The sequence below is a fragment of the Anabrus simplex genome, chromosome 6 (genome assembly GCF_040414725.1).
Source record: "Anabrus simplex isolate iqAnaSimp1 chromosome 6, ASM4041472v1, whole genome shotgun sequence".
NCBI classification, from domain to species: domain Eukaryota; kingdom Metazoa; phylum Arthropoda; class Insecta; order Orthoptera; family Tettigoniidae; genus Anabrus; species Anabrus simplex.
The window spans coordinates 304960393-305026367 of NC_090270.1; the positions used below are offsets into that span (position 1 = coordinate 304960393).

Sequence of the window (65975 nt, forward strand, 5' to 3'; positions counted from 1 at the left end):
CACCTCGGCGTCTCCGAAGACCTTAAAAAGTAGTTAGTGGGACGTAAAGCAAATAACATTATTATTATTATTATTACAAATGTAGGTTTTTTATTTGACTCCCGTAGGCGACCTGCGAGTCGTGATGAGGATGAAATGATGATGAAAACGTCACATACACTCAGCCCCCGTGCCAGCGAAATTAACCAATTATGGTTAAAATTCCTGACGCTGCCGGGAATCGAACCCGGGACCCCTGTGACCAAAGGCCAGTGTATATCTGTCTATTACTTAATCCCGTTTCTTGATACGAGGTTGGGGATGAGGCATGATGTACGGCCGTATGGCGCCAACCTCAATTGAGAAATTAATGAAGATGAAATGAATGATGGTGAATCTAATGGTTTGAGAAGATGAAACGAAATGGCTATGGCCTGTGAGTAGGAACTGCTCCGTCATTTGGCGGGAAGTGAGAATGAGAAACCACACAGGACCATTCTCAGGGCAGCTGACAAAAGCGTTACAAAAATGTAGCAAAGTTTGGGCTGGGAAGACTTGGGAGAAAGGAGGACGAGCTGCTCGACTAAGTGGTATGTTCCGAGCTGTTAGCGGAGAGATGGCGTGGAATGACATCCGTAGACGAATAAGTTTGAAGTAGAAAAGATCACATTATGAAGATAAAGTTGGAATTCAAGAGGACAAATTGAAGCAAATATTCGTTTATAGGAAGGGGAGTTAGGGACTGGAATAACTTACCAAGGGAGATGTTTAATAAATGTCCAATTTCTTTGAAATCATTTAAGGAAAGGCTAGGAAAACAACAGATAGGGAATCTGCCACCTGGCTGACTGCCCTAAATGCAGATCAGTAGTGATTGATCTATTGATTGATTGATTGATTGATTGATTGATTGATTGATTGATTGATTGATTGATTGATTGATTGATTGACGGTGGCGTTTGAACCCACGCTTCTCCAGAATGGCTCCATAGCCACAGAGCATTAACACACGCAGCCACTCCGCTCTGTGATAAAGATTGAAGGTAATTTTATCCAACATTGCAAGATGTAGTATTTTTGCACGATGCTTCATTCTCATCTGTATCTATATACTAGTTGCAGTACCCGTTGTTGACGGGAGAATCGTACAGAATTTGCAAAGTTATCTAACTCCCCAGCTACTTTCCACCAATAATCAGGCAGACTGTTTTACTCGGGACGCGGCAGTAATCCCATCTATCGGAGATGAGTGGCAACAGAAGAGACAAATACCATCACAACAATGGTAATATAATGTTACTGTTGATTAGTTTTATGAGCTATTCCTGACCACATACAACACCAACCACCCTGCCGATCTGAACATCTTCGATATGAAGCACCTGCTTCGCACCGATATTAAAGTGGAAAAGTACAACAGTCCTACAGGGCCAGTACAATGTTTCAAGTGCCAAAGGTTTGGCCACCTTTCAGGAGGATGCCACTGCCTTCCTAAATGTGTGATCTGCGAAGCCTACCACACCTCCAACGACTGCCCCAAGCGAGGAGACCGCATCCAGACGCCCCTCTGCGCCAGCTGTGGGGAACAACACACTGCCAACTACCGGGACTGCAGTCACTAACTCAAAATTATCTAGTCCTACAATTCCATCCATCCATCCTTGGTTATCTGCATGTTCCCCTTATCTCCGAAGATATAGGTGGTGAGACTTCCTTCCACTCGTAAAGGTGTCCAAGCCCCTCCCCCCATCTATATCAAAACTAAAAGCAAATGTCTCGTATGCAAATGCTACCAACCCCCAAACACCCCAATCCGTCCCTCCCCCTTCCTCCAATGCTATCGACTTCACTTATGCTGACTTTCCTCTTCTCAGGGACACCACGGCCCCCTTACCAGAAAGGGAAGCACCGTTGATCCCCTCCCCGACCAGCAACACTTCTGATATACTTGAACTCATCAAACCTCTTACCGACCCTTCCATTAAGAGTATCATAAACCTAATCAAGAAGACCCTGTCTCGTATAATTGCTGCCCCTACACCTGCTGCCATGAAACAAGCCGTCCTTGAAGCCGTCTTAGAGTGGTCCCAGGGTGACTAATTCTACTAACAACAGGGCATCCCCCAGAGAGCTGAGGGTCCTCTTCTGGAACGCCATGGGCGTCCTCCGCCAGCACGTAGAACTGTATGAGCTACTCAAGGAACTGAAGGCAGACATAGACCTAATTTGTGAAACCTGGCTTAAACCCCGTCATTCCTTCCACATCCCCAATTTCAAATCCTACAGAAACGATCATCCCAACCTGAATATGGTGGTACCGCTATCTTCATCCGTAATACCCTTTCCCACCAACTCATTCCTACCGCTCAAGATTTAACCTCTTTCGAAGCCAACTGCATAGAAATAGCCACACACAAAGGACCCATCAGTCTCTCTGCTTGCTACATATCACTCAAAGTCACATTTGACTCAGCTGATGTGGATAAAGTCATCCGTCCCAGGCAACAACACTTGCTTGCGGGTGACTTCAATGCCAAGAAACCTCGTTGGAACAGCCGCACCTCCAACACCAGAGGTAACCAACTAGCTCGCTACTGCGACGACAAACTTCTGCTTACTCATGGCCCCGACCGTCATACTTATTACTCACACAATCCTAATGTTATGCCCGACACCCTAGACATTGTCATATCCTCCAATATCCGTCACTACGTCAAACTTTCCTCCATCGACGCTCTCATCTCCGACCATCTTCCTGTTCTCATGACCATAGCTTCCAGTCCTATACATTCACCCATTCCCATCCCCATCCACCTCCGCAAAATCAACTGGCAATCCTTCCGTGACTATATCCAATCAAATATCCATAGTAATCCTAGTGTGAAAGGCCCTCAAGATATCGACTCCTTAACAGAAGAAATTACTTCCACCATCATTTCTGCTGCTGAATCTTCCGCCGTGGGACCCTCTGTGGCCAAGACAAGGATGGAGACACTACCTGCTCAAATCTTGGACCAAATTAAATTAAAGAACGGTACCCGAAAGCAGTGGCAATGGCCAGAGACTCTCACCTGAAATCTCTCTGGAATCGGCAATCAAGAAATCTGGCCATACTTATTAGGAACCACAAGATCAAGGCCTAAAAATACAGATTAGCTGAGTTAAGTGGGCTGACAACTCACTGCACAGAATGGTTAGAAGGTTCACTGGGAAGCGGACTGGCATACCCTCCCTCCATGAACGAGGATTGGTCCATTCAGATTATGACAAAGCTAACGCACTAGCCGATACTCGTGAAATCATCTGTACTCCCAACACAGATCCATCAGACGACGATTTCACTAATCTTGTTGAGAAGGAAATTGATAATCTAGGTGAACACCACCTTCCACCTGATTTCAAATTTGTTACCCCCTCTGAACTATTTGCTGCAATCCGCAAACTGAAAAATAGGAAACCCCTGGTTTTGATAAAATTTCGGCCACTTTTCTTAAAAATCTCCCTAGAAAAGCTCTGACATTCATTACTAAACTTTTCAATGCTATATTCAGGTTTGCCTACTTCCCCACCTCTTGGAAAGTCGCCAAAGTTATCATGATCCCCAAACCTCTCTCCGACCCCACTTTCCCACAAAATTACAGATCAGTCTCCCTATTATTAATCCTTTCGAACCTTTTTGAATCAACCTTACTCAGCCGCCTTCAAACTATCATTGATGACAAACATCTCCTTAACGATGAGCAGTTCGGTTTCCGAAGTGCTCACTGTACCATCCACCAGCTAATGAAGATCACCGAAGAAATTACCAAGAACTTCAACCATAGGAGGCATACAGGAGTCTGTTTTCTAGACATATCGCGTGCGTTCGGTAGGGTATGGCACCAAGGTCTCATCTACAAACTTGGTCTCTCCGGTCATTTGGTTCAGCTCCTCAATAGTTATCTTTCTGGCAGGAGATTCCAGGTCCAAGTTAACAACTCCCTGTCGGACCCCCGCCCCATTTGTGCTGGAGTCATCCAGGGAGGGATTATATCTCCTGTGCTCTCTAACTTATACATATCTGACATACCCCGTCCACCGCGCGTGAATGTCTACATGTACGCAGACGACACCGCCATATCATTGTCTCTTGGCAACCACCCAGAGTCCAAAATTATCTTCAAGAAGCCCTCTCCACTATCGAACCCTGGCTTCGACAGTGGAGGATGAAAATTAATGTCACTAAGAGCAGTGCGACACTATTTTCTAAACGAACAGGAACTGACCACTGATCTTGTATATTTAACTCTTCATGTATGTATGGTCGGACAGCCTGAGTCCCGCCATATAAAACAAGACAATAAATAATAATAATAATAATAATAATAATAATAATAATAATAATAAATCTTTTTTTTTTTTGGAGAAGTGATCCGGTGGTGTTATCAAATATCTGGGTGTTTCCCTTGACAGAGGATGGACGTTTAAATATCATGTAGCCAGAATTTTGGCCCAGACATATCGCCGCTTTTTATGAAAGCCGACAATGGACTCAATTTAGAAAACAGGCTCCTGCTGTATAAATCCTCCATTCGGCCAATCCTCGAGTATGCCAGTCCCGTCTGGGGGGAATGGCAGCCAAAATTCACCTAAACCACGTCCAGCGATTCCAAAATCGTGCCCTTCGCATGATCTCAGGTGCTCAATGGTACGAACGGAATCGTTTATAACGACCTTCGTATCGACAAAGTCCACTCCAGAATTCTATAAAATCCGCTAAGAAATTTTATTCTGGCCTTGACTCAAACCCCAACCCCCTTATCTCCAGCTAGGGAAGTTAGGACACCGAAGGTCTTCGTTATAAAAGACCTAAGTCCATCTTAGTCTTATCACTCCTCGGGGTGCTGGCCATATCCTGACCAGTCCGATTCCGTTCAATGTATCACCACCTAACAACCTGTCGAAAGTTGCACTCAAGGCCCACAAGGCCGAAGGGCTAAAATTGCTCAATGGATTTGGGTCTCACCCATATATCGATCGAGACGCGTGGTCTGTCTTATGAGCTTTCGATATTGCAGCCCTTCACATTTCATTTTTTTTCCGACTCTGGGATATTAGAGCATTTAATATAAGGGCAGTCCTTCCTTTTTTCATCACTCTCCTTGTCTTATTCTTCAAGCGATCCGTCCTTTACGGTTTTCCTCATTCTTTATAACCATTTTCACACTTTTCCATATAGATACGGACCGATGACCACGCAGTTTTACATCTTAAGACAATCATGGCAAAAATCATCACCAGTTAACATTATTAAACAATGCTTAAACATTGATATGGATTTAGCAACAAAAATCGAAATTCACGAATATATCTGTTATCATAGCCGGTACGGTAAAAATGTATAACACATAAATGATTGGAAATGTAATTCTATATAACTTTACTTATGACTATTAGTAACATAAATATTTGAGAACTAAATTTTAGACCTTCCCCTAAACTACCATTTCACTCAGCGTGAATACAATTATATATAGCCTAGATTGTAGTGCATCATTCCCAGACTTTACATACCGATTTTCATTAAGTTCTCTTCAGGCATTTTCTCGTGATGCCTACACATACATACATACAGACAGACAGACAGACAGACAGACAGACAGACAGACAGACAGACAGACAGACAGACAGACAGACAGACAGACAGACAGACAGACAGACATGACGCAAATTAAAAATAGCATTTCCTTGTTCCTGTAAACACCACAGATACTGAAATACCATTATTTTTAATTCTGAACAATGCACATACAAAACTCTTATTATATATATTTAAAACACTAGGGTGGTTTTTGTTGCCACGAGTTTGAGAGAACGGCTGAACCGATTGACATCGTAAGGCATCCTGACAAAAGATCTTGGCTTATAGATTTGCAGAGTATCTTTAAAAGTATAAAAATTTCTTGCCGTATATTTTGAAATGATTAGAGAAAAATGTAGTGTTCTGATGGGCCAAAGCACTCGCCAGTACTACAAGACCACCTGCTGGCCACTGGACTGTGGGAGCCGTGGGCCCGTGGCCTACATTATCACTCAAGGCCTGGAAATAGAGCCGAGACTTGGCAAGACAAACTGGTAGTTCCGCTTCACACCGATAGGATCGCGATTTAGCGCTCTAGTTGTCTGGTGTTGACTATGCATTACATCCAACTCACATATACCCTCTATAACAAAAAAAAAAAAAGGACGCACCGGGAAGGCGTTGTCCGATTGTAAGGAGATTACGTATGCAGAGACATTCTGACCGAACATGCAAACGATTAAAGTTTCGTGTCCAATGAATGAATAGCGGGAGCTCCCGCGCATCCGAACTGCGCATGCATCAGATGTATATAAGGCGCGATTCTGAAGCGTATGCTCAAAGTAGCTGTTGCATTCGACTGCTCTATCTTAACGTCGGCTGTAAGAATGCCACGCCGAAGGATTCGTACTCATTACGAGCAGATGTCAGAGTTTGAATGAGATCGTGCGATCGGATTAAAAGAAGCTGGTTAGTCGAATCGAGCTGTCACTGGACATTTGGGTCGAAGTGATGCAGCGATCAGACGATGCTGGCAAGCGTGGGTCAGCAACGGCAGGCATCAGCTTCAGGACGGAAGTGGTCGCCCGAGGGCCACAACAGCACGGGCAGACAGAGCGATTGTCAGAACAGCTGTCACAGCACCGGAGTCGTCGTTATCAACGATCCAGCGTGTGACCTGCACACATATGTCCACCATGACCATCAACAGACGCCTGAGCGAGAGGAATTTACGTTCGCGCCGCCCATTACTCCGCTTACTACTCACGCCTGTTCACCGTCAAGCCAGATGACAGTGGTGCCGCGCTCGAGCAATGTGGAACTGCGCTGACTGGGGACGTATAGTCTTTAGTGACGAGTCCTGTTTCCAACGGTGCCCTGACGACAACCGCAGACGTGTTTGGAGACGTCCAGGTCAGCGTGGGGATCCTGCCTTGACTATCGCACGCCACACAGCCCCACAACTGGGGGTGATGGTCTGGGTTGCCATCTCCTTTGATAGCCGGACCCCTTTGGTAGTCATTCCTGGCACACTGACAGCACAGCGGTATGTTGATGACATTCTACGGCCGGTTGTGTTGCAGTTCCTTCAGCGACATCCAGGCCTTTCTTTCCAACAGGATAATGCCCGGCCGCACACGGCACGTGTTGCTATGAACTATCTTCAAGTTTGCCCTATCCTTCCTTGGCCAGCTCGGTCGCCGGATCTCTCTCCCATATAGCACATTTGGGACGTCATGGGAAGGCGATTGGGAACATCCCGGAATGTAGCCGATTTATCCCAACAGTTGGAGACCATTTGGCACGAAATTCCTCAGGACACCATCCGGGAACTGTATCAGTCTATGCCACGTCGAGTGACAGCTTGCATTCAGGCCAGGGGTGGACCAACATCTTATTGACGTCCTACTTTGTAACTTTCTAATTCTGCAATCAATCAGTCGATTTTTCTTGAGCTGTTAACCTTCCATTGGCAAGTGACGTGACACCTATCTCTCCCCACCTGTACCCAGTGTAAGTTTTCAGTGTTCGGGAATGAGGAAGTTCTAAAATATTAATATCTCTCACTAAGCGGTAAGCGGACGGTGATTTATTTGAGAGCAGTACACGCAGTTTTGATTGCTGTTTCATTGTATTTACGCTTCTTTTTGGCGAAAGTTAGAATATGTTCAAGTAAGAAATTAGTTTTCAAGTCCCCACAACCCGCTTAACTCTTGAGCCTCGATAGAATATTTCAACATCGAGTTTGTCCTGACGTTGTCCCCCCCCCAATGGCACTACAGCCCTTGAAGGGCCTTGGCCTACCAAGCGACCGCTGCTCAGCCCGAAGGCCTGCAGATTACGAGGTGTCGTGTAGACAACACGACGAATCCTCTCGGCCGTTATTCTGGGCTTTCTAAACCGGGGCCGCTATCTCACCGTCAGATAGCTCCTCAATTCTAATCACGTAGGCTGAGCAGACCTCGAACCAGACCTCAGGACCAGGCAAAACTCCCTGGCCTGGCCGGGAATCGAACCTGGGGCCTCCGGGTAAGAGGCAGGCACGCCACCCTTACACCGCGGGGCCGGCGTGCTGACGTTGCAGTGAATGTAAAATTTTATTTAATAAAATAATCTTCCGATTTAACTCTAGTCTTGTATACTGCATTTTTTCTTACTGCCCTCCTGAATTTCAATTTTATTTTCGTTGACTTGCCGTGAGTAGACTTGACGGCAGAGTATTGCATTCCTATACTAACACGTGGTTGATCATTGTTTTCCTCAACTAGTTCATCAAGACAGTCTTCCGTAATATTTACATTACCTGCACATTTTCTTTTATTGTTGATACATTTATCTTTTACTGCATATGCTCTTTTTCGCGCATTTCTATGTACTTGCACTTGTTTATGTTTAGGGTAGGCGACTAAAAGGAGCGATCAAGGGATGATTGAATTAGGACCATGAGACTACTTGTGAGGAACACCATGAGTACTCTTTACTTGCGAGTAGTACCACTGAGTTAGGTACACAATAGATTTGTGATTAGTTGCAAGAGTGGGTGGATCACTATGGGTTTACAGTACCCGTCATTAGTACCACTATATGCGGAACACGGACTTGCGTTGCCTGTGATTAATACCACTATATGAGTGACACCGTGGGTCTGCGTTGCCCTTGATTAGTACCCACTATGTAATTAGTACACCTATGTGAACAACACCATGGGTTTGCGTTGCCTATGATTGGCGCCATTATGTGAGAAACACCTTAGGTCTGCGTTACCTGTGCGTAGTACAGAATCTGTGAGTAGTACCACAATGTGTGGAACACCGTGAGTTACGTTACTTGTAATTAGTACCGCTACATGAGAAATACCATGGTTCTCAACTTTACTAGCCATAAGTACCATTATGAGGGGCCGTTGACCTGGATTTTGGACCCCTTTAGACAACAAGCATCATCGATTCAGGATTGTGCTTTGGAAGAAGCCCCTTGGTTAGTATACAGGGCCTACTATTGTTTTAAGATAGTTTCTGGGAAGGTGAGGCATTGCGGGGACATCACCCGAGTAGACAAATTCAAATACCTGGGTGAGATCATCATGAAAAATGGACTGGACAAAGAAGCACTTCAGGAGCGAGTACGCAAACTGGAAATAGCCTACCAAACATCCCGCACAATCTACAACAAAAAATGCCTTTCCCAAAACACCAAGATACGTCACTATGAAACCGTTCTGAAGCCAGTAGTTCTATATGCAGCCGAAACCCTGTCTCTAAATGCCAACAAAGGACTCCTTGAAGAAATGGAGAAAAAAGAACGCAAAATTGTGACAGGAATCTTGGGATCAAAGTACAGAAATGGAATCCATCAAAAGAGATCCAACGAGGAAGTCTACAGTAAAATAGAGACAATTACCGACACAATCAGAAAAAGACGGGCACGATTTTACGGTCATCTGAAAAGAATGGACGGAAGAAAGTTAACTAAAGAAATCTTTCACTTTTTTGATTCAAACCCCAAAACCACAATTCCTTGGTTTAGAAATACCAAAGAAGACCTTCAAATGCTACATATCTCAGCTGAAGATGCCCTTAACAGAGATCTCTTCCGCAAGAAAATATTGACGAACGGGCTAAACCGAGACGAGCAACCGAAGAGAAGACACGGTGCCCCTTGGACAGAGGAGCGTAAGCAGGCCCACTCACAAAGAATGAGGGAAATTTGGGCTCTAAAGAAGGCCAAGTTCAGTGTCAAATGCAACAAGACTTAACGTGGTCCTTGATGGCCCCAGCGAATTATATATATATATATAAAATGCATTTTCAATGTTCTTTCAATTATCAGTTTGAAGAGACGTCAGAATATTGGATATTTCCCCTCAAAAAGGATTTTTAAAATATCTTCTTCTTCTTCTTCTTCTTATTCTGCCGCTTTTCTCACACCTATGGGGCCGCGGTTGCGAACTGTGTCGCACATGAGGATTTGGCCCTGTTTCATGGTTGGATGTCCTCCTTGGTGCCAACCCTATGTAGAATGTAATCACAATTGAGTGTTTATGTGGTGGTTGGTATTGTGGTGTCTTGTGCGAATATTAGAGAAGAGTGTTGGGAAAAACACAAACACCAGTCCCTGAGCCAGAAGAACTAATCAGATGCGATTCAAATCCACGACCCGGCCGGGAATCGAACCCGGGACCCTCTGAATCGAAGGCCTCAACGCTGACTATTCAGCGAAGGAGTCAGACAAAACGGATTCTTTAATGTGCCTGTACATTGACGGACGCATATGTCTTAGATGTACTGTAAGCACTCTTAAATGTCAGTCTACCAAGCCAGGATTCGATCGTGCAATTTTGAGCCTAGAAGGCGTGCACCTAGCGAACTACCATGACCAGTCGGTCGGAAACGATCATCCAGAAGCTACTTAAGTTTGATGGCGTTGCTCATAGCGTTTGAAGCACGGTCAGAGGTTCCGGATGCTGGGAAATGTATCTATTACTCAGAGGATCAATGGGCTGTGATAACACTTCCGGTCTCAGCGAGGATAGCAATTGTTAACTAAGTCACTAAGGGGTTATGCGACTTTCCTATAAACGCAGGACCTTCTGAAGATCTAACCTGCCTCTGTACAATAGAAATAATTTATTTCCTTGGATTCATTTGAAAAGATTTTAAAGAAAATATCCATTAATATCTAATTAAATAATTATGACATTCCATTAATAGCTCTGTTTAACATCGTCTGCGAGAAACGTTCGTGTTTTTTAATTTACTGTAGGTACTGGAAACCGCAATGATGATCAACCACAGACGCTTGTGTCGGCGTTTATTTTTACTATAGCGAGTGTTGCAGTTTTGAACGGAAATGCTTACAGCATATAGAGTACCATGAAACGAAGTGCTGATCTGATTTATTTCATAGTTAGAGCAGACAAATTCCACGTGACATGGAAAGAGCAAGGATGGAAACACCTTTATATTCATACCAATCAAATCAGAAGATACAATTCATTATAGAGTGATATGCCTTGAGTATGGAAGCCTCTGAAACAACTACGCTTCTTCTCCACCCTCCATTTGGAAGTGACACGGGCAGAGATTTAAGAATTACAAGAGGGCTGCTGGTATGACGTAAAAAAGACACATGCAGATCTCTATTGAGGCTGTGCCTGAACCTCGGGACGAGAGCACGAGTTTTGTCTGGTGTCATGGTTAAATGGTTATCATGCTGGCCTCTGAACCAAGGAACCCTGGGTTCGATTCCCGGCAGGGTCTAGGAGTTCAATTAATTCTTCTGGTTCCGGGATTGGGTGTTTGTGCTTCCTTCAGCATTATAATCCATCTTAGGTAGGGACTCATCTTCACAGATGCGCAGGTTTCCTATAAGGCATCATCTCGAAAGACCTGTACCTTACCTCTCCGGAAGCCATTATTATTATTATTATTATTATTATTATTATTATTATTATTATTATTATTATTATTATTATTATTATTACAATTTGCCTTACGTCGTACCAATAGAGATAGATCATATGGCGACGATGGAATAAGAAAGTGCTAGGAGTGGGAAGGAAGCGGCCGTGGCTTTCACTATGTTACAGACTCAACATTTTCCTGATGTGAAAATGGGAAACGACGGAGAACCATCTTCAGAACTGCCGAGAGTGGGGTTCAAGCCCACTTACTCCAGAATACAAGCTCACAGTGCGCGACCCTAACCGCACGGCTAACTCGCTCAGTTATTATTATTATTATTATTATTATTATTATTATTATTATTATTATTATTATTATTATTATTATTATTATTATTATTATTATTGTACCGGTTGGTACACCTATACGCCGCACATTTGAATTTTCCGCCTTAAGGTACTCCTCTACAGCTGAAACTCTGAACTTTAAAACTGAATTAATTATCTGTGGCGACGGGCCATGAAAATCAGCAGTTTTTAAACCCTCATGGAAGATTCGAGACCTTTCATGAATAATTAAGACACACGCACAGGCATTTATTGGTTGCCCAAAATTTACACATTAAAATTGGAGAAGAAGGACACTGTTGGTCCAAAATTAATTAAAGAAATTCGGGATTGGCAAAGTTCAAAACTATGTTAATTTCGGATTGTTTTTGTTTACTAATTATCAAGAAGTGTGGACATTCTCTCACAGATGTCTCTACCAAAAACTATGATCATGCACCCTGGTGCGAAGTGATGGAACTTTTCTTGAAGATATTTTATACTCATAAGTTTTCCTATAACTAAATTTCGTTCTTTCATTTGTAGGTTGGCAATATAAATCTTTCTTTCCGCCAGTTTTGAACTTGGGCAATCCCGAATTTCTTTAATTAATTTTGGACCAACAGTGTCCTTCTTCTCCAATTTTAATGTGTAAATTTTGGGCAACCAATAAATGCCTGTGGGTGTGTCTTAATTATTCATGAAAGGTCTCGAATCTTCCATGAGGGTTTAAAAACTGCTGATTTTCATGGCCCGTCGCCACTTCAACAACACCTAGCTTAGTGTATGGAAATATAGCAGGGGGCGGGTTGCGCCTCTTCCTTCGAGCAGCAGCTCTTCAGCAAAGGTAATGGCCTTTTAACATCTTTATTTCTTTCTTGCTCAGCAGTTTAACCCCCGGGGAAGGTTCGAAACCTTTTCAAAGTATCCTACCTGTTTAAAAATGTAACTTAGTGCCGGCTTATGTAAACATTTTCTTGTTACTTTAACTGTAAATCGGGGATAGAGAGTGCTTTACCCTCTCGAGCTCCCCTTCTTTTCTGAATTGAGGTGACTATGTTTTCGTAACTTATTTTCTACTTTTCCCTAATGTGTTAAAATTTTTCTAATACGAGTCACCTCTATAGTATGGGAATAGCCCCTGTGTATCGGCTTAACGCCACTTAGGTTTTATCAAGCTTTCATGTAGGAGTGCAAGTACTCGCCTCCATTCTGCTTTGTATTTTGGGCCATTAACTTAACCCGTTTTTGTTTTTCTTCCTGCGAAGGCCCAGTAGATTGGGTACGAGATACCCCTGTTCCATTATAAGTTGTGCCTTGATGGCAGTTAAGTGTAATAGTCTGTTATTGCCTTTAATAGGCTTGGACGATTGAGAGCGGGTCAGCTCTTTCTGGTATTTTGAAAGGTGCCTCTAGGAGGCTTGACATTACGAGGTGGGAGCAAGTGCTCCATGTAATTAGGGGTTTTCTGCCCTTTGGTATTTTGTGGTTGTGAGCTGAGAGTTCAGAGATTGTAAAAGGTGGGACTTGAAGCCCAGATCATTAATTTGTCTCTAAATCCTTGCTTTTCTGGTCTTGTACCTGATTGACTTGTTAAGTTTTCAAATTCTATGTAAACTTTTGTTAAATCTTGTTGTCTATTGAAAATATAACCTTTATTTAAATTTTAAATTCATCTTTCGGCCTTGTAGTTAGACCCATTCCAGCCCGCACCTTCTTTCACCTCTGCTGATCCACCAAAACACGGTAACAATTATTATTATTATTATTATTATTATTATTATTATTATTATTATTATTATTATTATTATTATTATTATTATTATTTATTGGAAAACCAGCCTCGATTAAAACGAATTAGAAAGAATTTGGAAGATGCCCACCTTCGAAGAATGAAGGCATCGCTAAAGAAAGAAGTAAGGTCGAAGAAGAGGAGTGAAAATGAAAAGTTTCCTACGCCTTGCAGACCTAATACGGTTGTCTTCGAAAGAGAATAGGTGTTGATCAAGGGTGGTCGGATAGGAAGTGAGGAGTCTGGCTCAAGTGGAAGGAATTTCAGACTCAGCTACGGAAATCGTGGTTGCCAACCCACGCTCCCAAATTGAGATCTCCAAGTCCCCGTTTTATTAATCTTTTACGACAAGCGGAGGATACCGTGATTGCATTCTACGACACCCATTCACGGAGTGTTTCATTGCTTCTATAGCTTTTGTTTTTGGAGCACTCCCCATTCACCCCAACCCCCGAAACATTCTCTCCCCCTGCCCCCTCCCGAAAAGTATTCCTACCGAGCTCGATAGCTGCAGTCGCTTAAGCGCGGCCAGTATCCAGTATTCGGGAGATAGTAGGTTCGAACCCCACTATCAGCAGCCCTGAAAATGGTTTTCCGTGGTTTCCCATTTTCACACCAGGCAAATGCTGGGGCTGTACCTTAATTAAGGCCATGGCCGCTTCCTTCCCACTCCTAGCCATTTCCTGTCCCATCGTCGCCATAAGACCTATCTGTGTCGGTGCGACGTAAAGCAAAAAAAACAAAAAAACAAAAAAAAACAAAAAAAACACAAAGTATTCCTTGGTACGGTCTTGTCGGGAAGGATGGTGGCGGCTGAGAGAGAGCTACCACAAGGTATTAACCGAGTCGACAGATGGGCCCTACACCATAGTTTTCGATTTTCAGCAACGAAAACCTCAGTTGTTAATTTCTGTCGACCGGGCGAGTTGGCCGTGCGGTTAGGGGCACACAACTGTGAGCTCGCATCCGGGAGATAGTGGGTTCAAACCCCAATGTCGGCAGCCCTGAAGATGGTTTTTCCGTGGTTTCCCATTATCATACCATGCAAATGCTGGGGCTGTACCTTAATTAAGGCCACGGTCACTTCCTTCCCATTCCTAGGCCTTCCCTGTCCCATCGTCGCCATAAGACCTATCTGTGTAGGTGCGACGTAAAGCAAAAAATAAAAAATAAAAAATAGCATTTCTGTCGACGTCGGCTCGTGCATCTGAACCAGAGCTTCGCTTGTCCTACCTTTGATAGTTGCCCTGAAGGTTTCTGGGTCTACATCTTGATAAGAGGCTAATGTGGCAGCCCCACATTCGTCAACCGATAGTAGCCTGCGTGAAGAGGCGTAACATGCTAAGCTTCTCAGAGACGGGGAATACCCGTGTTGTTCTGTTCTGTTTTTACCTGGCTGCGGTTCTTTCCTGGATAGACTACGATAGTGCGGATTAGGGTTTAGCATCAAGATATGCGCTGAACCTTTTAGGCAGTATACACCATTGTGGAGTTAGGTTGACAACCGGAGCTTTCCGTACTAGCTCGATTCCCAGCCTTCTCCCTGAATCTGGAGTTTGCGAAGAATGAAATATCTGGTCTTATTTTTTTATAAAGTGAAATAAATTAAGTGTAACTTCCAAAAACCTCATCGATATGGAAGAGGAGTACGGTACCGTAAATTCCCTGATAGTTGATGTTTGATATCGTATATGGCATATAGTGTGTGGGAGATGTCAATATTTGACTGGATAAGTGAGGAGCGGTGTTATGCAACAAAACAAAGTTTTACATAATTGATGTTTTAATATATAAAATACAGATAAACGGTTTATAAAAATATTTATATTTTCCTAGTTTTTAATAACACTTCCAACTAATTCAGAAAAGTATAAAAACTATATAGCCTAATATTTTATATACGATAACAAATATTATTTACTACACAAAAATCTAAGGAAAGTATTAAACCGTATCAAATCACTGTCCAATTAAATTGTTTTAACACTGTGGAACATTTTGAATTTACCACTGTGGAACGAGCTTAGGAACACTGGGTTACCGTGTGTGTATACATGTCCCAAACAAAGTGTTCTTTTTTAAGTTGTTTATATCCGACAAATTCGGAATTAGTGTAATTAGGCCAATATTTGAATCGATGATTATGTATTCATGGAAGGGACGGTTCTTAATCGCAGCCTGCGGGATAATCACAGTCGACTTATCTCGATCTCCGTCACAGATAGGTAGATTTCACGTTTCTTAAGTTATTGAGCTTTATATGCCAGGGTTCTCAACCCGCATGCGTTGAACGACCTTTAGTGTTGAATTTTATATTGTAAATTTTCTTTGTTGTATATAATTTGGAATTTTCATTGGGGTATAACACTTGTTTGAATGTGAACTTTATGTTTTAGCCGGAATAAATTATGCTTTTACCTTCTTTAACTTGCTGAGTTCTCATTCACGAATATGTATTCTAAATCCTGTCCCGATCCTCTAGGATAAATGTTTTTAGACATGTGGGTTTTTCGGACGTACCACGCAGCGTCTCCGCTGAGCTAGGCTATTGGGGACAGGGGAAAGGTGTAGTATATATTACTGGAAAAAACAGATTTTAGCATTTGCAGTTTTTCTTCTACATTTTCTCCACTTAAAAAACCTTATTCACTTCCAATAACTATTTTTATGTGCAAGCATTAGCCAAATTACCTTTCTGTATATTATGAATGATGTCTGGTCAGTAGTTCCCTAACTTTGCTGGGAGCACTGACTAAGTCACAAAGGTTCAGATTTGGATAAGACATTTAGCTTTATTTTCTTCTTTAATATCTAGCTCATTAGGTTTGATTATTTTTACCACAGCTATATTAGGCCATCTATTCTGGTCTCATATATATGGCAACGTACATTTTCCTTAAAATCACATCGAACTTCCTCCATGGTGGAAGTATAGAATTCGTTGTGAGGGCAAAGAGTCCTCCCAACGTACCCGAAACAGGGTAGTACAAAATGTTTTGGCCGTTTACTTACAAATGTTATTCTAAACAAAAGAATACCTGTTTGTGGAATCCGACATAACTGAGCCAAAGGGCAAAAATGTAACACGGGAAATTTCTATTGGGCCATGTATGCAACATTCTTAGATTTAGGTCTACTGGTATGTAATGACTAATGAGAGCTTTCAACAAGCTCTATGCTACAGAATACATTAGGTACGAACGTAGATGAAGTCTCCCTTGATGCACAATACCTGGTCTCATGCACTTTAGGTCTGCAAACAGAGATAGGGCCTATCTCTCTTTAAAGCATATGGTCACTTGGACAAGCTTTACTATAAAATACATGACTTTATTTGAATGTAAAATGTAAGTAGTTAACAGACTAGACTGAAGGCAAGTTCATAGATTGCGTAGATAAATGTTTGTCGGTTGTTTCTTCACATTATTCTCTTAAAGCCCAAGTGAAGACCCCCTTTAGCGGTCAAGGTAAACGATTTTCTGTCCAGCTGCATAGGGATTGGTGTGTTTTTTACAGGACTGACTTCAAAGCGTGAGAGAAGATGAACTAATCCCACCTTGGTTTGCATCAGCCCCATGCGCATACCTGAAAAGAAAACCCCATCAAGTATTAATTACTCGTTCTGAGAAGTATCATAACGACCGATGACATAGATATCAGGCTCCTTAAACCAACATTCATCATCATCATCATCATCATCAAAATATGATACATTCCAAATTTGTTTTAAAGTTTGATATAATAATAGTAATAACTCACTCCCTACAAAGAGATTCAAGTAAAGAGAGTTCATTGTTCAAGGTGGAGGGGGGTGTTAATCCCGGTAACCCTCCCAAGCATACGCCACTGACTTGAAGGAACAATAATTAAGTGTTAATGAACAACCTAAGAGAAGGATATGAAACTTCTTACTTACCGATACAGATCCTTGGTCCCTCTCCGAAGGGTAAATAGGTGTAGTTTGGCCTCAGTCGTTTGTTCTCCTCGCTGAACCGCTCAGGGTCGTAACGTTCAGGTTCTGGGTAATACTGCGGGTCATAGTGAATGCCCATCACGGGTATGATAACAGCCTGACCTTTATCCAGCCGGATGGTACTTCCTGGTAAGGTATAAGGCTGCAATGCCTTCCGATCCAGGAACGGCAGTACCGGGTACTTACGAAGTGTCTCTGTGTGAAAGAAATAACTTAATTTATACCAAGGCAAGAAATAATTCACTCTGAAATAATCAGTCAGGACAATGCATCCCTTGATTTATGTGTCATTGCCAACAGAGAGCATTTTGAACATGTACGAAAGAATTTCATGTGCTATGCTGGTGCGTTCTGTCTATGTGTTTCCCATGATTGATGTACCATGTAGAGTTATAGAAAATTAGTTCTAACTTGGAATTAAAGCGTTTCCTGACCCTTATCCATATAACATATTTTCTTCTTCTACATGTGTGAGGAATGTGCCCTGGAAGTTTAGCCGTACCAAGTCCAACTACAATACCTCAGACCTTAACCGACCTATCGAAACTGTCCATAATGGCAGCAACTGGAGTGCTAGCATGTGTTTGTTTTGATTTGTGTGAGTCGTGTTGTTACCAAATATTTACGAAAATTTTAATATTATTAATCGTAAATTATATTTATTTATAGTCTAAAAAGGCTATACAGTAGATCCTTTTTCAGTGCCGCAAGAAGCTGTTTGTTCTCAAAGAGCTTATTTATTTGAACAAAATCGGTGGTGATTAGGTTAATGTCGATTCTCATGTTCTTCTCTGAAATTATTTTCTTAAATTTGAGTTATAGTTTAATGTGCTGTGTGCCTGGATGTAAGTAAGGTCTATGGCACAAGCTTCAGTGTTCCTGTTTCGAAAAGATCCAGTATTAAGGCAAAAATGGGTTAAGAGCACTCATAAGGAAAACTTCGAACTAAGTGAAAGCCTAATAATGTTGTGTGTATTAATAATTTTGAAACCAAATTTGTTGTTAGGGAAGATATTATATCCCTAGGAGGTGATGTTCTAATTCGAGTGCCGCGTAAACTTCCGAAGTTAAAACTCATGATGGCTATCCTAGCATTTTCCCCTATCAGCCAAAGTACCTTACTACAAAGAATATTAAATCAGTCCCGGAAAGATCCGGAAAATCATGACCAAGATTTATGATTTAGACAATAAAATAATCTTAAACGGTTGTGCAAGAATGATTTAATTAATTTTCCCGTGAGTGAAAGTGATGATTATGTTTCTTTTATAAAATAAAATTGTGCCATCAATTCTGGTGAGTTTTAAGGTGACAAGTGCTTTAGATGGTCAAGTGTATCATACAAATATCACTGTATCAACTCAACAATTCAGGTGGATTTTGGAGAGTTGAAATTTTGTTCGAGAAATTTGTTTGCGTGTTTTACAAAATGGGCTGTGGTTAATGGTGGTGTTGCATAGTATTTTGTGTAAGGTTAATGATGTTTTCTTCGACATATATATTTTATTTGCTCGCCGGAGTTTCAATGTGAAATATTTTTATAGTGTGTGTCTATTTCAACCTGACGTTGATAAAATCATTCTCGATTCGTTATCTTCCCACTGAAATTACAATTAGACTTACAATAGAATTACGCGGCAGCGCATCGGCCTCTCACCGCTGGATACCGTGGTTCAAATCCCGGTCACTCCATGTGAGATTTGTGCTGGAAAAGCGGAGGCGGGGCAGGTTTTTCTCCGGGTACCCCGGTTTTCCCTATCATATTTAATTCCAGAAACACTCTCCATTAACATTTAATTTCATCTGTCAGTCATTTATCATTGCCCCAGAGGAGTGCGACAGGCTTCGGCAGCCGGCACACTTCCTATCCTCGCCGCTAGATGGGGGCTTCATTCATTCCATTCCGGACGCGGTCATTGACTGGAAACAGGCTGTGGATTTTCAATGATAATATTACAAAACGTGGTACCGTATTACTCCAGCATGCGATAGATACGGTGCGGACGCTGTTCAAAGGCCTGTTAGTCTACTTCTTGTGTAGACCGGTTCGCGTTCCTACCGCCAGCAGATGCAACGCCTCAGAGAATTAGAATCGGTGAAGTATGATCTGATCCTGTAATAATTAAGAAGGTGTTCCCACAGGGCAGTATTATTGGATCATTGTTTCCTTATGTATATAAATGGAATGAGTAAATAATTTAAGTCACAGATAGGGCTATTGGCGGAGATGTCATACTGCATAGAGTATTAAATAAGTTACAGGAATGTGAGCGACTGCAAAGAGACCTCGGCAACGCTGAGAGATGGACATTAGACACTGGTATAATGGTAAACGTGAAGAATAGTCAGGTTGTAAGTTTAACTAGAGGAAGTCTTCTCAGTTTTAATTCCTCTGTTGATGGTGTGATAGTACCACACGGGGATCACTGTAAATATCTATAGTTCCGTTTCTATGAGTTTCGACTTGACAGTTAACCGGATGTCAGACAGTGCTGCCGAATTGTTACGAGTATAACAGCTGATTCAGGAGCTGCCTGGCCGAGGCGGTAACGGCGTGCTCGGTTCGCCCAGAAGGACGTGGGTTCGAATCCCCGTCAGGAAGTTGTAAAATTTAAGAAACGAGATTTCCACTTCCGGAGGTGCGTATGGCCCTGAGGTTCACTCAGCCTACACCAAAAAACGAGTACCAGGTTAATTCCTGGGGGGCAAAGGTGGCCGGCCGCAGAGCTAACCACACTACCCCGTCACGTACCGAGGTTACGAATGGTAGAAGCCTTTACCTTCCACCCCTCCAAGGGCCTTCATGGCCTGTACGGAGATGACTTTGCTTTTTCTTTTAACACAGCTGATTCACGACACGTAACACGAACAGAAATGTATATACTCGAATAAAAGTCCAGAATCAATTATTCTTCGTAGCAACATGCATAACTCACATAAGATGAACAATAACACATTACATATTTAGGATAAGGCTATACGATGAAAATAGATCAATACTCGAAGAGATAAAACGCGAGAAAATGAAATTAAATTTCTACTCACCATCTATAAGAGCTCGCTTTGCTAATAGATTCAATTTGTCTTAAGCACGGAAAAAATCCCACGAAGGGTGGTGAACAAATTTATGCCCACGCCTTCTGACTATTTCATCCACTACGTAAACTAGGTACTGGGGCTGGTTTTGTTTCACAAGATGCATGAGATTTCCCCCCCCCCCCCCCCACCTTTCCCCATGTCATCGCGAACCAAAATATTATGCTCCTTCAACCACTCAATCAAATCATTATTTCTACCCGTCATTGTTGGTGCTTTGTCAAGAATGACGGAGTGAACTGACAAAGACGGAGAAAAAGACTGAGCACAATACAACACACAGCTGATAGCATGTGGTTACAGTAAACAAAAGATCGACAACACTGGTAACTGGAACTCGAGTCTAACGCGCTCTATCGGAGCGATCGGTTGTTTATTATTTCACTTAGCCTCCGTCAAAAGGCAGCGCTCAAATGTCAAATCGAAACTCATAAGAACTGAACTATAGGTGTTAATATAAGGAATAATCTCAATTCGGTTAATGGCATTAATGAGGTTGTAAAGGGAGGATACAGATCTCTTCACATGATCATGACGTTACTTAAGGGTTATAGTACGGATACAATAGAGGGCGTATAGATTCCACACAACGAGTACTTGATACGAGCTGGAAAAGTTCCAAAGGAAAGTAACGAGATTTGTTCTTGGTGATTTCTGACAAAAGAGTAGGTGTTATGCAAATGTTGCAAGCTTTGGTGAAGATTTGGGAGTAAGGAGACGAGCTCTTCGACTAAGCAGTATGTTCCGAGCTGTCAATGGAGAGATGGCGTGGAATGACATTAGAAGTCGAATAATCTTGAATTGAGTTTTTAGAAGCAGGAAAGATCATAATATGAAAACAATTTTGGAATTCATTTATAGGATGAGGTATAAGGGATTGGAATAATTTATTAAGGGGAATGTTCGATACATTTCCAAATTCTTTTCAAGCATTTAAGGCTAGATAAACAATTGGTAGCGAATCTTTCACCTGAACGAGAGCTCTGAAATGAAATTGTTTATGGCTTTTAGTGCCGGCAGTGTACGAGGACATGCTCGGCTAGCCAGGTAAAGGTCTTTTGATTTGACCCCCGTAGGCGACCTGCGCGTCGTGATGATTTCGGAATGATTATAAAAACGACGCATACCCCAGTCCCCGTGCTAGCGTAACTAACCAATTATGATTAAAATTCCTGACCCTGCTGGGAATCGAATCCGGGTACCCCTGTGACCAAAGGCCGGCACGCTAACGATTTAGCCGTGGAGCAGGACGGCGAAAGCTCTAAATGTAAACCACTTATTGATCGATCGATCGATTGATTGATTGACTGATTGATTGATTGATTGCAGCCTATAGATCAAGCTATGAATCTAGCAAAGGAGAGCATAGCAAAAACTCTACAGCCACATATGGCATGCCACCATCCCCTGTCCAAAGTACATAGTTAGGAGAGAGAGTTATATAAGTTATATTCAGCATCGGGCAGAACGTAGAGACAACAGAAAACTGACAACAGATGAAGATAAATTAAATTGATAGGACGGAAACACTTACCTGACACTACCATATCGAGGTAGACCATCTCTTGCACTCCATCATATGTCACTTTGCCGTCATTCTTCTTCAGCACTGATTGAATTTCGTCCCTCAGTTTCTTCTGGATGTCCGGCTGCAGTGACAACTCATACAGCGTAAACGTCATGGTCGTTGAAGAGGTCTCGAAACCAGCAGTCAGAAATATGAAGGACTGGGCGACGAAGTCGTCACCATCAAGCACTAGAACATACACGAGAATTATATATTTTTAGGTGAAATTAAGATGTAAGATGGTGGGAATTATTTCGACCTGTGCCGTAAGGTAATATTGGCAGGAGATTGTGTATCATGATCGTGACAAGGAAAGCTTAACATCGCCATTTGTAATAATATGAATAAGCACGTATTTACGATGGTGCAACTGTAATGAATGGAGAGGCGGTGGTGTTTCATGGTGTTGAACTATTAATCAGACAGATATCGGTATACAAATTCTCGTCATGACAATCTACTCATATTTAACAAGCAAGGTCACTCAACCATGGGATTTTTTTCAAATTTTATGTTGTTTGTCGTACTCTATACATTTCTTTACAAAAGATCCTAATTCTGAAACCATTGTTCGAAGGAGGCAACCGCAGAAAAGACACACGGCTTCAAACTGCACAAACTGGGTCCAGTACCAAACCGCCTCGTACATACGTCCCTCCAGGAAGGCCGAATGGTAAGAGAGACTCCTCCAAGGGTTTCGGGGCCTATACAGATATAGTTTTTGATTCTTTGTTTCTAGCATACAAGAAATACAAGAAGATATCACTGCGTATACAACTTTATTTCCTTTTAACTCAGAGAGCTGCAACACTGAAAGTCAGATCATAAAGGTCGCCTAAATTTTCAAAGTGGAATTTTCCCAGTGGAATTTTGATAAAGTGCACACTCTATTTGGCTAAATACAGAATCTAATTTTAAGCCATGTATTCATTTCTATTTTAGTCACATATAACTGTAATACGATGTATGAATACTGACATGGTATCAAACGTTACAGATGATACGCTCAAAAATTAGCAGAAGCATTCGTGTTAGAAGATAGCAATAACAGTAAATTAAGCAAATTCAACCTTGAGAAAAAGGTCTCTCTTGTGGGAGTCGATGCCTCTCAGTGCTGATATTAGCGAGTCTTCAGACAAAGGTGTTATGTTAGTGCTATTGTAATACTGATTTCGATAAAACTTTCTATGCAGTAGTCTATCACATAGTATTCTGGTCCGAAAACTAGCAAAAGCAATGTTTGATAAAAGGTTAGTTCTGTAGATCCGAGAATTTTTTGTAGACCGCACGGAAGGTGTTAAAATGGAAATTATTATTTTTCTTTCAAAGTTTTGGCTTTCGGTTCTAACGACCGTTTAGCCAGTACAATTTTATATGTGTCTGATTATTTATCATGAATTGACTCGATGAATTGAACTTATAAATTTAAGACGAACACAAACACCCAGCCCCCGAGCCGGAGAAATTAACCAGGCGAAGATAAAATTCCCGACCCGGCCGGGAGTCAAACCCGGTACCCCAGTGACCAAAGGCCAGCACGCTAACCATTTAGCCATGGAGCCGAACAAATGGAAATTAAATATTGCGACGAAGCTGCTATAAAATCGGGAGTCGTACAGGGTATTGTTACTAGACCACTTCTATTTTTCTCCGATCTGCCGAACGAAATCCGGAGTGATTGCAGATTGTTTGAGGACGATTGTATAATATAATCTGAAACTCTCACGATGATAAGATAGTATATGTCTCTTGAAGCGTAGTACATAAGTAGACAGACGACAACAAAACGAAAATAAATTCTTGAAAATGCAGTCTGATAATAATATGAAAGAAACAAAGGCAAAAGAGCATCCATTACTCTCTTCGATCGCATACTGTTGTTAATAACATGTGAATGCGGCATAACAGGATTCTAGACCTTCTTATGAACTTCAACTGGATTTGTTTCGGCACGAAATAGTGTTGTTCTTTTTACTCTTTTGACTGTGATCATTGTGTTATGAACATCAACTGGAATTGCTTCGGCACGAAATAGTGTTAATTTTTGCCTGTGATCATTGTGTTACTTGTTTGTAGATCTTTATGACTTAATTTTTGTACTGATTTGCTAATTGGCTGATGATGACACTTCAAATGTGTTGAAACCGGTCCCAAATGAACAGGTTGTAACTTCTATTTGGTTCAACTTAACAACGGAGTATTGAAAGGTGGATCCTTCCTTCTATTTAGTATTGTATATTTCTCTATTCAATACGGAACAATCATGACATTTTAAACTTTAAATAATAACGGGTGATGTTAGGAGTTCTAAAATGGGAAACTGAATAGGAAGTCTAATTCAGTTACTAATGCATATGGGTTCGTGCGTTTCATGATGAGAGTGCTAAAGAGAAGCAGTTCTCAATTGCAATGTACTTGTTAATAATAATAATAATCAGATACTCACCTAGTTTATCTGAAGACTCGTCCACAGAACCGTTCTCAGTGTCGTCGTCCACGTGTCCCTTCTTCCTGATCTGCATCAGCAGGTCCAAGAAGTCATTTCTCACCACATTATTTTTCTCTCTATATTCCACTGTGCTCCAGATAGTCTTGCGCATGAACTGAGCAATGTCTTCATCAATGACTCTCATTTTTAAAACGGTCAGTAGAGAAGGTGCGAAGAAGGTTAACGCTACAAGTATATTCTTGATGAAGTTAGCCTGGAAGACACGTTTCAACATCGCCCTGAACACACTATTTTCATTGGAGAGAGCATCTCCATCTAGCCCGAAGGCACATGTCGCGATGACGTCCGTGGTATACCTCGCCATTGCATCCTTAACTTCCAGCTCTCCATTCTCTAAAAAAAAGGATACAAACAATTACATTTAGATACAGACTGTTGTACCACATGCAGAGGGGCAGTATTGTTAGAATGGAGATCATTCACACCAATAAATTAAAAATCAAGGAAGCTAACCTATAGTTTTACACAGCAGTGTAGTGGTAAATTAAGCAGTTCCGAAGATCTCTATCAGTGTTTGATATCGTGATTACTGGTTGTTGAGAGGTGAGATGAAATATCGTAATTTAAAATTAAATAATCAAAGAGACACTAACGGGCAATACCTCCAGGGTGAACAGAGAAGTTCATGGGTCATTTGTGGCAACCGTTTGAAATCACGACAGGCGTGAGGCAATTTGGTGAACTATCCCCGCACCTATTCATCTGCGTCCTAGAAAATATCGTAGGAATATGGAACTCAGAATTTTAACGTCAAAGAATAACCCCAATCTGTCTTGAATGAAAATCAGGATGGATTAAAGTTAACTGCCTCTTTCATGGATGGCTTTCTTTTCTATACTATCAGAAAGCCCAGAGGTCGCAACCATTTTGAAAGAATTGCCAGCGAAACAGGTCTGAAGATCTCAAATGAAAAGACCATATTCATGACGAACATCAAAGAAGGACCGAAGTTCCTCGAAACAGAGATAGAATGGATCTAAAGGGTCAAGAAGTCCAAGTACCTTGGTGAGACCACACAGGTGAATGGACTAAAAACAGCCGCAGAGGATGATCGGATCTCGAAAATGGAGAGAGCATTCGGATTAACAACAAACAGTGCTTATCCTGGAATGCTAAAATAAAACACTACACCACCGTGGTTAAAACAGAATGTCTGTATGCCAGTGAATGCACGTCCATGAACTACAAGTTGGAGAAGGTAGAGGTCGTAGAAAGAAGAATCCTCAGAAACATTATGGGCGCTGTGCAAATTAAAGGCAGTTGGAAACTTTGGAGCAACAAAGAAGTTTACCAGAAAATGGAGAGTATCTCTGAGTCCATAAATAGGAGGAGGCTGGAATGCATTGACATCCAAGCAGATATTTGATTACTTCTGGAAAATGTTTTACGTTCCACAAACTACTTTTACGGGTTTCGGAGTCTGAAAAAAAAGAAGACGATTAAAGCATGGATATGGATTAAGGAAACGTGGAAGGATATGGAAAGTTTAAACATCTCGGAGGTCCAAATATTAGACAGGATTCAATTTAGGAACACGGTGAAAAATTTGGAAGAGTTTCAAGCAGTAGGAAGAACTAAGGAGACTGGAAGAGCCAGCACAGATGAACAACGGAAGCAGACCAGCGAATGCATGAAGGAGTACTGGTCACAGAGGCAACTCCTTACAACGAGAAAGAATTGGGTGTTAGCGTAATCCTAAGTCAGGGCCTCTCAGGGTGCGTGCGCTTGGTGCATGCACTGTGCCCGGTGCAAAAGACGACTTCGCTTGGTTGACCAGAGTGCAGACCCCCACTCCTCGATTTGAAGCAATAGCGCTGTCTCTCTCTTTCCCCACGCCTGTCTCGCTTGCTCCCACTGTCTCCCTCTTCTTCACTTGCTCCGTAGCGCTCCAAATCCGAGCCGAGTTGAGCTGAGCTTAGCCGAGTAGCCCAGAGACGAAGCGTTGGTCCGAGCCGAGCCGAGCGGGACCGATGCACTGTGCACAGGAACTCTGCGCCGCTGTTTGCACGCGTGAGATTTTTGGCGTTTGAGAGGCCCTTTCCTAAGCAGTCGATTTGCTAGTAAAAAATGCAATTGGATCTCAGTTATACGTTTCTCAGGGGTTTGGATTATAATATCCTATAAGTGAGGAAATCAAGATTCGAAATACACTTAGCCTGTGCGGAATGTGTGTTTGCACGAAAGAAAACGCACGAATGGGCCCGATCGCATCTAAATCATTACTTGTTTTATTCTTATTGTTTTGGTTATTCTTTTTGTTTACACTTTGTTTTGCGTCGCACCGTCACAGACAGGTCTCAGGACTACGTTGGTGTAGGAAAGGGCTAGGAATGGGAAATAACCGAGCATGGCGTTAAGGCAAAGCCCCAGCATTTGTTTGGTGTGAAAATGGGATACCACGAAAACCGTCTTCGGGACTGCTGACAGTGGGGTTCGAGCCCACTATCTCATAAATACAAGCTCACAGATAGGTGGCCAACCGGTTCGGTACATTCCTTATTCTTACAAATTTTAGTGTTAAACGGCCACACTGAGTTTTGTGTCCAGTTCTTCAATTTTCGCTTAGAGCATGTGAAAATATGGATTATCCTCATACTCCCTGGAGCCCTTGGTCTCACTTGCTACTCGAGTTCAATCAATCAATCAATCAATCAATCAATCAATCAATCAATCAATCAATCAATCAATCAATCAATCAATCAATCAATCAATCAATCAATCAATCAATCAATCAATCAATCAATCAATCAATCAATCACTACTGATCTGCATTTAGGGCAGTCGCCCAGGTGGCAGGTGGCAGATCTGTTGTTTTCCTAGACTTTTCTTAAATGATAGCAAAGAAATTGGAAATTTTTTTTAACATTTCCCTGGGTAAGTTATTCCAATCCCTAATTCCCCTCCCTACAAACGAATATTTGCTCCAATGTGTTCTCTTGAATTCCAACTTTATCTTCATATTGTGATCTTTTCTACTTTTAAAGACACCACTCAAACTTATTCGTCTATTGATGTCCTCCCACGCCATCTTTCCACTGACAGCTCGCAAATACCACTTAGTCGAGCAGCTCGTCTCCTTTCTCCCAAGTCTTCCCAGCCCAAACTTTGCAACATTTTTGTAACGCTACTCTTTTGTCGGAAATCACCCAGAACAAATCGAGCTGCTTTTCCAGTTCTTGTATCAAGTAATCCTGGCGAGGGTCCCATATACTGGAACCATACTCTAGTTGGGGTCTTACCAGAGACTTATATGCCCCCTCCTTTACATCCTTACTACAACCCCTAAATACCCTCATAACCATATGCAGAGATCTGTACCCTTTATTAACAATCATATTTATGTGATTACCCCAATGAAGGTCTTTTCTACCGACCTCGATAGCTGCAGTCGCTTAATTGCGGCCAGTATCCAGTATTCGGGAGATAGTAGGTTCGAACCCCACTGTCGGCAGCCCCGAAAATGGTTTTCCGTGGTTTCCCATTTTCACACCAGGCAAATGCTGGGGCTGTACCTTAATTAAGGCCACGGACGCTTCCTTCCCACTCCTAGCCCTTTTCTGTCCCATCGTCGCCATAAGACCTATCCGTGTCGGTGCGAAGTAAAGCAACTAGCAAAAAAAGGTATTTTATTATATTAACACCTAGGTACTTACAATTATCCCAACAGGAACTTTCACCCCATCAACACAGTAATTAAAACTGAGAGGACTTTTCCTATTTGTGAAACTCACAACCTGACTTTTAAACCCGTTTATCATTATACCATTGCCCACCGTCCATCTCACAACACTATCGAGGTCACCCTGCAGCTGCTCACAATCTTGTAACTTATTTATTACTCTGTTCAAAATAACATCATCTGCAAACAGCCTTATCTCTGATTCCACTTCTTCTGTCTTGAGTTCTTGTGTCTCCTCTCTAAAAACGATTTATGTAATATTGAGCCTAGCTGTAACTTGAGCTCTGAATCTGTGAGACATCAAGAACATGGTACAAGTACAGGTGACAGTCCCTGTGAATTATTCTATAAACCCCAGGGCACTACCAGTCAAAAGCGACCATAGCTCAGAATAGATTATTTACTTTATTTGTTATGAACAAAACTTAAAGAGAAATACAAAAAAAATATGGTATTGACTGAAAACTACATTGAGTAGGCAAAGTCACGGTAAGGGGTGTCTCATTAGAAAATGTGCCGTGTATAACCCCTGAGCGTTGCGGCTAGCTGAGCAGTCTGTCACAGGCACCAGTCTCGTGAGGATGGCAACTGACTTTGAACGTGGGTGATCATCGGCGTATTGTGCATGGGTCATAGCGTTGCGGAGATTACACGCGAATTTCGGTTTTCGAGGTCAACAGTGTCGAGGGTGGATCTTCAATATCGCAGAGATAATGTTACTACCCGCGTAAATTGCCGCACGGGAAGACCACTGTGTTGTTTACTGAACGGTGCGGTGTTTGCCTCATGAAGCTATGGATCCTCGTGCCAACAAGGTTGTGTCCAGGTGGGAGGTGGCTCAGTTCTGATCTGGGTGGCATTCTCATGGTCGCCATTAGGCCTCGTTGACTGGCTGCAGGGAGCACTGACAGGTGCACGTTATGTGGACATTCTTTCACACCATCTGCATCCCTTTCTGGCCCCAGAGTACCCTGATGGAGATGCCTTGTTTCAATAGGACAATGCGCCATGTCATTGCTTTGTGGTGGCATGCAGGTGGTTGGAGGAGCACTCCAGTGAAGTTACGACAATGAATTTGCCCCCTCCAGATCCCCCGATCTTCGTCCAATCAAGCATTTATGGGATGCTGGTGTACGCTCCATGAACTCCGCACCAACTATACAAGATGAATTGTGGGTAGCAGTGCAATATGCGTAGGTCCACATCCCTCCAGAATTATTTCAACACCTTGTAAGTCGTTGCCTCACCGTATTGTTGCCGTTTTGAGGGATCGTGGAGGAGCAACTCGTTATTAACATCACATTCAGTGTCTTCCCATGAATTTTGGCCACTCAGTGTGTAACTTATGTATTGATGGAACACTTGGGGGCAACAGCTATGGGTTTGAGTTAATAACTCTTTTAGTGCTGGATGACTTAAAACAGGGGTTTCCTTGTGCTTTTCTGTTGTCCAGTATAAGTGACTAAAAATACTGTCTATATTTTCCGCTTATCTGTATGAAAAATTAAGTTGACTGTTTATCTCCAAAGATCTTCATGTCTATTTATCTATTTCTCTACAATGCGTGGATCTGCAACCACTAATTATTTTGCTTATGACATGTTGACAGAGCGTGAAGGAAGAATAGTTAGTCAAAAGTAAACAGGAAGGAAAAATAAGTAAATTATCATAAAATGATTTTAACATTAATGTAGGAGACAGATTCAGTTACTTTTGAAAGAATGCATCCTTCAGGAAGTAATTTAATGGACGATCAAATGCAAATGAATTTTCCAAGTACTTCTAAAGTAACTACACAAGAAATAGAAGATTCTGGGCTTATTGTTACACTGTTGTTAGTAGACTAAATAACAGTACTAATTTGCAATTGAGAGAATGCATGGCGTTTATCCCAACGTAGGATTAGATAAGGCTATATACATATTTACATATTTACATGCTCTTCGACACTTCACTTGTATTGACGAGTAAGATGAAGGGCATAAGAAGGAGAACCAAAGTTCCTTCTGTGGATTAATGGTAGAATTAGAGGTGGGATCCTTGAGGGTGAGGCTTTGGGTCGTAGGGACACAATTAGCTATGCTGAACAGGGGCTTTGTGGGGGGATAGGAAGATTGGAAGGGATAGACAAGGAAGTGGGAAGGAAGCGACCGTGGCATTTGCATGGAGGAAAAATGAGAAACCACGGAAAACCACTTCGAGGATTGCTGAGGTGGGAATCGAGCCCACCTCTATTCAGCTGACCTCCAGAGACTGAGTGGACTCCGTTCCAGCCCTCGTACCACTTTTCAAATTTCGTGGCCGAGCCGGGGATCGAACCCGGGCCTCCGGGGGTGGCAGCTAATCACACTAACCACTACACCACAGAGACGGACGGTGATAGCTTATTTTACTGCAAATAGCTCTTTTAACAGCTACTTAGAAACGAATATAACAGAGCATCTGCAACATGAGAACTGATCATGATTTAGATTTGTCTTGGCAACAACGCGACTCATACGAAAAGTTTACAACGGAATAAAAAAGTCCTATACCGGACTCGAACCTCCGACTAACGAGCATAGCTTTCTTCCTTTACCTTCAAGCATGCTCGGCTATCGCGACCTGTCGTTGTTTAGCGTTATATCAACACTACTTCTAGTCATTCAGCCATCATATTCTCTGTACATGAAGTTTCTGTGATACAGAATTTTCACGATTGCTTACAATCATTCGGTATTTTATCGTTAATGCTGATTTCGTTGACACGAATAAAATAATTATAGAAAGTGTAGAGAGACCAGGCATCGCTGGGAGTAGCCAAGGTTAATGTTTTTAGGTTACGCTATAATCTTCGGGTTGCATAAAACTGAGTGAATAGGGGCAGCTGTACCACTCGGTAGGGTATTTCTTTGTTAGTGTGTAATTAGTATGTGACAGCGCAGAATTTCGGTCTGAGATTTTTTCTTAAAATCCTTCTTTCCTTCTTCTTGATCTCTTCAGTGTGTGTTCTGGTTGTTAATCCTAGGCATTCTGAAGCATACAGCATTCTGGTTGGATTACTGTCTGATAGTGTCGTAGTTTAGTCCTAATAGACATCGCTTTCTTGTTGTATGTGTTTTTCGTAAGGTGGAATGAAAGCTCCATTTTTCTGGCTCTCTCGCGGTTTCCTTCTTTATCGAGCCCGTTATCTCATCAAGGTACTTAACAACTTTAATTATCTTATCCTCCTTTTTTGTCACTATGTATCTCGGGGCTTCTTTAATATTGGTCATGAAATGGGTCTGTTCAACTTATATCTGCAGGGCGGTTTTTACTGCTATCTCTTCCAAAGTGTGAATTGCATTGAAGCTGATTTAATGTTCTCTGGCAGCAGCACAAGATCATCAGCGAATGCTAAGCAGTTGATAGCAATTTTTTCTTTCTTGTACCCTGTCCTTGCTTGGCCCTTAACGCCTTTTGCTGCGAGTATTTTTTCCCATTCTTTGATGACGTTGTCCATGACACAATTGAACATCAGTGGGGATAGGTTATCTCCTTGTCTTATCTCTGTCTTGACTTCAAAGGGTTCAGATATCTCACCCATGAACTTCACCTTTGAGTATGTGTTTGTTAGGGTCTCCTTTATTAATTGTAATATCTTGTTATCTGTGCCAATGTCTTTAAGGATGTCATACAGTGTACTCCTATCGACTGAGTCATATGCTTTCCGAAAGTCTACACACACTGCTATTTATTTCTTGCCTCTGGCAACTCTGTCCTTTAGTATTGTCTTAAGGTTGCAGATTTGTTCCACACACGACCATCCTTTGGGGGAAGCCTGCCTGGTATTCGCCGATTTGGTGTTCGAGTTGTTGTTCTAATCTTGACAGCAGTGGCAAGGACAGGATCTTAAATGGTTTCTTGAAGTAACGAGATACCTCTGTAGTTATTAACATCTGTTCTGTTTCCTTTCTTGTAGCGGGTGTATCAGCGCTAACTTCCAATCGTCGGGAATCTTACCAGTGTTCCAGATTTCTTGCATTAACTGACACAGGTTCTTGACCATTTGGGGGCTCGCATGTCTCCATAGTTCGGCTGCTATCGAATCTTCATCAGCTGCTTTGTTGTTCTTGAACTTCTTAATCAGATTTGTGATTTCTGTTTCATATTGTGGTACTAGGCAGTTAAGTAGGTGTTTAAAGTATTCCCCCAATAGTTGACAATTTTCTTTGGTGTTTGTTGCTATAGTACATCCTCTTTCTTAAAGCACAAGCTGGGTGGTTTGTATTTAGAAAGGTTCCTCTTAAATGTCTTTTAAAAGTCCCTCGTGTTATTCCTTTATTCCATTATTATTATGAGTCACAAATGTAGCCTTGAGGTAAACACTCATTTGATAATGAAATAAGATACTTATTTGGAGAGTACCGTCATCTTCAGAGATTATGCAGGTGTATGCCGTACAAGAAAATGATAGCTCCTGCAATTGCAATTTAGTATGTGATGACTGCAATACATGCGTTCACATATGTAGACTCCAGTGTCAAATAGAATATGTGTAAACACATTCATTCCATCCGCCAAATGAAAATCACCCAGGCAATTCAATCAGTAGTGATTGAGTGATTGATAAGCACGGTACTGATCATCTGGTTGTAGATGTTGAAATTGAAATTAGGCATATTGTTGACGAAGGACCAGAAATACTGGCCCCAGTAAGCAAGAGAAGACCACCTGTGGAATATCTGTAAAATGAAGAAGGAAAATCAAAGCAGAGGATCATGGGTTTAGTGGATGGAATGGCAACATCAAAAGAAATAGAGGTTTTAAGATGATACACAGCATCCTTGCAAGCATCGATTAATACAATATGCACTTAGAAAGTGCATGCACCTTTCACCTAAGAGAATGCTTCCTGGAAGAGGAATATTGTGCTACATGGAATACTATATTCAAAACTAAACTAAACTAAACTAAACTAAACTAAACTAAACTAAACTAAACTAAACTAAACTAAACTAAACTAAACTAAACTAAACTAAACTAAACTACACTAAACTACACTAAACTAAACTAAACTAAACTAAACTAAACTAAACTAAACTAAACTAAACTAAACTAAACTAAAACACCTCTACAACAAACACCGACTAAGCCTTGAGAGACAAAAGTTGAAAATGATACCATTTCACTCCTTCAAAGTTGGTATTGGGAGTGAATGAGTTCTTATGGTCAAGAGGAAGATAAAGAGTCAATCTTCAAGTTCCCTATTAACCCTTAAGCACACGCGCCAGATCTTAGGACGCAGACATACGCGTGGGGGTGCTTTCCACCCCACATATCATTGTACTGTAAAATATGAATTACTGTATAAATTGGAGATTTTAAGATGGATTATGTAAGAATGATTCTTTCTGGGGAGGATCAGGCAGAAAGGTACAATAGCGGGGAGAGCACAGAAAGGGTTTTTGTACATTTCACTAGGAAATGAAATGACCTGGGGTGGATTCCACCCCATACGCGTGTGTTTGAGGGTTAAGCTTGGGTTGTGTTTTAATGAGAATGCATTTGACACCATACAAAATGTCGCGAATAATGTTAAAACGTACTAAGTGTTGTATTGTACAGGTCCGCCTCTGTGGTGTTAGTGGTTAATGTGATTAGCGACCACACCCGGAGGCCAAGTTCGATTCCCGGCTCTGCCACGAAATTTAAAAAGTGGTACGAGGACTGGAACGAGGTTCGCTCAGCCTTGGGAGGTCGACTGAGTAGAGGGGGTTCGATTCCCATCTCAGCCATGCTCGAAGTGGTTTTCCGTGGTTTCCCACTTCTCCAGGCAAATGCCGGAGTGGTACCAAAGTTAAGACCACGGCTCTTTCTTGGCTATCCCTTCCGATCTTCCCATCCCCCACAAGGCCCCTGTTCATAGCAGTTGAGGCCTTCTCGTAGAGGAATTGGTCCTCCTCCGGCGATAGGGGGCATAGTGAAACTATTCAACAAGACTACTTCCTGGGAGAGGAATACTGTGCCACATAGAATACTATTTAAAAAAACCAAACCAAAACAAAATAAAACACCTCTACAATAAACACCGACTAAGCCTTGGGAGACAATAGTTGAAAATGATACTATTTTACATTTCAAATTTGGTATTGGGAGTGACTGGGTTCTTATGGTCCAGAGGAAGATAAAGAGTCAATCTTCAAGTTCAGTCTTCAATCTTCTCGTTCTAGGACACTGCCCTTGAGGCGGTAGAGATGGGAACCCTAGCTGAGGCCGGGAGAAAAACAAACCCTGGAGTGTAAAGAGATTACATAATAATAATAATAATAATAATAATAATAATAATAATAATAATAATAATAATAATAATAATAATAATAATAATAATAACCTACACTTTCCTCTTCCTTTAAATATTTAGTAGGATAACACTATCATTAATAAAATAGTCACCAGGTGAGTTGGCCGTGTGGTTAGGGGCGCGCAGCTGCGAGCTTGCATCCGGGAGATAGTAGGTTCGATCCCCACTGTCGGCAGCCCTGAAGATGGTTGTCTGTGGTTTCCCATTTTCACACCAGGTAAATGCTGGGGCTATACCTTAATTAAGGCCACGGCCGCTTCCTTCCCACTCCTAGCCCTCTCGTATCCCATCGTCGCCATAAGACCTCTGTGTGTCGGTGTGACGTAAAGCAACTAGCAAATAAATAAAAATAGAATACAAATAAATTAGTCGAAGTTGGCGCGGAATAATTTATTCATCCTGGATATGGAATTCTCACTTAAATCATTGGTCTCGCAATGATTTACTTCCACCCCAGGCCTCGCAAATGGACGGGAAGGCCCTGCATACATGGCATTTTTTCAATTCATGCCACTGTCTGCATATCAAGAGACCGATCAACATCTAAACTGATGAATTTCGTAAGTTTTATGGTGTGTGTTATGACTTCAAATACTTCACTAATCACCTTTAATGCGTTGTCAATTTTTTGAAATAATAATAATAATAATAATAATAATAATAATAATAATAATAATAATAATAATAATAATAATAATAATAATAATAATAATAATAATAATAATAATAATAATAATGGCGTGTGGCCTCTGGAGAGGCCTGGTGCAGGACTTTCGATTTGACGCCGTATAGACGACCTGTGTGTCTGTGAGGATGAGGCCCTAACTAAGATGAAATCTAATGCCGAAAACATCACATATATCCAGCCATAGGAATTCAGCGATGAAAGTTAAAATCCCCGACCCGACTCGGAATCGATCCCGGGGCCCCTTGAACCAAAGGCCAGCACGCTAAACATTTAGCCGTGGAGCCGGACAATTTCTTGATTTAATTACGCAGTTAAGGGTTCTTAGGGTCTACAATTGTCATAGTGAGTTAGTTGTGGGTGGTGTAGTTGTTCTAATGTTTGTGAGTTTAGTCTGTGTGCATTATATTATTGTTGGAGTTATTCATTGTATCTGGAAGGGGGGGGGGGGAGGATGTAAAAAGACATTGCCCCTTTTCTTCTACTAGTACTGAATGTTTTCATTCCTACCCTGAAGGGGGAGGCTGGCCTCTTAGACGGTGACGCCGTCTCTCAGACCGGGAGATTTGTATCGGAGAAGGTTGGCGGCCGTGGTTTATACTAGGAACTGTCCCGGCATTCGCCTTAGTGCAGGAGAATGGAAAACCACGGAAAACCATTCTCAGGATAGCCGATGGTGGGGAACACCTCCTCTCCGTCTCCTGAATGCAGAGGCGTTGAGGCACGGTAGACCCCTCCTCTGCTCGGTTGGTCGGTCGGACTGCAGAGCTGTCGGTCCATGGACCAATCGTGGCCACTTGTCGCCCGAGACGCAGCTAGATGTAACAGTGAGGGAGGGTGACCTTAATTAATTACCAGAACCGGTGCGCTATTGTGCTCCTCGCCTGGTCTCTTTAGGAAATAAGTATAAGAATACTAATTTTAGGTGAAGTAATAATAATAATAATAATAATAATAATAATAATAATAATAATAATAATAATAATAATAATAATAATATACCATGTTGCTATATCTCGAAGATACAGTCCGGAAATCATGAAAGTTACCGTAAAAAAGGGAATAAACTAGACTCAGATCACTACGTATCAGTAATAAAGTTCCGGCCAATCCCTCTCAACAACAAAAAAATAAATGAACCTACCATCATTCGCTTTGACACGAGAAAGCTCAGAGAAAGAATGAATTCAAAGAACTTGTGCAACCAGTGGAAAAAGACTTCAACAGCACGAGAAAAAGCAGATGATACAAGCTGTAAAAGGAGTGGCCGAAATCAAGAAGAGGAAGAAGCACACGTGCTGGAACGATAGCTGCGAGAAGACCTTAGGGGATCGTGTGAATGCCTGGAAAAAGTATTACACCTCGAAAAGAAAGAAGACGATTGGAAAATGTACAAAATACAACAAGCACAAACCGCAAAAATAATGCGCAGTGAGAAACGCAAGTATGAAAAGGAACTAATGGACAAGGTTAAACAAGACGTTCATAGAGGTAGGACCCACCAAGTCGCGATGAAATCAAACGCTACATAATGAGACTGAAAAATAACAAGGCTTCTGGTGAAGACTCCATGATTGTGGAACTGTGGAAACATGCCCCGGAAGAAGCAATTGGCATCCTACACCAAACTATTGTAGATATATGGGGAGAAGAACAACTACTAGAGGACTGGAAGCTAGATTTGATCCATCCTTTACACAAGAAAGGAAATATAAGAGATGTGAGCAATTACCATGGTAAGTCTTTTCTGTCAGTAGCCTACAAGATCCTGTCACTATCCATCCTTGAAAGACTAGAACAGCAAGTTGAACACAAACTCGGGGAAAACCAAGCAGGTTTTCGGAAAGGCCGATCAAGTGCAGAACAAATACTTAACCTATAAACCATAATAAGATATCATATGCTGAGAGGGCGGACTTATGTGTCGACATTTGTAGAGTTCAGGAAAGCATACGACTCCATCGACCGTGATGTGTTGCTTAAAATACTTGCAGAAATGGGAGTCGATGAGAAATTGCAACCATAATAAGATTCCATATGCTGAGAGGTCGAACCTACCATAATAAGATACCATACGCTCAGAGGTCGAACCTATGTACCGACATGTGTAGACTTCAGGAGAGCATACGACTCCATCGACCGTGATCTGTAGCACATACAAGCAGAAATGGGAGTCGATGAGAAATTGCAACCATAATAAGATATCATATGCTGAGAGGTCGAACCTATGTATCGACATGTGTAGACTTCAGGAGAGCATACGACTCCATTGACTGCGATGTGTTGCTTAACATACTTGCAGAAATGGGAGTCGATGAGAAACTACAACCATAATAAGATACCATATGCTGAGAGGTCCAACCTATGTATCGACATGTGTAGACTTCAGGAGAGCATATGACTCCATCGACTGCGATGTGTTGCTTAACATACTTGCAGAAATGGGAGTCGATGAGAAACTACAACCATAATAAGATACCATATGCTGAGAGGTCCAACCTATGTACCGAGCTTGATAGCTGCAGTCGCTTAAGTGCGGCCAGTATCCAGTATTCGGGAGATAGTAGGTTCGAACCCCACTGTCGGCAGCCCTGAAAATGGTTTTCCGTGGTTTCCCATTTTCACACCAGGCAAATGCTGGGGCTGTACCTTAATTAAGGCCACGGCCGCTTCCTTCCCACTCCTAGCCCTTTCCTGTCCCATCGTCGCCGTAAGACCTATCTGTGTCGGTGCGACGTAAAACTACTAGCAAACCAACCTATGTATCGACATGTGTAGACTTCAGGAGAGCATACGACTCCATCGACCGTGATGTGTTGCTTAACATACTTGTACAAATGGGAGTCGATCAGAAACTGCTGGCGATAATAATGGCAGCTCTAACTAATATCAAATCCAAAGTAAAATTCCAAGAATGTCTCTCTGAACCCTTTGAGATCGAGACAGGCGTTCGATAGGGAGATGGGCTGTCACTTCTTTTGTTCAACTGCGTACTTGAAAAGGTAATGCAGGAGTGGCGAGAGATGTTAAAAGAAAGAAACCTTTACAAACCCTTAAGGATTGGGACAAAGCAAAACGGAGTGGAAATATATTGTTTAGCGTTCGCTGATGATATAGCCCTGATGATAGAAAATTTCGAAAGTGCAACAGAACAGATCAATGTGTTGAAGGAAGTAGCAGAACAAACAGGTTTGCAAATTTCCTTTCAAAGGACAGATGTAATGTCGAACATAAAAGATGATACGGCACAACGAAACACCAAATATGGAACGATAATGCGTGTTAATAAATTTAAATACCTTGGGGAATGGATATAGCAAAATGAACTTGACAAGGAGGCCATAGCAGCAAGAATCAGGAAAATTGAAGTCACTTTCCAAACCACCCGCAACATATATAACAAAAAGTGCTTTTCTCTGAACACAAAAATTCGTCATTACAACACTGTCACTAAACCAGTATCGCTGTATGCATATGAATGCCTTATCCTGTGAGAGAAATGTTTGCTTGTGGATTCAGAGAGGAAAGAAACAAAAATCCTGCACACCATACTTGGTCCAAACTACAAAAATGGCATCTACATTATAAAATCCAGGCAAGAAGTATACTATAAGATAGAGAAGATCACGGACACAATGCGTAAAGGAAGAGTTCGCTTCTACGGTCATATACAACGGATGATCGACTCTGGACGGACGAAACGTATCTTCAGTACATTTGACTCAAAACCAAAAACGGCAATGCCATGGTACGTTAATGTCAAGAAAGATCTTAAAGAACTGGGCATACAAGCAGAAGATGCACAAGACCGAAATCTTTTCAGAGCAGCCATCAAGACTTTTTGGGACTTTCTGGGACGAAAAAGGGGCTACCGGCGCGAAATGGACAGAAGAACGTGCTAAACCCAGTGAGCTAATGAAGACGACGTGGATCAAGCGAAAAATGAGCAAATGCCAGAATGTAAGGTGAGGCTTATCGTGGTCCCTAGTTGGTCGATTAGCGAAGTTGAATTAATGAATAATAATAGAAAATTGTTGTTAATAACTGTATTAGGTCGCCACTTTTTAGAGGTTGCTTGGTAAATGACTCGGTCTTTCGCACACAGTGTGTGATTGCATGGCTGAGGTGTTATATTAACTCCAACAACAAGTGGCATACCTGTATGGTGACCCATATTGACCATGACCTGTGTTGCTTTCGGTTTGCAGTACTGGGCCTTGTCGCTGGTTTTTCTGACAAGAATATTTATTATGTATTGTTGTGTATCTGCTGTTATTGCCACTATTGTGAATTTTTAATAACAGCCTTGTGGAATAACAGTGTTGTGGTTTAGCGTTTTTTATGTGCCCCGCCTCGGCTGTGCCCGAGGTTCCGGTGCTTCGTTGGTGATTAGCTTTAAGGAAGTGAGAACTACGGGTTGTCTTACTTGACTTGGTGGGAAGTGTGTTACTTGGTTTGTTGAGGTGGTCTGGTTTTGTCTATTGGTTGATGTAATGGGTAGGCAGTCTGTTTTGGGACAAGAGTAGGCTTAGTAGAAGTATTTGGAGGAGGGTATTTGTGTCTTGGCTGGGTGAGGGGGAAGGGATGATGGTCAGTCGTGGGTTCTATGGCGATGTGACTGGGAGGCTTAGCAATGGGGGAAGTTGTGTGTTGGTGTGGTTTAGGTGGCGTGCGTCTCTGTAATGTGCACTAATTGCCCTCTCAGTAAAAGGACAACCAGGAAACGAAGCGGCGTGGCTACCTTGGCAGTTGGCACACTTCGCCTGGTCTCGAGGCACCTTACAACCAATATGGCGGTGAGGACTACCACACCTGTTGCAGCGAGTGAGTTCTGAGCAAGCTGCTGCAGAATTATTTAGATTCAGGCAATTAGAGTACTATGAAATTAAGGATGGGTGTGGGCGTGTGAGGGTTCCAGTTTCTGTAGTTGTTTTATGTGTTGAGTATGTCTGGGACTTTGGAAGCAGGTTTTATACGCCTGTTCCTAGTCTGTGTGGCTATGTTCTGTGTATCCGGGTTGGGGATCGGGTTCGGTACCTGTACAGTCCTTGCTGTGGCATCTGTTTGTGTTGGTAATGGTGCGGGTGGTGGTGGTACTAGTTGTTTAGTTTGGGCTTCCGTGGACTGGATGGGTAGTGGTGGTAGTGGTGGGGGTGGTGGGCTGAGACCCATAATAATTTTAGGCCTTCCCCCACAGTGGGGGAGGAGTGTACCCGTGCAATTTGAAGCTCCTTACCCAGTCTGGTTTGTTGAGTTTTATTATGGATACAATTTCCTAAATAAAGAAGTACATTTGTTATTCAGTTTTAGTGTGATGAATTTAGGTTGTTTTTTGTGAAAAATAATTTTAAAATGCTATATTAAGATTGAGTAAATTTAATATTAGGGTTCAATTATATAAATTGATTTACTTATTTATGTATACTAGTGGTGTTTGTGAGTTCTATATAAGCAGGGCACATATTTCGTCTATCTAGACAGCATGGCTGACACTGATTATGTTGGTACACTGGTATGTGGTAGTGTGGTAGGGTGACAAATCCAATTACTGACCACGCCCGAAGTTACTTCAGGTTGGTAACAGGGCATTTATTAGGGATTTTACGCATCTCATTTATTTAAACAAGTGTAACAAATGTTAATAAAGAGCCAGCAGTGAGTTTTAAAGGCGTTAGCAGTAGTGTTGTAGCTGTGAAGGAGGAGTGGGGGGTTGTAAAATAATTAGGTGGAAAGATAATTTAGATGCCAATGTCGTAGTTGTAAATTTAGTAGCCTAAAAGGGGAAAAGAGGCTATAAAAACGGTCATTGTTGTGTGGGCTTAGTGAATTATAGTTTATTTGATTGGTTTGTGTAGTTTTTAGTGAGTATTATGTGTTGCGGAGTACGATTTTTAGTGTGAGAATACATTTAAGACGTAGGGATGTGATAAATGAATCATATATAGGCTATTAATACGATGGGGTCGCCACTCTCAAAGTGATTTATGAATGGCTGAGAGATCCTATGAAATGAGAATGGAGAGTGTTGCTGGAGTGAAAGATGACAGGGAAAACCGGAGTACCCGGAGAGAAACCTGTCCCTCCTCCGCTTTGTCCAGCACAAATCTCACATGGATTGACCGGGATTTGAACCACGGTATGCAGCGGGAGAGGCCGACGCGCTGCCGTCTGAGCCACGGAGGCTCCCTTGTACGTAGTTACCTAATTGTTTTGAGTCTGTTTGTGTGGTTATATGTGTGGTTGTAAAATTTGTTTGTGAGGTTTACTGCATAGTCTAGTAGGTGTGGTACTTTGGTTCTATCATGCAGGTCTGTAATGCGTATCCACTCTGTATTGTCGCCAGTCATCAGATTCCAGGCCCTGCTAGTGAGCGTGCTGTACGAATCAATAAAATACTGAATGGTTGGTTTTGTATAATATGTAAGCAATTAAACTTACCTGATTTGTTTTCTAAGTATGTCACGAGTTGTTTTCCACACTCGTCTACAAGTTGGAACATCCTCTTCATCTTTCCTGAAGTGAAGGTCGGAGAAAGCTTCGCCCTGAGGTGTCTCCATCGCTGTCCATTCAAGACAAACAAGTTCTTGTAGCTAAGGGGGTCCAATTCTTCACTTGTTTGCGCGTTTCGATCCATAAAAATGTTGAAATCCTTGACCAACACACTCTTCACGAGGTTTAAATCTCTCACCATTAACATCGGCTGATCAAATGCAAAGACACCAACGCACGGCTTGTCCTTGTGCTGCAGGTATATATCTTTCCAAAAATTACCAATTTGTTTTCTTAACAAAACAATATCCATAAAATTTCCAACGATAGGTGATGGCTTTACGAAGGGAACACCTTTTTTTGCCCAAAAGTTGTAGTTGCGAGAAAGGTATACATAGCACACTGTCAGAAGTCCCAAGAGGAGAATTCCTAAATCTAGCAGTAAGCTCTCGAAAAATAAAGCCATGGTGTTGGGTTCGTATTCAGCTGAGTACTCTGTTGTTACCTGAAATATGAAAGAAAATATTTTAATCACTTCCTTTGGTGCTGGAGTCTATTACTTACACTAACAAAAAGTGAGGAAGAAGTTCCTGCTTAGGATCATAATGAAACATCCGTGTATGAAAGGAATAGTTACGTTTCAAAACTCTTCTTTCTTACTTTCTTAATCTGTTTACCCTCCAGGGTTGGTTTTTGCCTCGGACTCAGCGAGGGATCCCGCCTCTACCGCCTCAAGGGCAGTGTCCTGGAGCTTCAGACTCTGGGTCGGGGGATACAACTGGGAGGATGACCAGTACATCGCCCAGGCGGCCTCACCTGCTATGTTAAACAGGGGCCTTGCGGGGGGATGGGAAGATTGGAAGGTATAGACAAGGAAGAGGGAAGGAAGCGGCCGTGGCCTTAAGTTAGGTACCATCCCGGCATTTGCCTGGAGGAGAAGTGGGAAACCACAGAAAACCACTTCCAGGATGGCTGAGGAGGGAATCGAACCCCCTCTACTCAGTTGACCTCCCGAGGCTGAGTGGACCCGTTCCAGCCCTCGTACCACTTTTCAAATTTCGTGGCAGAGCCGGGAATCGAATCCGGACCTCCGGGGGTGGCATCTAATCATACTAACCACTACACCACCGAGGCAGACTGTCTCAAAACTCGAGAACTAAAATTAGTAGAAAATAGTATCAAAACTCAAGACTACCAACTAGTAGCTTAATTAAATTTCTAATGAGTGTCAAAATTCACGCCTCCGGACAGCAGAGGCCTGCGATGACCCGACGAGGGATGAGGTGCGCTGTGACTCACGCTGCCCTTCAACCCACGTTTCTCCACCGGCTCTTAGAATGTATTGTTAACTGGAATTACCACCCTACCACAGATCGCATTCTCCAAGTATGACACTGATCTTTACTCAGTTATTCTGTGTAGTGTCATCGAGCAGATTCGCAAAAAGGGTAAACTAAATTTAATGTACAACGGTTATAGGTTTTACAAGCAGAAAAAGTACAGGTCGGGCGAAACAGTATGGTTTTGTCATAAAATACTGTCATCCGCGTGTGCCGGTAAAGATATAATTGCAAGTGGCAATAGCGTTTTAAGTGAAAGAGCCCACCAGTGTGTACCTCATGTCCGTGGGTTTCTCAACCCCCTGTCGCGTGTACGTTGTGTGAGGCTACACGACAGGCCCACCTCTAGATGAGAGAGGTGCAAATTACCGGAGGGTACACAGTTCCGGCTGACGCTTGCAATGGACCTTTTCGCACAATTCCGATTACATTTTTAAATATCTCCAGTCGTTATGTGGGTAGGTTGGGTATTTATCCATTCGATGAAGAACTGGCCTGGCTCGTGACTTTCGAGACTGGCCCAGGTACTACTCTTATTAATCCTCTTCTTGGAATGTGTGAATTTTGATACTCGTGAGTTCTGAGACGACACGGAAAGGAATGGTCAAGATGAGCAAGTTTTAGAAAGGCAAGATTTTCAACCTCTCCCAATGTTAACAGGGTTGAACGAAAAATCTCACATTAAAACCTGGATGACAGGCAGAGCTTCATGTTTCTAAATAGATTACTGGATATGTTCGGCTTCGGAAGATAGTTTTAATTAATTTTTGTACGGCACTGAAGTTAAAACTCTGTTTACAATATTCCCCTTTCGACTTGTGACACGAAAATAAATGTAAAGGAATGACTCAGCAACAAAGGCTATAGAGGAAACTAAATGTTTACTTATATAAGTCGAAAACGGGAATGGTACAAGAACAACTCGAAAAGTATACAAACTGGAACCCAGATGGATAACATACATTTTAACTGTCTAGGATTTGCTGATAATCTAGCTCTTCTGGCCAATGGTATTCAGGAAACAAAATAACAAATAAAAACTTTACAGGAAATAGCTCAAAATATTGGTTTGAAAATTTCATTTGAAAAAGCGGAAACTATGCTAACTCAACTTTCGCTTGCAAACAAAATTAAGCTGGGAGACCAAGAAATAAAAATTGTAGAAAAAATTAAATATTTAGGTGAAATAATCACATATAACCTGAACGAGAAACCAGCATGGCAAAATAGAATAGATAAACTGGTTACAACACAGCATGTCACCAAAAATACATATAATAAGAAGTGTCTCTCAAAAGCAACCAAATTGAGACATTACAAAACAGTCACCCGGCCACAAATTACATATGCAAGTTAAAAATTATCCAAAACAACAAACACAGTTGCAATAGATAGAATACTCAAGTTAGAAAGGAGAATAGTGAGGACCTGTTTAAATAAAAATTATCAAGTAAACGGAGTCTGGAGACTAGCTTCCAATGAGACAGTCTATAAAGAAATAGAACCTGTGACTAGCACAATGAAAAACAAACGAATATCATTTTTAAGCCATCTAGTACGGTCACCAGAAAACAAAATTAGTAGAAAAATTATGGAAGAGTAAGAATAATATTAGATGGATCACAGAACTTAAAGAAGACATGAGAGCGTTGCATATTACAATAGAAGATTTAAAATACAAAACCAATACACTCAAAATATTGAAATATAAACACACTAGACTACAGACAAAAATCAACAAGCAGAGAATAGGAAGAGTGATTCCAGAAGCAGAAAGGATGAAACAGTATTGGGCTGACAAAAAGAAGAAAAACCTCCATAAACCTAAGTAGTCGTATGTTGGCTTAAAAATTAAAACAAATAAACAAACAAATAAATAAATAAATAAATAAATAAATAAATAAATAAATAAATAAATAAATAAATAAATAAATAAATAAATAAATAAATAAATAAATAAATAAATAAATAAATAAATACATAAATAAATAAATAAATAAATAAGTCGGAAACTTACATCTACCTTCAATGTTGTTATATTGTGTGTACAAAAATTATAGTAATAAAAATGGAAAGTATTCCTGTATCCTTGCTGTCAGTTAAAAACAGTATCATCTCTACCCTTACAGACCTCCGTATATTATCAATAGGGATCAGATGATAAAAAAACGAACAAACAACTTTAGAGATGTATTGAAGAAACTAAAAATTCTGCACTGAAATTCACTCCAGTTCATGATAATGGACAGTCACAGTGCAGTGCTGAAATCAAAGCTGCTCTTGCACCAAAAACATGCAAAAAATGCACTGTCCTCACATTCTGGAAACAAACATTCTGTACTTGCTAGTAAGTCATTATTATAGCATATTCACATTATCATAGCAGTCAAGAAATTTAATCATTTTCTGTTCACCCTTAGATACGATTGCGAAAAGCTGGACTTGTTCCTATAACATACGTCCCAGTCGACTAAGATTCATCCAGATCCTAAGCTGGAACAATCAATCAATCACTACTGATCTGCATTTAGGACAGTCGCCCAGGTGGCAGATTCTCTATCTGTTGTTTTCCTAGCCTTTTCTTAAATGATCTCAAAGAAATTGGAAATTAATTGAACATCTCCCTTGGTAAGTTATTCCAATTCCTAACTCCCCTTCCTATAAACGAATATTTGCCCCAATTTGTCTTCTTGAATTCCAACTTTATCTTCATATTGTGATCTTTCCTACTTTTAAAGACACCACTCAAACTTATTCGTCTACTGGTGTCCTCCCTCGCCATCTCTCCACTGACAGCTCGAAACATACCACTTAGTCGAGCAGCTCGTCTCCTTTCTCCCAAGTCTTCCCAGCCCAAACTTTGCAACATTTTTGTAACGATACCCTTTGTAGGAAATCACCCAGAACAAATCGAGCTGCTTTTCTTTGGATTTTTTCCAGTTCTTGAATCAAGTAATCCTGGAACCATACTCTAGTTGGGGTCTTACCAGAGACTTGTATGCCCTCTCAATTACATCTTTACTACAACCCTTAAATGTCCTCATAACCATGTGCAGAGATCTGTTAACTTAGTTTACAATCATATTTATGTGATTACCTCAATGAAGATCTTTCCTTAATTAACATCTAGGTACTTATAATGATCATCAAAAGGAACTTTCACCCCATCAACGCAGTAATTGAAACTGAGAGGACTTTTCCTATTTGCGAAACTCACAACCTGACTTTTAACCCCATTTGTCATTATACCATTGCCTACTGTCCATTTCACAACATTATAGAGGTCATTTTGCAGTTGGTCACAATGTTGTAACTTATTTAATACTCTGTACAGAATGACATAATCGGCAAACAGCCTTATCTCTGATTCCACTTCTTTACATATACACTGACTGACAGAGCAAATGCAACACCAAGAAGGAGTGGTCAGAACTTTATGCCAATTGCAGGGTAGACTGACGTCACTGAGGTATGCTCATGATGTGAAATGCGCCGCTGTGCTGCGCACGTAGCGAACGATAAATGGGACACGGCGTTGGCGAATGGCCCACTTCGTACCGTGATTTCTCAGCCGACAGTCATTGGAGAACGTGTTGTCGTGTGCCACAGGACACGTGTATAGCTAAGAATGCCAGGCCGCCGTCAACGGAGGCATTTCCAGCAGACAGACGACTTTACGAGGGGTATGGTGATCGGGCTGAGAAGGGCAGGTTGGTCGCTTCGTCAAATCGCAGCCGATACCCATAGGGATGTGTCCACGGTGCAGCGCCTGTGGCGAAGATGGTTGGCGCAGGGACATGTGGCACGTGCGAGGGGTCCAGGCGCAGCCCGAGTGACGTCAGCACGCGAGGATCGGCGCATCCGCCGCTAAGCAAGCGGTGGCAGCCCCGCACGCCACGTCAACCGCCATTCTTCAGCATGTGCAAGACACCCTGGCTGTTCCAATATCGACCAGAACAATTTCCCGTCGATTGGTTGAAGGAGACCTGCACTCCCGGCGTCCGCTCAGAAGACTACCATTGACTCCACAGCATAGACGTGCACGCCTGGCATGGTGCTGGGCTAGAGCGACTTGGATGAGGGAATGGCGGAACGTCGTGTTCTCCGATGAGTCACGCTTCTGTTCTGTCAGTGATAGTCGCCGCAGACGAGTGTGGCGTCGGCGTGGAGAAAGGTCAAATCCGGCAGTAACTGTGCAGCGCCCTACCGCTAGACAACGCGGCATCATGGTTTGGGGCGCTATTGCGTATGATTCCACGTCACCTCTAGTGCGTATTCAAGGCACGTTAAATGCCCACCGCTACGTGCAGCATGTGCTGCGGCCGGTGGCACTCCCGTACCTTCAGGGGCTGCCCAGTGCTCTGTTTCAGCAGGATAATGCCCGCCCACACACTGCTCGCATCTCCCAACAGGCTCTACGAGGTGTACAGATGCTTCCGTGGCCAGCGTACTCTCCGGATCTCTCACCAATCGAACACGTGTGGGATCTCATTGGACGCCGTTTGCAAACTCTGCCCCAGCCTCGTACGGACGACCAACTGTGGCAAATGGTTGACAGAGAATGGAGAACCATCCCTCAGGACACCATCCGCACTCTTATTGACTCTGTACCTCGACGTGTTTCTGCGTGCATCGCCGCTCGCGGTGGTCCTACATCCTACTGAGTCGATGCCGTGCGCATTGTGTAACCTGCATATCGGTTTGAAATAAACATCAATTATTCGTCCGTGCCGACTCTGTTTTTTCCCCAACTTTCATCCCTTTCGAACCACTCCTCCTTGGTGTTGCATTGTCACTGTCAGTCAGTGTATATCATTGATATATATATAAGAAAACATAAAGGTCCAATAATACTGCCTTGAGGAATTCCTCTCTTAATTATTACAGGGCCAGCCAAAGCTTTGCCTACTCTAATTCTCTGAGTTCTATTTTCTAGAAATATAGCAATCCATTCAGTCACTCTTTTGTCAAGTCCAATTGCACTCATTTTTCCCAGTAGTCTCCCATGATCTACCCTTATCAAATGCCTTAGACAGGTCAATTGCAATACAGTCCATTTTACCTCCTGAATCCAAGGTATCTGCTATATCTTGCCTAATCCTACAAGTTGAGCTTCAGTGGAATAACCTTTCCTAAACCCAAACTGCCTTCTATCAAACCAGTTATTAATTTCGCAAACCTGTCTAATATAATCAGAAAGAATGCTTTCCCAAAGCTTACATGCAATGCATGTCAAACTGACTGGTCTGTAATTTTCAGCTTTATGTCTATCACCCTTTCCTTTATACACAGGTGCTACTATAACACCTCTCCATTCATTTGGTATAGCTCCTTCATGCAAACAATAATCAAATAAGTACTTCAGATATGGTACTATATCCCAACCCATTGCCTTTATTATATCCCCATAAATCTTATAAATTCCAGCCGCTTTCCTAGTTTTCACTTTTGTATCTTACTGTAAATGTCATTGTTATCGTAGGTAAATTTTAATACTTCTTTAGTATTAGTCACCTCCTGTATCTGGACATTATTCTTGTAACCAAAAATCTTTACATATTGCTGACTGAATACTTCTGCATTTTGAAGAACATCGCATACACACTCCCCTTGTTCATTAATGATTCCTGGAATGTCCTTCTTGGAATCTCTTTCTGCCTTTTAGTACCTATACATACTCTTCCATTTTTCACTAAAATTGGTATGACCGCCCATTATGCTTGCCATCAAGTTATCATTAACTGACTTCTTTGCTAGATTTAATTTCCTAGTACGTCCCTTCAATTTCTCCTTACTTCCACAGCCATTTCTAACTCTATTTCGTTCCAACCTGCACCTCCTTCTTAATCTCATGCCTGTTTTATCAGCCATATGGTATTGACTAATAGTCCTAATTTTAATACCTTCGTTTCTTTCACATTTATTTTTAACTACGACAAAAACAGCTTCGTGATCACTAATACCGGTACAATATAACGCTTCGGGTTCTCTATAGAGATCATCTGGTTTTACCGGCACCACGTCCGGAATATTCTTCCCTCTAGTTGGTTCCATCACTTTCTGAACCAGCTGTCCTTCCCATATTAACTTATCTGACATATGTTGGAACACTTTCCTTGTTACAGAACACAGTTACCGATATATGGTATAGGGTAGTTAGATTCATATTTAGACTGAGGCATAGGGAAAATCATACAGACTTGCATTTCAACAAAATTATTTTATCACTTTAAAGTTTGTAATGGATTTAAAGTTATTTTACTGCCAAGAAACAGTGCACATCAAATGATGAAAATCCACAGTTCTAGTCCTTCAGGCAAGTAACTCAATGTTGAAAACATCCTAGGGATATGAGCTACGAATTTCAGTAAAATAAAATATAATAAAATGATGAGAATATATTCTTTATTTATTCCAAAAATTACAATCCTTCTTAATCATCGTTATCCGGTCGATTAGATTAGCTGTTTGCCTTTTTCTACCGCTACGAGCGGTAATTTGAGTCAATGCAGGTTTCACTTAAGCCCTTATAACTACATTCGGTGTGGACATGTTTAAAAAAAACGCCTGTGTGCATTGAACTAAGAAACACACTGCATAAAGAATTATGCCAATAAGTTAATTTAGCTAGGATTTTAATAAAAAAGGAAACGTGTATAGCGAAACTGCATTAAGGCCGGAAGTGATTTTCGAAATTGTTTTTTTGGTTTGATAGAGCTCTCACAATTTGAAACCTTTCCAGGTCCTTTATCCCTTCAACTTTCAGCACACTTGAGGAAATTGCTTAATTTTTCGTTTTTCGTAGTATGGGGACCCCTACTTTGTCTGCTAAGAAATGTCTTCATCATTAAAAACCATAATATGCACAATTGTATCAGTCATTGTGAAAAGAATATGTGTTACAAAACCAATACCTGCCTGTATTTTGAAAGAGAGACAATAATTATCTCAATAGTAGGAAACATTTCATTTTCTTAAGTTCTTTTGGACATGCATCTTCATTAGGCTATAGACTGTTATGCCTTTCAGCGTTCAGTCTGAAAGAGTCTGTAAATGTACTAAATGCCACCACAAACCTCTATTTGAGAACTTCAGACAATATGTTTGTAGTTAAAACATTAAAGGTCTATTCACACATCTCCGGGACGTGACGGCGCTCTACGTGTCCGTATTCGTCCTTTCCGACATGAATATTTCACGTCTGTTCTCACATTTCAGTTCCGCGCAGTTATACGTCGGCAATCAAGTGTTCCATGATGAGTTTTTTAGGAATGATGAACTGTTAATGATAGCTATAATCTTGGATGAAGAGGAGAAAGAGAGGAAGAAACAGTGGGTTCATCCTATATGGAAACGCAGGGGTAAGGAAGGAGAGTTTTCTACTCTATAGAAGTGCTTGAAGGACGACGAAGTAACATTTCACGGATACACTACAGTTGCTTTTAATTACTTGAAAAATTAAATAATAATTACTTTAAAAATTAAATAAATGAAATTGTTGATTAATTTTTAATTCCACTGACTTTGTAGGTTGGGGCAGAAAGTGCCTTGCCGCGCCAAAGTCGGTGCCTATGTACAGACTGATTTCCTTGATCTTAAAAGCAAAAAATGTTAGTTACCTACCTTCAGCTTCCATTTTCTCGCCAATTTCGTCCATACACGCTTCTTCAAACCACTATCCATATATTTCGAATCAGCTAAATTATATAGAAAACAGTGTGCCTTCACTAATTCAATCAGCAGTTCGTCCTTCATTTTGGGAGGTAAAGAACAGTTCAAACGTACACAGATAACCTCAGTACTCGAAGAAAGCAGAGAAGCAGGAAGGCGGGAAGAGAGAAATCACGTCCGTGAAAAACAAGAAAATATCGTCGGCGAGCGAATACGTATTGCCGGCACGGATCACGGAGAAGCACTGAAGGTCACGGCGAACGTCGTCAACGGAAGTGTTGAACTCATCCCTTCGTTTACATGGCGACGATATTTTATTTTCACGGAAGATGCCGTCACGTCCCGGAGATGTGTGAATTGACGTTACTACTTGAAGAAGACAGGTGGTAAATTAAACGTTACAACTATAGATTCAATTACAATTGCCTACGTTTTCCGTACTATTCCAGTTAGGAACTATTGATCTTTTCTTAAGCTTTTCCATTTATTTTTTGGCGTTCATTACTCAAGCAAGCTGAAGAAATGTTGATATCAGTATAAGCCCATTTCCAGGTGTCTCACTTTGTGTTGCCACTGCCTTTTTGATATGCCGTGCTACTGCGCGACTTTCCGGAAAGTTTTGCTCGTAGATAACCAGCAGAAGTGATCATAAAGGCGGTGAACGTGCGAAAAACGCCAGTGAACTGCAGGAAGAGGTTCTTACGCCTTAGAACGAGTGTAACATATACGTGCTGTATAGTAATACAATGCGTATACCACATTTATTAGTAAGAAAAATATAAAACGCTTATACAGGGTTTATTCACTGTATAACTATACATTGGTTTTTTTCTAGTTGCTTGACGTCGCACCGACACAGGTAGGTCTTATTGCGACGATGGGACAGGAAAGGGCTAGGAGTGGGAAGGAAGCGCCCGTGGCCTTAATTAAGGTACAGCCCCAGCATTTGCCTGGCGTGAAAATGGGAAACCACGGAAAACCATTTTCAGGGCTGCCGACTGTGGGGTTCGAACCTACCATCTCCCGAATACTGGATACTGGCCGCACTTAAGCGACTGCAGCTATCGAGCTCGGTATATATATAACTATACAAGTGTTAAACAACTGTATAAGGACTCTTTATTAGTAAGACGGTTAGAGAAAGCTTTTGATTTTGTCAGTGGACGTGCGATCGCTGCGAAGTTGGTTAGAATAGGGGTGCCAAATACAATGATTAGTGCCGTAGAAGAACTGTATTCAAGTAAAAGAGGACTTAATGGCAGGAATGATGCATACAAATATTGGACTAAAGCAGGGGTGCAAGCTATCACCAATATTGTTCATTATAGATATGATACGGGCTTTTGGGCTTATGCAGTGTCAAGAAAACAATGTGAAACTCTTTACGTTTAGCAGAGAACTTCGCTTCGCGTCTTCAGAAGAAAATCTCGACTGTTCACGAGGAAGTCTTCTACAGTATTGTCAATAAGATAGAATAACTACTGGAATCTACTACATTATTGTAAAAGTCTACAAGTACGGGCCGTGAAAGCATCAATATTCACATTGTTCATTATGTTTATTAACAATATTTTGAATAATTAACGGAAGGAGAATATAAGAAGCCCACCCATGACTTCACAATAAATAAATTCCAGGCCTGGTTTTCGCAGACGACATCCTTCTGCTCCCTCTAACATCAGGTGGTATGCAAATCAGCATCGTAAGAACTGCTGAATATTGCAGAAAGGGGACTTTTAAAATAACATTAATAAAGTAAAAGTAATTATATGTGAGAAGGGAAATATTAAATAAAAACAGATAATAATAATAATAATAATAATAATAATAATAATAATAATAATAATAATAATAATAATAATCCGCCTCTGTGTGGGGTGTAGTGGTTAAGTGTGATTACCTGCCACCTCCGCAGGCCCGGGTTCGATTCAAGGCTCTGCCAAGAAATTTGAAAAGTGGTACGAGGGCTGGAACGGGGTCCAGTCAGCCTCGGGAGGTCAACTGAGTAGAGGGGATTCGATTCCCACCTCAGCCATCCTAGAAGTTGTTTCCCGTGGTTGCTCACTTCTCCTCGAGGCAAATGCTGGGATGGATGGCACGATGCCCTTCCCTATCTGGAGCGATATATTTACTATCGAGTGTTTCTGTCGTTAGTAATAGTGTGGTGTGTTGTATGAAAATAAAGAGACGTTTCTTGAGACGAACACAGAACAGTCCCCGAGACAGATGAATTACCCATACGAGTAAAAGCCCTCGACCCGGTCGGGAATAGAATTAAGGGCTCTCTGAACTGAACGTCAGTACTAATAATAATAATAATAATAATAATAATAATAATAATAATAATAATAATAATAATAATAATAATAATAATAATAATAATAATCATCCGCCTCTGTGGTGTGGTGGTTACCGTGATTAGTTGCCATCCCAGGAGTCCCGGGTTCGATTTCCGGCACTGTCACGAAATTTTAAAACCGGTACGAGGGCTGGAACGGGGTCCACTCAGCCTCGGGGGTCAACTGTATAGGGGAGGGAAATCTTTTTTTTTTTTTTGCTTAATGTCGCACCGACACAGGTAGGTCTAAAGCTGCGTTTACACTAGTGTAGACGCTCCCTCACCCCTGAGTAATTGCGGAGTGAGGGCCTTCGCTGCGAGCCGGAGGTCAATCGGTTTTTGCCCGCGCATCAAAGGGTTTCGCTCATCGAATTTCTCTCAGTGTAAACGTGGTCCCCGTAGTTGCGCGAGGGATGAATCAAGAACAGTGCTTGCAGCTCATCGAGCTCTACAAAAATAGAGATTTTATGTAGAATCCGAAAAACAAAAACTATTTTAGTCGCAATAAAAGAGAAGATGCGTGGAAGGAAATTAGTTCTCAACTAAACTTTCCTATCTCTACAGTGAAAGCGCAGATGAAAGCGCTACTGGGATGATATTGAAGTGAAGGATCGAAAGAAAATAAGAGCAGTCACCGGATCAGCTAAGCTATTACTATTGGTTTATAATGCAAAATTGTGTCATTTCATTACTTTTTTGAAACTACCGGTACCTATTTTGAAGCTTTCTTGGTTCATTGTGAAGAACTTTCACTAGTGGGCAGACAACACCACATTCAGAAGGTACAAGCCCTGAACATTTGGATTCGTCATATTTAGATGGGCTATTGCGCTTGTGACTAATTTTACTTGGTTTGTGATTTATTTTTCTTCCATTATTTGATCTCTATTTTACATTTTCACCCATTTTTTGTATTGATCCACAACAATTAATAAATATATCAAACGCTACTTTTTTAAACGGGTGAGGTTTGGATACGAAATATATTTCTAAATTGAATTAATATTGTGTGATTTTTAATTATTAGCATTCTTATTTGTTCATTTGACTTTTTAAAAATACATATATAATACCGAGTCGATTTACTGTTTCAAATGCGATTAATTATTATCCTTACCTTCACGTAATCCTGAAGTGTTTCAATCAACGCATCACAAACTTCTGGGACGATTTTTGATATTGTGCACTTTGATATTTTAAATAAATACTGTAAACTTGTGTACGAATCACCAGTTGCTAAGAAACGCAGTGTGACAGCCAACCTTTCTCTCACTGTTACTGCTTCTCTGAATGTTGTGTCTTGTTTTTCAACTTTTTGACTGATCAGTGAAACGAGTTGTTCAAAATCTTGGGTACTCATGCGGACGAAGTTCTTAATTGTATCATCAATGGGTTAATGTACCATTTCTCTCATACAGTAAGGCTGTTTCCATATTGGCTTCGTCCAGGAATAATTGTTTGCTCCACCATCGTCGAGGGCGCCGATTTTTCTTCTTCCCTTTCTTGATAAAAAATGACATTGATATGATGGAAAACGCGGCTGCAGCGCCTGGAGGGACAAAACAAGTGTCCATGTTGGCTCAGAAAACAAGAACAGAAGCGTTCAGGCTTGTCGAAGGCGGCTCGCCCCACTCGCGCTATTTTTCGCTCTGAATTGCGCTGTTTTGGGTAGTGCGAAATTTCACTCGAAGCGAGTAAGTTTCGCCCGAGCGACTTTCGCGAGGAAGTTTCGCTAGTGTAAACGCAGCTTAATGGCGAAGATGGGATAGGGAAGCCCTAGGAGTGGAAGGAAGCGGCCGTGGCCTTAGTTAAGGTACAGCCCCAGCATTTGCCTGGTGTGAAAATGGAAAACTACGGAAAACCATCTTCAGGGCTGCCGACAGTGGGATTCGAACCCACTGTCTCCCGGATGCAAGCTCACAGCTGCGTGACTCTAACCGCACAGCCAACTCGCCCGGTGGAGGGAATTCGATTCCCTGCTCATCCATCTCGGAAGTGGTTTTCCGTAGTTTCCCACTTCTCCTCCAGGCAAATGCCGAGATGGTTCCCAAATTAAGGCCACGGCCGTTTCCTTTCCTCTTCCTTGTCTATCCCTTCCAATCTTCCCAATGCCCCACAAGGCCCCTGTTTAGCATAGCAGGTGAGGACGCCTGGGCGAGGTACTAGCCCTCTTCCCCATTTGTATCCCCTGACTCAAAGTCTCTCGCTCCAGGGTACTGCCCTTGAAGTGGTAGAGGTGGGATACCTCGCTGAGTCCGAGGGAAAAAACCAACCCTGGAGGGTAAACTGTGAAAGAAAGAATAAAAGAAAGAAAGAAAGAAAGAAAGAAAGAAAGAAAGAAAGAAAGAAATAATAATAACAACTCTCTTCCCAATGGCTGGTCTTCCGTGATTCTAAATGTCTCTTCATCTACATACAGCCCACCACACTATCAACAACCACAGAAACACGCAATAGTAAATACAATCGCTTCACATAGGGAAGGGCATCATGCCATAAAACTGGGCCATTCAATACCAAGTGCCGATCCCACTAAATTCGGAAGAAAAGCCATGAAAAATTCTTCTTTATTTATTTATTTATTTATTCATTTATTTATTCATGCATACTCGCATCTCGAATACGGTTGTTCAGATATTAGTTTATTGCAAACACAAGACGAAGTAGGCCTACCTGTATCTACAAAAAATAATGGTCAAGGAGAGAAAGATATCGAAAAGCCTTGTTCGCTGTGTGAGGAAAGAATGGAAGAGCCACATCTGCTGAGAGTGTGTAGAGAGACAGATTCACTTAGAGCCAAATATCTTGATAGTGAATCCAAAGTGAAAATAAAGGAGGGAAAGAATGACATAGAATTGTTAAGTTACTAAACAAAGAATTGATCATGCCAGGAAAGACAGCCAAATTGTTTGTAGGATGAGTATGTTAAAATAATCAGTAATATAAAAAGTAAAAGGTAGGATACATGTTTGTCCTGCAATATATAAGACTGTTTAACCTCACTGAATATTGTGTTGTAGTCCTTCTTACCTCGATGTTGCCACGAACGAGACCAAGTTCAACACTGACAACACTTGAGCTCAGGGTCCTACTTAATGTCTCTGGGAAGATTGAAGGCCACAACATATCAGATTCATGACTTGCACATTTCTGGCAAATTACGTGCCGTGGTTACTGATTATGGACAAGACAGCTTTTCATTTTCTGTTTATCACCTGATGAAAGTGAGATAGCCTGATGATGATCTGCAACGCAAGTGTTCTGCCTTTCGAATCCCGGGTTGTCAGGCAAGGTTTAGTTTAAAAAATCAGGAAGAAAATTGTCGGCAATATATACAGGATCTGTCGTAATTAATAGCGCAAATTGAAACAGCTATAAGTATACGATACTAGAAGCAAAAAAGTCTTAGTAAACATGGATCCGCAAACAAGAAAGTAATCACCGGGCGAGTTGGCCGTGCGCGTAGAGGCGCGCGGCTGTGAGCTTGCATCCGGGAGATAGTAGGTTCGAATCCCACTATCGGCAGCCCTGAAAATGGTTTTCCGTGGTTTCCCATTTTCACACCAGGCAAATGCTGGGGCTGTACCTTAATTAAGGCCACGGCCGCTTCCTTCCACCTCCTAGGCCTTTCCTATCCCATCGTCGCCATAAGACCTATCTGTGTCGGTGCGACGTAAAGCCCCTAGCAAAAAAAAAAAAAAAAAAAGTAATCGACACTTTGATCACTTTCTTTGACTACGAGTAAGAACGCTGTACATGTAACTGTAAGATACTAAGTTATGACCGCAAACACGATGTATCAGAACGTAACAGAAGATAACGGTATTCGGATAAGGGAAGAGAATGATGTCCAGATAGAAATTTATAAGAGGGGTATTCGTAAGTCGGGCTGAGTGGCTCAGGCGGTTGAGGCGTTGGACTTCTGACACCAACTTGGCAGGTTCGATCCTGGCTCAGTCCGGTGGTATTTCGGGGTGCTCACATACGTCAACCTCGTGTCGGTAGATTTCCTGGGACGTAAAAGAACTCCTGCACGACTAAATTCCGGCAACTCGGCGTCTCCGAAAACCGTAAAAGTACAGTAGTTAGTTGGACGTTAAGCCAATACATTATTATTATTATTATTATTATTATTATTATTATTATTATTATTATTATTATTGACTGTACAACAAAGAAAAGTTGAATGTGTCCTTCACTTCATGAGTCAATTCTTACTAATTTAGGGTTGAGAAAAATGAATATCACAAAGAAAATTTATTAGCTCTAGTTTCTGTGATATTCAATACCTGGAAGTATTTTATTTTAACGGATCGAGAGAAAACGATACATTTTTATTACATATGCCAACAACATTGAAAATCTATTTGAAACTTTAAAAATTACAGTGACATTGTAAGAGAAAATGAGAAAGAAAGTTGCCGGCAATATATATCATCTGCGCACTTTTCAGCGATAGATTTAGACCCTGGTGCTGAAGCGGTCGACCTCGGCAATCTTCGAGATTCGTACTGGCAACCTTTGAAACACGAACTATGAATCGCTTATGCATCGCTGTGCGACATCTGGCGTACACTTTACGTACTAGTACTGTTGTTATCACGGCCGACTTGATGTGTCGCTCTAGCTAGCTCCTTACCGGCCTTGACAATCGGGTCCACGTACTGTAATCGGAGTAGTTACACAACTCGACACGTGGCGCTGGCGGCCGACCTATTTGCGGTAGAAATGCATACTTCTTTATGGAAAATATATTGACTTTGGTTGCCGATTTGTCGTAATTTAGAGCTATGGAGAATATTACATGTGTTAATACTGTTAAAATGATTAATCTTAAAGGTTACTTTCGTTGATATTTGCCAAAATGATGTCGTGAAATGAAACTGCGGGGAGATGACTTAGCCCAGCTGACGTTCTGATATTGACTCTGATTGCCGATGTATCTTAATTTAGGGAATAAAGTAGTATGTTACATTGACTAATATTGTTAAAATGATTAATCCTAAAGGCTACTTTCATTGATATGTGCCAAAACAACGTCGTGAAATGAAACTGCGGAGGATAGAGTAGTCCAACTGACGTTCCTTAATTGTGAGGAATAATAGTAATCGTTTTTATTATCATGGCATTTAGATACATAGCAGAACTTACCACAATGCTTTTGTCTTCTGATGTTAATATCGAGATTAAGAGTCATTGTTCAATTAGAGTTTTAAAATTCTTCAAGCGCTGCTCTTAGGAAGGGGGCTGGACAAAACATAAGTGTCTTACTTTTTCCATATTCGTTGTATGCAGAACATAAATATTTTGACTCAAACATGTTTAAATGTTAATTTCAATATATATAGTTTCAGATTATATTTCATTCATACCTTTCACTAGAATATTAAATACCGGGCAAGCTGGCCATGCTAAATTCAGAAAACAAATTTTACTTGAAATGCAGTAGGGTGGAACAAGTTGGCCGCCCGGCGTGGAGCTGTGAGCTTGCATCCGGGAGATAGTGGGTTCGAACCCCACTGTCGGCAGCTCTGGAGACGGTTTTCCGTGGTTTCCCATTTTCACATCAGGCTGTACCTCAATTAAGGCCACGGCCGATTCCTTCCCACTGCTAGCCCTTTCCTATTCCATCGGCGTCATAAGACCTATCTGTGTCGGTGCGACGTAAAACAAATAGCGAAAGAAGAAGAATTTTAAATAAAAATTCAGTGAGAGAAAAGTATTTTGAGTAAATAAAATGTAAACTGTTCTCTGCTCGATGATGATGATGATGATGCTTGTTGTCTAAAGGGGCCTAACATCTAGGTCATCGGCCCCATTGCTCAGGTAACAACACTTCATACGCCGGCCTTACCGTCATAGCAGTAGTGATTCTTACTTGTCAATGTTTAAATGTTAAAGTTCAGATTATCTTGAACAAAAATGTGTTGTGTTGCTGTCATATGGCAAATACGACACCGCCTAAAGGATTATTCTATGAAAGAAAATTCATGGGTAAAAATGATTAGCGGCCACTCACGGAGGCCCGGGTTCGATTCCTGGCCTTGCCACGAAATTTCAAAAGTGGTACGAAGGCTGGATCGGGGTCCACTCAGCCTTGGGAGGTCAACTGTGTAGAGGGTGGTATCGATTCCCACCTCAGACATCCTCGAAGTGGTTTCCCATAGTTTCCCACTTCTCCTCCAAGCAAATGCCGGGATGGTAACTAACTTAAGGCCACGGCTGATGCCTTCCCTCTTCCTTGGATATGCCTTCCAATCTTCCCATCCCCGACACAAGGCCCCTGTTCAGCATAGAAGTTGCAGCCGCCTGGGCGAGGTACTGGTCATCCTTCCCAGTTGTATCCCCCGACCCGCAGTCTCACGCTCCACGATACTACCCTTGAGGTGGTAGAGGTGGGATCCCTCACTGAGTCCGAGAGAAAAGCCAACGCTGGAGGGGTAGACAGAGTAAGAAAAGAGAAAGAAAGAACGAAGGTAAATACCCGACATAGAAACGGAAAACTAAGACGTAGTTTTGTCCTGGTCTACAGAGAATTCGTAAAATGATAGAGTCCCTTTGCTTTTTTTTCCTGTTCGGAATACCAAAAAGGCACACAGCAATATATATTCGAATATTTCCTAACACAGTTAAAGAAAAGCAAATCAACACACCATTAAAAACGAATTAGCACATAAATTAAAATCCTTGTTCAGGACGAAGTTACAGCGAGAAATCACTTTGTTCTTGTTTCCATAAAATTTCTGCTCGAAGTACGGAAAGGTGCACAAGAATGTCTCAAATTCCAAGATTTGTAAACACAATTTAAAAAAATATAATCACCACACTACACAATAAAAAATAAACTCACTAGCGCATAACTATCAGATTTCATTATCAAGCCAACAAGCACCTCATTGCGAACACATTGCTAACATTTACGACAGCAAAACCAAAAAATAAAACTGGAAATGCGGCAATTTGCGGTATACAGCATCCTGTCAGTGGGTAGTAGGCCAGCGCTCCAGCGGCATTATGGTGAAACTTTCCAATTACAGCTTTATGCTGGGCTTCACAAGCGATTGTCAAGGCCGGTATAAGGAGCGCAGCGAGGTATCCAGTCGGCCGTGCTTGTTATTTACACAGCAAATTCAAACTATAGAATTCACTCTAGGAATAAGATTCGCATCGAGAAATGTTACAGAATGTTATAGAATGTTATGTAATGTGCGTGTGACACAGTTGTTGGCTTAAGATAACAAAGGTTTAGAAAATTCATATCGATCGATCATATTATCGATTCAATTCATATTTCATTTCCATTCAGTTTTCAGCACAACTGGAACCGGAAGTGCTCGCTCCTTACTTTTCAAACCCGTACACAAAACTATCGCTAAAAAGTGCGCAGATAATACAGGATGTATCGTAATTAACAGCGCAAATTGAAACAGCTGTAAGTACACTACACTAGAAGCAAAAAAAGTCTTAGTAAACAAACAAGCCGTTTGGGAGATAATTTAGAAATTGTGGTTATCAGCCTCCACTGAGTTAGGAAAAGGTACCAATACAACATTAGGAAAAGTTATTACATAATTTAGCAGAAATTCAGTTGTTTTCAAGGAGACACAATAGTGATCAATCCAATCCACGACATATTATGACTTGTAATTATCTGAAAAGGACAAAATATCAATAGTCATAAGGTTCTGAAATAGTGCATTTGCATTCTAACTAATCGATAAGTTGATCACCGCGATAAGTCGAAACAACGCACTCATTGCAACATGAGCATGCACAAAATAATATCTCGCTGAATGATACCAATATACACTGAGTGGCCAAAAGTCACGGGAAGGGGTGTCCCATTAGAAAATGTTCCGTGTATGACCCCTGAGCGTTGCAGCTAGCTGCGGCGTAGCTGAGCACTCTGTCACAAACACCAATGTCGTGAAGATGGCAACATGTCGCGAGATAACCGCCTATGAATGTGGGATGATCCTCGGCGCAGGGCACATGAGTCATACCATTGCGGAGATTACTCGTGAATTCGGTTTTCCGAGATCAACAGTGTCGAGGGTGGACCTTCAATATCGCAGAGAGAGCAGAGTGTTACCACCCGCGTAACCCGCCGCACGAGAAGACTACTACGAACGGACATCACGTCGCCTCCGCAGAGACATAATGGGCGCTCGACGGGCTACTGTGAATCAGATCACCGACCAGTTGAATGCTAGGAGTCAAGAATCCATTTCTACCAGGACTGTAAGGCGGCAACTGCACCGCATAGGCTTCACCAACGACGACCAACTCGTGTCCCTTTGCCGACACCTCGACACAGAGCTCACCGTCGTACATGGACCCGCGAACATCGGCACTGGACCATGGAACAGTGGTGGCGTGTGGTATGGTCTGATGAATCCAAGTTCCAATTGTAACGAGCTGATGGGCGCGTGCGAGTGTGGCGTATGTCCCGCGAAGCTATGGATCCTGCATGTCAACAAGTTTGTGTCCAGGCGGGAGGTGACTTGGTTCTGGTCTGGGCGGCGTTCTCATGGTCGCAATTGAATCGCTAATTGCATAAACCACCTAAGTGCACTTTTTCAAACTGTTGTAAAATGAAAAAAACTGTGTGGGAGTATAAGTTGAAGTCTGATCTCCTGCTAAATTTTTAAAATTAAACTGTAATGTGCTAGAAAAGTGTACTAAACATGAAATAACATTTAATTTTTTTAATGCCATAAACAATTTTAAAAAAAATGCACTTAGGTTGTTTCTGAAATAAACAACTTTTCCTGTTAATTTTTGTAGCAATTATTTTAAAAAACAGTTAATTGATTAATCTATGCAAGTTTTAAGATGAAAGGTTACGTTAATAACACCGTTCTATTCATCAAAATTTAATAGACATTAGTTAATGAACCACAAAATACAAATTAGAACAATAAAACCCTTTCTGGCTTTATTCAGCCTCTGGCACATCCTCAGCAGGTTCGCTCCTGGTTGTTGGTCATTGAATGATACTGTCATAAAAGTCTTCATAACCAACGGTGTAGTTCATTAATTTTTTCATGTCTTCTACTTTGTTTTTGTTGATTGCAACCTAAAATCAAAAACTGCATTGTGCAGAACCCAGTAAAAGTTTATAAAGTTATTATAGGCTACAAAATATTTTTACTTGCTCAATAATTTTATATCCTTTTAATAATAATCTATATCCCTTTATTAATATTATTGTAATCAACTTACCTTTCCCAAAGGATAAGGAAGGTAGCTCAGGTGGGCTGTCAGTTTTCAGTAGTAGATGAAAATCCTCCAATGAACGCCTTTGCCACAACTTGTCCTGGAGTACATTTAGAGTACAGAAACTGTAACTAGAAACCTTGAATGGCTCCTTACGTTCTCTTGGTACTTCCCTGCCTGATGTTTCATTGGAGTTTGTTATTTTCTTGTACGATGTAGGCCACCAATGTTTAAAACTGAAGACATTGTTCGAGGTAAGATGATAAACGGTAAAACGTCCAGACACACTTGCCTTTAACATGAGCTCAGCATACTCATCTGCAGTATAAGTTCTGTCCACCTTTCTCAAGAGCCGTTTAATACTTCCAAAATCCGTGTCACAAGGCGATGAAGAGTGCCCACGGACAGGGAAGTTATGCGTAATCATCTCAAACCGACCTCTGTCACAGAGATTCAATAAGAACTGCACAACTGTGTGATTCTGTGCGAGTCACAAAACAGGTTATCCTAACAGGACCACCAACCGTCATGTGTTTATACAGCTGCCTGACAGCATTGTTTATATGGAAACTGCGTTGTTTCTGCTAAAAACAATGTATTTATCTCCGAATAGTACTATCCCGTCAAAAACTCAATTTTGATAAAAGTGTCACTTAGGTGGTTTCTGAAATAAACGATTCAATTAGGCTTCATTGTCCGGCTGCAGGGAGCGCTGACAGGTGCACGTTATGTGGACATTCTTTCAGACCATCGGCATCCCTTTCTGGCCCTAGAATACCCTGACGAAGATGCCACGTTTCAACAGGACAATGCGCCTGTGGTGGCACGCAGGTGGTTGGAGGAGCGCTCCAGTGAAGTTATGACCATGGATTGGTCCTCCAGATCCCCCGATCTTGATCCAAACCAGCATTTATAGGACGCTGTCGATGCTGGTGTACGCTCCACGAACCCCGCACCAACTACACAAGACGAATTGTGGGTAGCAGTGCAAGAAGCTTGGGTCCAGATCCCTCCAGAATTATTCCAACACCTTGTAGAGTCAATGCCTGACCGTATCGCTTCCGTTTTGAGGTTTCGTGGAGGAGCAACTCGTTATTAACATCACATTCAGCTGTCTTCCCATGACTTTTGGCCACTCAGTGTAACTTGCCTTATGAAGGTATTATAGCCAATTAACAGCGAATACATTTTTTTAAAATTGAGAAAGTCTACTTACTAGAATAACACTCCTTTCATTTGATGCTCTTATAATCACTGTCTTGTTTCATTTTAAATACTTCCGATAACATCTGGAGACTCTGTTATATGCTTTAAATTGAAATATGGGATTCCTTCAACCATAATGACTCTGTCTTAGTACCACAGTTAATGATCAATGGACCTTGTCCTCCCCGCGCCCATGGGTTATCGCCCTGTGCCCTACCCTCACCACCCCCACGAAATGTTTGAGTTTATACCAGAGTACAATTGAGTTTTTCTAGCACCAAAATCCTTAACTTTCTCAGATAAATAGTAAAATTTGCATGAAGAAATGTAAAAAATATTACGAATTTAGAATGTTATGTCTAATCTGATGACGTCCAATTTACATTCTACCGAGCCGGATCAGCTTCCAGAATCGATAGGGCATATATATCACGAGATATGATAATTAGGCTACATAGTTCTGAGGTTATACCGGTGTCATTCAGTAACCATCATGCTCTCATCTTCCGTTACTCAACCACAGTACGCCCACCTCTACATGGGTATGGATACTGGAAACTTAATGCGTCCCTCTTGTAAGACCAAGATGTCCAAAATGATTTTCGAACACTATGGATGAAATTGCGTAGTAAACGATCTAAATACCATTACCGCGTGACATGGTGGACTGATACTGTAAAACCAGAAATTAAACGATTTTTCAAAAGATTTCCAAACAACGGGCAAAGGAAAAGAGGAATACATTGAATTTTTAATATAAAGTTTTATACCGGCTTCAACGACAGCAAGCCAGTGGAGAGAATGACACTAATGAAATGAAAGAAATCAAACACACAATCAGCGGGCAATTTTGTCGTGTGCTTAAGGGCGTACAGCTGTCAGCTTGCATCCGGTAGATAGTAGATTCGAGCCCCACTGTTGGAAGCCCTGAAGATGGATTTCCGTGGCTTTCCTTTTTTACACCAGGCAAATGCTGTACCTTAATTAAGGCTACGACCTCTTCCTTCCCACTCCTAGGCCTTTCCTATCCCATCGTCACCATAAGACCTATCTGAGTCGGTGCGACGTAAAACAAATTGTAAAAGAAGTCAAACACACAATCATTAATATTCAAGAGAATCATCTGAAACGGGCATTCATCCACTCAAAAGCACCCTCCGCAGTTGAAAGAAGAGCGTTCATCACTATTTTACATTTTGACTGAAAGAGTAAAGGGAAGAGGAAAGCAATTACTAAACTCCGGTATGAGCATGGTCACATAAAGTCGGATATGAAGGACGTACTCCAAATTGGTGCAGACTACTTCACAACACTATTCAATGAAGACCCACACAGTAATCAGCACTTTTACAGCATCCCACATCACGGTCTACCGATATTGAATAAAGAAGGTGGGTCAAGTTTCATTGCAGATATTACCTCAGAGGAAATACTCTCTGCTCTTTCCCAAGCACAGTGTCATCGCTCTCCAGGACCAGATGGAATAATTTATGAATTCCACAAAATAATGTGGGATATACTAGGGGAAGTCCTGTTGAAAGTGTACCAAGAGATACTAGAGAGGCCACACATCCTAACGGAAGATTTCACGTCCCGAATTATTGCTTTAATTCCCAAAACCACAAGCCCTCTAGGAATCAATCAATCAATACTGATCTGCATTTAGGGCAGTCGCCCAGGTGGCAGATTCCCTATCTGTTGTTTTCCTAGCCTTTTCCTAAATGATTTCAAAGAAATTGGAAATTTATTGAACATCTCCCTTGGTAAGTTATTCCAATCCCTAACTCCCCTTCCTATAAATGAATATTTGCTCCAGTTTGTCCTCTTGAATTCCAACTTTATCTTCATATTGTAACCTTTCCTACTTTTATAAACGCCACTCAAACTCATTCGTCTAAAAATGTCATTTCACGCCATCTCTCCGCTGACAGCTCGGAACATACCACTTAGTCGAGCAGCTCTCCTTCTTTCTCTCATTTCTTCCCAGCCCAAACTTTGCAACATTTTTGTAACGCTATTTTGTTGGAAATCACCCAGAACAAATCGAGCTGCTTATCTTTGGATTCTTTCCAGTTCTTGAATCAAATAATTCTGGAACCATACTCTAGTTGGGGTCTTACCAGAGACTTATATGTTCTCTCCTTTACATCCTTACTACAACCTCTAAACACCCTCATAACCATGTGCAGAGATCTGTACCCTTTATTTACAATCCCATTTATGTGATTACCCCAATGAAGATCTTTCCTTGTATTAACACCTAAATAGTTACAATGATCTCCAAAAGGAACTTTCACCCCATCAACGCAGTAATTAAAAGT

General features: G+C 41.5%; 1 protein-coding gene across 1 annotated transcript; it reads right to left on the reverse strand.

Annotated features, from left to right (window-relative positions):
• Positions 1–15325: 15325 nt before the first annotated feature.
• LOC136876512 (cytochrome P450 6k1) lies at positions 15326–56354 on the reverse strand. The gene is made up of 6 exons (XM_067150526.2): positions 56260–56354; positions 41830–42385; positions 24643–25038; positions 22164–22385; positions 17477–17728; positions 15326–17145 (listed from the first exon to the last, which is right to left on the reverse strand). The coding sequence occupies exons 2-6, from the start codon at positions 42344–42346 to the stop codon at positions 16979–16981; spliced, it is 1554 nt and encodes a 517-aa protein (XP_067006627.2). The 5' UTR covers positions 42347–42385; positions 56260–56354; the 3' UTR covers positions 15326–16978.
• Between the last annotated feature and the right edge of the window lie 9621 nt (positions 56355–65975).

Bases quoted from the DNA above. Each gene is read 5' to 3' on its own strand.
- LOC136876512 (XM_067150526.2), bottom strand. From the start codon at position 42,346: ATGGCTTTATTTTTCGAGAGCTTACTGCTAGATTTAGGAATTCTCCTC. The intron at 22,386-24,642 runs GTGAGTATCTGA...TGTATGTTCTAG, and splicing joins CGAGTCTTCAGATAAACTAG to TGCTTGATGGTGACGACTTC. The intron at 17,729-22,163 runs GTAAGTGTTTCC...TCTTTCACACAG, and splicing joins CCTCGATATGGTAGTGTCAG to AGACACTTCGTAAGTACCCG.